At 40.8% G+C, this 51,155-nt stretch overlaps 4 protein-coding genes and 1 long non-coding RNA gene across 7 annotated transcripts in view; 1 reads left to right on the forward strand and 4 right to left on the reverse strand.

The window, feature by feature from the left end:
• The window catches only part of LOC104926064 (phosphatidylinositol 4-phosphate 5-kinase-like protein 1), a 10,942-nt gene extending 7,848 nt beyond the window's left edge, over window positions 1-3,094 (reverse strand). Inside the window, exon 1 of the mRNA XM_010739841.3 lies at window positions 3,037-3,094. The gene's annotated coding sequence lies outside the window, so the exon portion shown is untranslated. The remainder of the gene's footprint in view (window positions 1-3,036) is intronic.
• Window positions 3,095-7,868: 4,774 nt separating this feature from the next.
• zfr (zinc finger RNA binding protein) lies at window positions 7,869-27,021 on the reverse strand. 2 transcript variants are annotated; one of them, XM_010739842.3, is made up of 20 exons: window positions 26,915-27,021; window positions 26,637-26,718; window positions 20,855-21,134; window positions 20,620-20,758; window positions 20,113-20,331; window positions 19,653-19,891; window positions 19,339-19,542; window positions 18,703-19,021; window positions 18,253-18,446; window positions 18,049-18,168; window positions 17,540-17,685; window positions 17,090-17,246; window positions 16,001-16,203; window positions 15,677-15,827; window positions 14,005-14,146; window positions 11,932-12,029; window positions 10,993-11,088; window positions 10,664-10,775; window positions 10,011-10,108; window positions 7,869-9,668 (listed from the first exon to the last, which is right to left on the reverse strand). In XM_010739842.3, the coding sequence occupies exons 1-20, from the start codon at window positions 26,949-26,951 to the stop codon at window positions 9,486-9,488; spliced, it is 3,219 nt and encodes a 1,072-aa protein (XP_010738144.1). In that variant the 5' UTR covers window positions 26,952-27,021; the 3' UTR covers window positions 7,869-9,485. The 2 variants fall into 2 exon arrangements, 1 of the variants encoding a protein (XP_010738144.1); XR_003462513.1 differs by lacking the exons at window positions 7,869-9,668; window positions 10,011-10,108; window positions 11,932-12,029 and having other exon boundaries at window positions 10,753-10,775.
• Window positions 27,022-28,933: 1,912 nt separating this feature from the next.
• Window positions 28,934-39,141, forward strand: uqcc3 (ubiquinol-cytochrome c reductase complex assembly factor 3). Its single transcript, XM_010739844.3, has 3 exons — window positions 28,934-28,951; window positions 37,657-37,867; window positions 38,842-39,141. Exons 2-3 carry the CDS (start codon window positions 37,751-37,753, stop codon window positions 38,971-38,973), a joined length of 249 nt encoding a protein of 82 aa, XP_010738146.1. The 5' UTR covers window positions 28,934-28,951; window positions 37,657-37,750; the 3' UTR covers window positions 38,974-39,141.
• On the reverse strand, window positions 32,162-34,052 carry LOC113746006 (uncharacterized). Its single transcript, XR_003462550.1, has 4 exons — window positions 34,034-34,052; window positions 33,777-33,892; window positions 32,929-33,041; window positions 32,162-32,272 (listed from the first exon to the last, which is right to left on the reverse strand). It is a non-coding gene; the product is annotated as an uncharacterized LOC113746006 (long non-coding RNA).
• A 3,130-nt stretch (window positions 39,142-42,271) lies between the features above and the next one.
• Window positions 42,272-48,928, reverse strand: LOC104926067 (VIP36-like protein). Of its 2 annotated transcripts, XM_019278222.2 has the most exons (9): window positions 48,680-48,928; window positions 47,823-47,941; window positions 47,396-47,513; window positions 46,099-46,181; window positions 45,899-45,919; window positions 45,554-45,715; window positions 45,269-45,383; window positions 45,072-45,188; window positions 42,272-44,995 (listed from the first exon to the last, which is right to left on the reverse strand). In XM_019278222.2, exons 1-9 carry the CDS (start codon window positions 48,885-48,887, stop codon window positions 44,856-44,858), a joined length of 1,083 nt encoding a protein of 360 aa, XP_019133767.1. In that variant the 5' UTR covers window positions 48,888-48,928; the 3' UTR covers window positions 42,272-44,855. The 2 variants fall into 2 exon arrangements, with proteins under 2 accessions (XP_019133767.1, XP_010738147.2); XM_010739845.3 differs by lacking the exon at window positions 45,899-45,919.
• Between the last annotated feature and the right edge of the window lie 2,227 nt (window positions 48,929-51,155).

Genomic DNA, 51,155 nt, shown 5'->3' on the forward strand with positions numbered 1-51,155 from the left:
GCTATATATAGTAGATGGGACTACTGGGTGTGGCGCAGATGAACACCTTTTAACTGTGAGCGCAGAGACAGTTGATGAACTCCGTATAATTTCAACTGGAAAATCTCAAATGTCATGGATGCTGTTGCACCTATTAAAACTAAGATGACCTTGAGTAGACAGAGATCACCATGGAGGAACACTATGATGGTAAAGGCATTGAAAACAGAATGCAGGAAAGCAGAGCGTAAATGGAGAAAAACTAAACTCCAAATTCACCACGACCTCTACAAACAAAGTCTCAGTAATTTCAACCATGAGTTAATCAAGGCTAGACAGCAACACTTCTCTAAAATTATTAATAAAAACATCAACAACACTCGCACTCTGTTTGCTATAGTTGATAAGCTTACAAACCCCCCAAAAGAGATAGTTTCAGAACTCTCTTCAAAAGAAAAATGCAATGAATTTGCTCACTTTTTCAATGAAAAAATCAAATCTATAAGGTTAAATATCAACACAAATCTACAAAATGATAAAGTGACGCAATCCCTAAAACCGCCTAGGAATGAATCAACTGTGATGTCAGAATTTAATACAGTTGATCAAAAAAACATAGAAGAAACAGTTCAGCATCTTAAATCATCGACATGCTGTCTTGACACAATGCCATCTGACTTTTTTAAAGCTATTGTAAAATCTGTCCAAACAGATCTGCAGCAAATAATAAATTGCTCACTTCAATCAGGCACGTTTCCTAAACCCCTAAAAGTAGCTGCCATCAAGCCACTCTTAAAAAAGCGAACGCTGGATACTTTCAAGTTAACCAACTACAGACCTGTCTCAAATCTTCCTTTTATAGCCAAGATTGTTGAGAAAGTGGTTTTTAATCAACTCAGTAATTACTTGAACTCCAGTGGACTTTTTGACAAATTTCAATCAGGTTTTCGAGCTCACCACAGTACAGAAACAGCTCTTATTAGAGTGTTAAATGACATAAGGTTGAACACTGACTCAGGCAAAGTATCAGTTCTGGTCCTGCTGGATCTCAGTGCTGCGTTTGACACTGTGGATCACAGCATACTGCTGAACAGATTGGAAACATGGGCAGGACTCCGTGGAACAGTCCTAGAATGGTTCAGGTCCTACTTGGAGGAACGGAGTTATTTTGTGACCATTGGAAGTAATCAATCAGATCGAGTGGCTATGACATGTGGGGTTCCTCAGGGGTCAGTTCTTGGACCCCTTTTGTTCAGCCTATATATGCTGCCTTTGGGTCAAATTCTGCAGAATTCTAATGTCAACTATCATAGTTATGCAGATGACACACAGATATATCTTGCGCTGTCCCCAGATGACTGCAGTCCTATAGAGTCATTGTGTAACTGTCTAGAGCAAGTCAAAAATTGGATGAACCAAAATTTTCTTCAGTTAAATCAAGAAAAAACTGAGGTAATTGTTTTTGGCAATAAAGAGAAGAGGGTTGCTGTCAGTAAACACCTTGAGTTACTGTCTCTAGAAACTAAAGACCAAGTCCGAAACCTTGGCGTGTTGATAGACTCAGATCTGACCTTCAACAGTCACATAAAATCAGTCACCAAAACAGCCTTCTACCAACTTAAGAACATATCCAGAGTTAAGGGCTTTATGTCCCAAACAGATCAGGAGAAGCTGATCCATGCTTTCATCTCCAGTAGACTTGACTACTGTAATGGTCTTTTGACTGGACTCCCCCAAAAAAGTATCAAACAGCTGCAGCTCATTCAGAACGCAGCAGCTCGAGTTTTGACCAGAACAAAGAGATCAGAACACATCACCCCAGTTCTTAAGTCTTTACACTGGCTCCCAGTTAGCCACAGAATAGATTTTAAAGTTCTGCTACTAGTTTACAAATCACTGAATGGTTTAGGCCCACAATACATAAACGAAATGTTAGCAGAATATAGACCCAGTAGGGCTCTGAGATCTACTGACTCAGGTCAGATAGTGGAGCACAGAGTTCAAACCAGACACGGTGAAGCAGCATTTAGCAGTTATGCTGCTCACAACTGGAACAAACTACCAGCCCCAACTCTTAGCGCTTTTAAATCCAGGTTAAAAACTTTTCTATTTTCACGTGCTTATGACTGAGCTCTTTTAAAGAACTTTTAAAGAATTTTTAATCATAATCCAGTGATTCGTTTATTGTTTTCAAATTTGCTATTTTAATGATTTTAAATGACATTCTGATGTTTTTAATTAAATTTTCTTCTCGTTTTAATGTTTTATTTCTATTGCTATTGCTTCTCTTAATGTCAAATGTTTTTCCTTGCCTCTGTAAAGCACTATGAATTGCCTTGTGTATGAATTGTGCTATCCAAATAAACTTGCCTTGCCTTGCCTTACCAGCCAATCAAGATTGGCGGATTGAGATAAATGCTTCTATCAGGGCTGCAGGAGGCAAGGTGTTGCCAGGTTGGCTACACTGTGTGTTCAAACTAAATGTTTTGGCAGTAAAAACAAACCCTGTGGCTAAGTAAAATAGTCTTGCACTTCTGCTTCCACCACAACAGTCATCCTGACACTGCAGCTGCTGGTGTTTGAGTCTGTCAGAGGCTCCTGGATGTGATGAACCTGGAGGGGAAGCTGTTTATAGACATTCAGAATGAGCTTATGTCATCTGATTAGGAAAAGAGTGGATTCTTTGTCTACTTTGGACACTACATGTGCCGATTGAAAAGAATGTTTCTTCAGTGTTTTTCAAATACAAGTTGATTCTCGTGCACTTAATGTTTTTCAGAATTCCATATGTACAGACAAACAAACATAAACAGAAGAACATATTAATCCTCCTATAAGAGGATTTAAAACAGCCAGACTTGTTGATAAAGATAACTGCCCACTTTTGTCAGCACTACTCCATGTCACATCTGCCAGTGTACAGTATGCTGTTCCATCTAACAAAGCAAAGGTCATAAGCTCATAACCTGAAATATGATATGATTAATCTTGTCTCTATGTGATGCTGAAAAGTATCACCATATATCACACATAAACATATATACAGGCAGCTCTTACCTCGGGTTCTTGCTTGGACTATGCCGTAAAACACAGGAAATGCTTCACACACTGTCTTCGTATGCGGTGTGTCTCAAATAGTCTTGTCTTTGAGAATATTATCCCCTCCCATTCTAAACTGTAGCCTACCACATTCCAGGCAGGTTATGCAAGTTCTGCAGGGTGTGCCACACACGGAAAAATGTGTGTGGCATACGTGTGCTTCTTCTTCAATGTACCTCAAAGAGCAAACCCCCGAGGAAAGCAACCAGATTTGTTAAACAAAACTTGTCCTGTAGGAAAGTATCATCTACTGGTGCTGGTGGCATGTTCACTCTTTTGTTCACCACAGGGCAAATACACCACATAAAAAAATATTGTTACATTCAGTCAACCTGATACATTACATACATTCAATATGGAAATATATTCAGGTCGTTCTGGATGCAGTGAGAGAAGTCACTTTAAAGATGCAAACTAAAAGCATAATACATTTAAAAACGTTTATGATGTGTGTAGCCTACGTTCTGTAGAACTAAGTACCACCAGTGGTTAAACTGGCTTCTGTAAGGAGGAGGAGCCAATTCACATATTGGTAACTTATTTAGCCTACATTTCACCATCAATCTACACTGCAATTTGGTAAACTTATTCACAATATACACCATCAATTCACATAGTAACAATATTTATTTTCATCTCATCAATTTACACTGTTATTTGCATTACTTATTTACATCTCACACCATAAATTAACATAGTTACTTACATCTCACACCATAAATCTGCATCAATCAAATCAATTTTTTGCTAAACTTTCTTACATGTCACAACATCAAACCAAATATCAGTCATTACAATTAATTCAACTTTCCACATAGGACTTAGATCTCTTATCTTCTGCCTCTCCTGTCTTTGTCTACATGCTATATAGTCTGCTGACCACCGCATGTACACTAGTAACAATATCAGGGCCGCTGCTAGCCAGTTTGGTGCCCTAAGCGTAATTGCTTTGTGGTGCCCCCCCTTGCTTCTTTGAACCAGATATATATTATCAATTTTTAAATAACACAGATCATTACAATGACAATAAAATAAATAACAGTAAAAGTGTAATCTGATTCAATATAATTTAACAACTTAACAATAATATTACAACTGAAACCCCTTCAGAACTTCGTGCGCTATGTTCAGCACATAACGTACGTTATGGTAGCGACAGCACTGGATATATTTCATCAAATCGTACTGTAAGTTAAGAAATATGTTAAGTTTAGTTACATACAGTATATGAATACATTTGAGGAGTCAAATCTCTGCTAACACTCTCTATGAAGACTACATCTTTAGTGAATTATGGGGGATCCATATTGGTTTATAATACATTCATAATGCTCTATGACCACACTCTTAAAACAGTCATAAAACATTATAGATGTGACTTATAATGAATGATGACTTCAGCTGCCTTATGGATGCTCTGGGCCAGTTATAAACTCCAGGTTGACTGTTGGGGCTTTTAACACATTATGACTACCTATACACACACCTCAACAATCAGCTGTAGTAAGAACTCATAGTGTGCTATAACAGTCTATGCAGTGTCATAAGTTATCATTATTATGTGCTTGGTCAAGTCGATTTTGATACATCTATAATAATTCATGCTTCATCATCATGTTTTGTTGTTGGTGTTTGGTAAAGTGTGATTAAAAGAATCTGTGTTGCATCAACAGTGATTATTATGTAAGAAGCCATGATGTCTAAATGAAATATTAATGTATAATGAGAGAGGGATCCCTCCTCTGTGGCTCTTCCTGAGGTTTCTTCCACCTTTTTTCTCTGTTAAAGGGTTTTTGTGGGCAAGTTTTTCCTCACTGGAACCGAGGGTCTAAGGACAGAGGGTGTCACTCCCTGTACAGATTGTAAAGCCCTCAAAGGCAAAAAGCTCTTTCCTACTGCCTCCTTCCTGTGTTCCCTTGTTTGTCTCTCTCTGGGTGTGTGTGTGTGTCTGGGTGTGGCAATCTAATCATGTTCCTCCTGCTGCCACCTGCACACTTATATCTCATCTACTAATCAAGATACTGCAGTGTATATACCCCGGCTCCTCACTGCAGATACTTCTGTGTATAGTTGGTAACACTACGGCCAAAGAGCTTCTTGATCTTCATGTTTTTTTGTTTGTCTGACTTTTTGCTCTCCCCTGTTTCAGGACCATTCCTCCCCATTTTTCTCTGTTTGTCTGACAGCCTGCCTCCAGCCCAGCTCATTGTGCCTGGCTAGCAGCACCCTGTTGAATCGTGGCTACATTTAGCTGTTCAAATACATTTGGCTGTGGGAACCTGCTTCAAATCAAAGATGCTGTACATCAACTTGAAGCTTAGTGTGTCTTTTTTCAGTCACATGTTGGTTTTAATCCTGGGACAACATGATAGTATACAGTCAGACAGTCAGTGTGCTCAGCATGAGATATCAGCAGTAACATTTAAATTTAAAGCTGACACTGAGAAAATGAACATGTAATCTGTGGTCCATAAGATCACTGGAATGTATGTATAACGCTGGGACATAATTTTATTTGACTTATTAATGAAATCTGTGTACACAGAATTATATTGTATTGTATTGTGATTGTGAAAGTGTTCATGGCTTGGTTAATTGTAAACCTGGTAAGTAGGTAACATGTTCTACATATACCGTGTTTCAAATATGGAAGCATTAGACAGCAAGTGTTATTATTTTAGAACAATTAAATGACTAAGACGAGAGAGACGAGAAAGAGACAGAAAGACAGACAATCTTCTACTCTTCCTGTTTACTGTTTGTCATTCCTTCTCTTCCTCAGTTGGGCCCTCTGCCTGCAGCCCACTCTTCTTTAACCTTGAGAAACAGGTGATCCCTGAATTACTCCTGACAGAGGAAGGCCTTCTCCAGTCTGCCCTACAATAAAAATGAGTATTGAAGGTATTATTGAATCCTGTCCATTCACAATAGATGTGTGAAGAGGGAATCAGCCAGTGTAGGCTGAATGCATCAGAGCATCCCTGTGGGGCCGTCTTTGTGTTGACTAATAACTTTCTTAAGGTTAACCTGACTTAAGTCTCCAGCAACTCTTTAAACCTTATACAGAACCATTTCTTGCTATAGAGGGTTTTCACCTACGTCACATTTTCAGTAGCAACCCAGATGCGCGGCCATATTGGAGTCACTCGGATGTAAACCCTGCGATGGATAAATGTCCGAAACCACATTAAAGCTCTTCAAAACACATTATAGATGCAAAGGCATACAAGGAAGGACTTGGTCCGCAAGAAAGGGCACGATATTTGGAAAAGTTACAGTTGATTGATGGTTCTCTTTGACTAATTCTGGGCGTGTAGTATTTGTGGTGTTATCTTGGGGTTTAAAGTCGATCCACCAGGATGAGTTGGGCAGAATGTGAGACCGACTCAGGCACTTCTGATGAACTTTGAGAGTGTCTCTAATTCTCTTTGGCCAAGTGTCAATAAATAATACAGCATAAGACATCAGAGGCTCCTGAACACTTTTTGAACTCCTCCTCCATTGACCTTTGACTTCAGCAATTTCTCCACAACAATATAAGTTCCATTCTATTTTGCTCTGATCTGTACAGTTCCATTTCTCCCTCCCTTTTTTCTCTGAGTTGTTTACATTCTAAGTCACAAGCTGTGAATCAAATGCAAACACATGGACTACCCCACTTTGGTAGGACTGCCAACATGGCGATGACCAGAGTCACCACGCTCTTCAGAAACCTGTAGGTGACATCAGTTATTATGTCTATGTTTTATACTGTCTGTGGTCTGCTTCAGAGCATGATGATGGGGTGGAAAATAGGTTGGATTCTGCAACTACAACACTAGTGGTCACTAAATCCTACACACAGTGTTTTTATGTGACAAAAAAAAAAAAAAATCAAGTCACATGTAAATGTTTCTTACTATCTGAAACATCAGTGTTATTTTTTACTAGTTTGTTGTTTTTTAATGTTTGCACATTAATATGGATGCTGCTCCATTGTATTTTTATTCATTTAAGTAAGTAATTTATTTTTTTACTGTTTTAGATTGGTGGGAAGAGTTTTTATGTCGCCTTGTTTTACAAGTTTATGATTTTTCACGAACATGCATCTGTTGCATTTAATAATGTACCTGGCCTGTTTTCCTCTTAAAATGTAACAAACTGTTGTATGACCACAGATCGTCTGAAAAGCTTTGAAATCTCTCCCTCACAGTTGTTTTGTTTTGGACAGAGGGTGTCGCTCCCTGTACAGATTGTAAAGCCCTCTGAGGCAAATGTACTTTGTGACTTTGGGCTATACAAATAAAATTGATTTGATTTGATTTGATTTGATTTTGATTTAATAGAGTTGCAAACACAGTATTGATTAACTACTCCGACTGACAGCCACAAGACAGACCTCTACAGGAACAAGTTGGTTATGCTGACTATGTTCTAATGCTCTTGTATGATAATTAAATATGGTTCCATCTGAGCAAATATTCTTTTTGGAAGATGGTCCCAGTAATTAAAGCTGCAACACAGAATGGAAGCCCAATACTTCATAGAAACATTAAAATAGACCAATTATAGTCTATAAAACAGGATTGGTTTACACTTCATACCCGATCAGCGGAAACTGTAGAGTGAAACTAAATTGAATTATTATGACTTATGTAGAGAAACAGTTTTCTGATGCCATCGTGCTGCTTTGAGTTTACTAAAATTCAACTTGCTTCCTTAGTCATTATTAATGACTGATAAAGTGTGAGGTCATGAGGCTTCTGAAGCAGCTGATACACGAGACCAAAGTTACAAATGATACACAGTTCTTCAATCTGGAAATGTATTTATTCTGCTAGTGGAATTATAAAGCAGAATGCAGAGCACAGCAAGCATTCACAACAGAACCTACACTGAAGACCCTCCCAGTCATGGTTTTTATTCTTACTTCCAGTACTGGACATAACTTAGCACCTAACCAAGTTAAAAGGCAAGCAAGCCCATAAAGTTCCTATCAATCAGGAAAACTAAACTTTAAAAGCCAAAAAAGTATGCATTATGAACATGGCCATGTCTTCACAAACTAAAATGTTTTCATCCATTTAAAGATTATACAAATACTTGCACAGGTCAAAAGTGTGGACAGCTTCTTGTTTAATGGTTTTTATTATTTTCTACATTGTAGATTAAGACTAAAAATCAAAACTATGAGGTGACACATATGGAGTTATGTAACAAGCTTCATGAGGTCGTCACCTGGAATCATATTCCAACAGTATTGAAGGATATGATATATATGATACATGCTGAGCACTTATTGGCTGCTTTTTCCTTCACCCCGTGGTCTAACTCATCCCAAATCATCTCTACTGGCCAGGTCAAAAAGAGAGATAGAGAGAGAGAGAAAAAAAAAAAAGATAGTGGAAAACAAAAGATGGTCCCACAACAATGGAAAAATCATTCCAGGTGACGACCTCATGAACATGACAGAGAATGAAGAGTGTGCAATGCTGTGAAAGCAAAAGAATCTGAAATATAAAACAGATTCTTTGTGTACCACCTCGTTCCATATGTGTTATTTCACAGTTCTGATGTTTTCAGTGTTCATCTACAATGGAGAAAACAATACAAATGAAGAAAACCATTGAATGAGACATTGTGTCCAAACTCAGGACAGGTCCTGTACATGAAAGTAAAAAGACATAACACTGACATTTAGGGCTGACGACTTCACTTCTAACAGAGAATCTATTAACAGTTAAAGTTCTTCTGAATCTTTGTGCAATGCCTCATAGGTCTTTTATCTTACGTGTAGCCTAGCATTGTGACAGAACAAGACCACAGCATCAAACATCACTTGCATTAAGCACAGTAATTCATTCTCAAAAGAAAACTATGAAAAGAAATGTTGGCCAAATGAATGCTGAATGCTTCACAACAACAACGACAGCACCCACCTCTGAATGAAACTATATAGATGAATGAAGGCATTTACATTTAGCGTTGCTTTACCTCCTGATCCACAACACAGAAGACTGGCTCCGGTTCTGACCCTGTGGTCTCTACCTTCTGCAGCTTAGAAAACAAAAACATAGTTCAGGGGGGAGCAGCAGCAGCAGAAGCTTAAGAGGCCACTGTCATCAACACTTCTATTTCAGAAGCACATCAGGTAAAAACAGCTTCATCTAGTACAGAGAGGTCTGGACCCCGACTTTAAGAAACCTACAACTAAAACAGTACACAAGTTGACTTTTCTTTGTGTAACACAGTGTGAAGCTGCTGTTACACTGATACATCTTAAAAAGGGGAAACGAAACAAACAAACAAACAAACAACAAAAAAAAAACAACAGCAATGCTGGACCTTAGCCAGTAAACAGGAGACTGCGCATACAACATGTTAGTACAGTTTTATGTGTAGCTTATATTAAATTAGTAACAGAGAACTTAGAAACTATCATAATCCTTCTTGTCCTTTTTGCCTTCGCCCTCAAAGCTGTCTGTCCCATCACTGTTGTCACGGCGACGCTTGCGGCTGTTGCGGACGTTGAAGCGAGGGTTTATCTGTGGCAGAGGGTCCATACCCAAAACTTTATGGATCTGACGGAATGCCAGCAGCCTCAGGGCAAACTGCAGAGAAATACAGGAACAAGCCTTAAAACAGTGAGCATTAAAGCAAGATAACAGAGCTGACAACTCCACAACACATTTCACGTGATGCATCTCAAAAGAACAAAGATGTTTACATCAACAGGCGCAGAAGATAGCATCATCATTCATCATTTAAAATCTAAATCCTGAAAACGTCCTGCTCTTGTCTGAACTGTGTATCAAACAGACACTTCAGTGTTTTTGGATTCATTCACAATCACACGACGAGCTTTTCCTGTTTAAACTGATCACAACGTGACAATGCAGTCAAATTTCTTCACGTCTTGGATCAACTTGATAGTTTGTGTGTAAAGCTCATACTTGGGCACTTGAGGTAATGTCCTCTCTCTGCTGCTCTCCCATTGGTGTTAGAGTATCCACAGGCTTCTTTTCACAGGGATCTACCAGTCCTGGCCCACCTGTTAACAGAATAACATGACAATAAGTAATGTTTCAATGCATAAGGTATTTCATACTCTTCTAAATCAATACAACAGAGATTTAACTAGCCAGTTGGAATAATAAAATGTACAGATACTTCTACATTGTTATCATAAACACACACTTTGGCTAGTTCTCTGGAGCTTTTGACACCAACAGTAGAGAAAGATGCTTTAATAGCATTGGGTAATAACACCACAATGGTGACTGGTCCTGCCTGTAGGTGGTGCTTTAGAGAACATTGACCCGTACGGTCACACAGTGAATGCAGGTCAGTGACCATCACCTGCTGAGGTGAGTCGTGGACAGTGCAGGATGTGCTGCATGCCTGTAAGTTTGCCAGTCAAAGGTCACTTAAGATGTATAGAATGGAAGTAAATGGGAAATGAAAATTCAACAGTGCTGATTTCACTTATGTGTCTATAGACTGTAATATACCAAATCACACTAACATTCTAAGTTAATGTAGCAAAATGATGAATTTATAACTAGAACACTCATAGATGCAGAAGGAAATGAAAAAAGAATCTTACCAGGGAGTAAAATCCCAGATGAAATACATTCAAAGACACGTCTCAGTGCATCACCTGGACTGAGGGGGGCGGAGGCGCTACTGATGGCCTTCTCAACGAGCAGCTCCATGGCCTGAACAGAGTGAAGAGTAAAAGACTGTCTGTGAGAGGTAAGCGCCAACGTTTCACTCACAATCCCTCCGATACTTAATCATCAAAACTTTTATTGTGAAACATTTACAGGATGGTTCACGGCTCTCACTATTGTCGCGTGTGATGCCTAGTGGTAACATTTTGTTAACGGTGACTGGCTGAATGTTGTTCAGCATGTTTAAATCAAATATACTTACCCATCCTGGGAAGGGCGACCACGTAGGAACTCGCTGACAGAGGTCTCGCAGGATTCGGATGATGATCACACAGGACTGAAGTCCATTGGCTCTAGCCTTTTGATGCAATAAAGTTAGTTTTACGGAGTGACCGACAGTGACAAGAGATGGACCAAACAAGTGAATCAGTTCTGTCATAGAGGTCCAAACACTACTGTGCATAATGGAAGCTTGAATATGGTTTGAGGTGTGTATGAGCCATAAGAGTTTGCAATCAGCTGCCATTCCCAGTAGTCTTGTACCTCACAGTTAGTAAGGGAGTTCAAAGTTTGCAAGATGCACAAGAAATGAGGACTTTTCTTGCCATCTTCTAAACCCTGACCCCAGGTTTTTCCAGGTATCTCACAAACAGGTACTTAAAAGTACAAGAGTACACCTGAGAGGAGAGTATAGGGACTGAAAGAGCCAAGGAAATCTGCTTTACTTTGCCTGTGCTTTTGCTCAGGTAGCAGAATCACAGAAAAATACTCAGATGTTCCTTTTTCTCTCAATCCCCATTCTACAAATATATATAGAATAAAAACAATACAAACGTTGAACATGAAAGCACTTCTTGATGCACAACTTTGTGCAAGTTATTGTGCAGCCTTATGGAATCACATGTAGCTATAATGCAGAACTTGGAAAATTGAGAAGGGAATACAAGGATGCCAGTTCTTTGCTAGAGTACTTTTTTCATATGAGAGCTTCAAATCAACTTATATTTATAAAATCAATACATATGATGGACATTAACCAGATCCTTCTTGGCATCCTTGAATATTTTTTTGCTTCAAATAGTAATAGTTTTCCTCATTATTAGAAAATAAAAAACCAAATGTGTAAAACACAAATAAATCAATAAACAAAAAGAATGCATCTCATAAGGCTACAATAAGAAAGTAAAATGATGTTCCGAACCTGGAACCACTTAGCGTGGCGCAGAGCAGCCAGAGCGTCAAGGCATTTTTGCCTGTCCAAGACGTCCGCTGGGTCTTTCACCATACCCGAAGTTACATCTAAAAATGGATTTGAAGTGTCAAAATGGTGATGAGGAATGGGTGTTTGACCAGGTCAGCGAGGCTGGCAAAGAACAAACACATTGCCACACATACCAATGTTTTTTTTTTCCCATGACAACCTACAGTTGGTTGTTTATTTTGCAATTTTAAAAAAGGTTAGCCACTGATTAAAAAACAACAACAAGAAAAAAGACTGACTACACAAACCAACACACTGTCAACGTACGTAGATAGATACTGATTGACTGTGTACGATATGTTAAGTCATTATATTCTGTAAAAACGGGGTAGGACTGTACTGACCCAACATTAGCCTAATGTGCTTAGCAAGTAACAATCATGGGTTTAGTCCAGAAATGTCTTGAAGCCAATACCATTTTAATCAGGCAGTTGTGTTGTGAAGCTCACCATTACCTTGGTAAGTAGCATGGGAATTTTGAATTTTAGCCGATTTTCTTCACTTCCAGGGTTTCCATAGCTAATAATCATTAATATGCAAAAGGCTAAGAGGCCTTGACCTGATAAAAAAGTGGCATGGCAATAGTAGGTGTGGCAAAGTTTTTGGGATGTGAGAAAACCTTGGTCAAAAATCCTTCCGAAGCTGTTGGGCCCAACTAAACCTCTGATGGGAGACAATGTACTGAAAGATTGGTGTGTTTTCTTTTGGTTTGAAATAAAGGCTTTTGTGCTGGACTTCTAAATATTACTACAAATATAGAAGGAGGAAGCAATGGTGCTGAAGAAGAGAAAAAAACATGAGAACTACCCGCAAACAAAAGGGGTTAGGATATCACTGCATGCATACCTAACATCAGTAGGTTGGAATAAGACCCTAACAATCATCGTATACCAAGGCAGTACTCAGGTCCAAACAAAGATTCCTCAGTCATAGCCTTCTTGCCTGAACATTTATCAATACTCCCCTAAGAATTATTTGAAATAATCATTTAAAAACAATATTCATGGTTTAGCTTAATATTTTCATTGTCATCAAGATTTAATTTTTGCTGAACCGGTCTAAATCTCATCTCCTGTGAAGCCCAATTTTAAGTCTTGTGTGTGTAAAGGAACATGTCAATCAACTCAGGGGAGCACTTCAGTACAGGGGACCTCAGCAAGGTGAACTGTTCACCAGTACACAAAAGGAAGATTTGTTTCCTGTGGGAAAAGAACATCCAATGTCCTCTGCTAAATGTTGATTTGAGAAACATCTTTGCACAATTCATTCCAAATTCAACTTGAGGAACAGAAGTGCATCCTGTTGCCTATTTGTTCATCTTCTGCATGAACTGTCTTTTTTGTCTCCTCATCTCATAAAGACATTTTGGAGAAAAAGATACTGTAAATGATTGTCTCCCATTGAATATAGCTAACAGGAAAATGGAAACAGAATCCCCTGGAACACAGGAAACAAAATAGAATCTCACCTGGGAATAACTAGACTTAACACAATGCAAACACTGATCATGCTTTGTTTAAAGGATAAAGCTAGCATTGGAGAGGAGTTACAGAGCAAAAAGACCTAAGAGCAATACTGCTGGCACTTTCACGGTTTTTCTTTAAATTTGACACTAGAAGTGATACGCCCCACAGAAATAGAAAGCATAAATCGAGAAAAATAAAGTTGGGGGTCTCTTTGGCACATTATCAAAATCTAATGATTCACTGACATAATAAACTATTCCAATTGTTCAAACCAAAAGGTGGTAAATTAAATGTTTACAGGTAGACTGTGGACAACAAAACCAGAAGGAGACCACAACTGAAGTTATCAAATAAGATGAGCTTGCACTTCTTTAGTTGCCAGGTCATTTTGTCATCAAATTTAAAGCCAAACGAGAAAATCTTTGTGGAGTGCCAGCAGGACTGTGCTCTTCAGGGTGTCAACCAACATACTGAAACTGATTTCATAGAGAGAGCAGAAAGACAAGAGAAGAGGTGCAATGGAAAAGGCTGCGATGGGTTTTCCAACCTCCGTCCTGTCCATTTTCCTCTCTGATGACAGGTGAAGTCAAGGTGATTGTCACTTGCATCTTTGGCTCGGTGCAGGATGTCAGAATGATGGCCGCTTCCTGGATGGATCCTTTGACTTCATATTTTTCTGGTGTTACCATCTGGAAGAAACAGTGTAGATCCAAACGCACAAACATTATTTTGTACATACAACTAGTTGACAGGCACTTCTCAAAAGGGACCATACCTAGCTGATTTCATCTACACTCAGTGGCCACTTCCCTAAGTACTGTTGTTAGATGTGGACTTGTGATTCCTTAAAGAGGAAGTCCACACTGAACATCGTTTTGCACAATACAATACAAAAAACATAGTTTGTACATGTCTGATGTGAGGTGAAAGGTCAGTTAAGCCAAATTCTATGGCCCCTTCTAAACTGACAAAACAGTGAAGTAGAATCTTGCCTACGTGGCAAAAGGTGCAGCACATATTCTAGCTTCACTGGGGAGAGAGTAACACGGGACTCACACCGAACGCGGAACGGAAGCGGAACGGAAGTTTGCCCGGCGTCAACTCACACCGGACGCGGATCAGCCGCGGAACGGCAGCGGAGCGAGCCGGCCGTATTCACGCGAGAATTCTGGACATACCCGAGACCCCGCGATAAACAGTGTATAAAGAAAACAACAACAACAAACAGCTGACTTTGCTTCTCCGATGTGGAGGAGATTATAAAAAGCATCTGTTGTGTCATAAATGATTGTGTGTTGTTCCACTTCAACAATTAGTCTCTCGTTGAGACCCTTTGATCGATCTTTGATCACTTGGTGCCACCGGTCATGACGTAACGTTGATGTGAAGTTGTAAAAAGCTACATGAACTGAGTATTGTGTTTTATTTTGAAAGGGGGCGGAAGTTTATTACGTTGATTCAAGGCCCGGTTTCCTGTCTAGTGCGCAGTGCTCTGTTGAAATTTACGAGGTTCAGCCACGGCTCGCGGAAGAAATAGAAATCCTGCGGAAAGCTCGCGCCGTGGCGTGGAGAGCCGCTTCTGATCCGCGTCTGATCCGCGCCCGGTGTGAGTGCTCTCATTGACTAGACTGGATTCTATTTGCTACGGTGACCGCGGCGGTGCCGTTCCGCTTCTTTTCCGCTTCCGTTCCGCGTCCGGTGTGAGTTGGCCTTAAGCCTGCTGGCTGCATGTGGAACTGTCGCATGATGCAACTATTGGCTAAAACATAGATCACATTGTATCTAGACAGCTGTTGTCAGGCTAACTCATTTAAAATAATAAGTATACCTAAACCATGTAATGAGGGGTGAGTCCAACACTAGCTGAACACATCCTGGGGTTGAACACATACTGTGTTCAACAAAACACAGTAACATATATAGACATATACAAACCAAAAGTTTTCTTGGGCACACCCAAGAAAACTTTTGGTTGGACTTCAGAGAGCTGGATTTACACCCAAAGTTGGGCAATGTCATCTCACAACGTCACAACATCTCTCCAGCTATGGTGCTGTCAATGAGCAGCTCTCAGCTGGTTCTGCTGACACTGGTAGTTTGCTTTCTAAGACATCTCTTTGGTAATATTTTGGCATTAGTCTCTGGAACCAAAGTACTTAAATTTATTAGAGTAGCCACTGAGTAAATTAATTATGGTGTGATATTTGTAAAGATAGTACTGTTAGCTGTTTGGGGAGGTGCTCCACAATGCGAGCGAGGAGGCTCTTGGTGGGTTTCTCTGAGCAGAGTAAGACTAGGTTGACATTCTTGTCCCCGCGAAGCAGCAAGCCTTTGGCCAAGACTCCAACCCTCATCACTCCCTTCAGGGCTCTGGACAGGTACACGGGGAAGAGAAAGACAAATATGCAAAAGCATAAACAAACAATTCAAATGTCATAATTCTGTGAAATACATCTAAATGCAGAATTCAGTTTGGTGTGCAGGACAAGTCTCAGAGAAGATGATGCATGTCTACACACATAAACATCAGGGTCATATCACACCTGTCTTTAGAAGGTTCTTTTTTCTCTTTGTCCTCTTCTTTGGCCTTGTCCTGGTCTGTAATGATGTCTGACACCAGTTTAAGGGCACGTTCTGTGATCGACACAATCTTCTGGATAGACTGAAGCTCATCTTCTGAGGGGTAGATGGCTGCATGCTTGGTCATGACGTAGCGGTCATCTGAAGAATCAGGCCGACGTGGGGGCTGAAAGAATCAGAGTGTGTTAAAAAGGTCATTACAGCAGGGTTATGTCTTGACATTTATCAGTGTCTTGTTGGTATTAAATGCATCAAAGCAACATAACAGACAGCTGTAAGAGGAGGTATACTACATTACTGATTTCAACTTGCTCCAAGTACCGTATTTTCCGCACTATAAGGCGCATCGGATTATAAGGTGCACCTTGAATGAATGGCCTATTTGAAAACTGTTTTCATATATAGGGCGCACCGCATTATAAGGCGCATAGAATAGAAGCTACAGTAGTGGCTGGTGTTGCGTTATGCATCCACTAGATGGAGCTGCGCTAAAGGGAATGTCAACAAAACAGTCAGATAGGTCAATCAAACTTTATTAACAGAATACAAACCAGAGTTCTGACAACTCCGTTCACTCCCAAAATGAATAAACAGCTGTTTTATTATTTTTCCCGAGATAATGTCAGTGACGTAGTATTTTCGTGACACAAATGGTGTTGGACAGGAATTCCTCTTTACCGTTCTTACCGCTGTTACTTCCATAGACATATATACATAGACGCCTCATTGAGCAGGTTGGTCCTTGCTGCGATACGTTAACGCATCCGCAATATTGGATGTGGCAGATCTGCCCGACGTACGATTCAGCGCTCAATGCGGCGTCTACGTATATATGTCTATGGTTACTTCGGCAACGCCCCCTGACTACGGTAGCCATGATTAACCAATATTGATCCATATATAAGGCGCACGGTAAACTATTCTGACAGTCTTGTGGGGTTTAGATTAACAAACACATAGTAGATAATTAGATCTTTTCTATATGTGTACCAACTTATGGTCCCTAGCAACATAATGAGCCACAGTACATAGGCATGATCAAAAAGCCCTACCACGGGACCCTGAGGCTGCAGGCCCGGCATGCCAGGCCGGACTCCGAGTAGACCAGGAGGCCCTTGTGGATACCCTCCGTCTGGTAAACGACGACGTTCGTCCCAGTGGTGCTGTTCTTCCTCCATACGTCTCCAGTACATATCTTCTTCATAACGCCTGAAAATATAAATTACAGTTAGTCTCCCTCCCAGTTTGAAATGTTTAGTTGACACATTAAAGAAAAAACCAACGTGGAGCATTGCCGAAAAAAGAGCCTCAGTCAAACAAGTGATGGCATATCTTTAAGAATCCAAAGGAAGTCGAGTAGTAAGTTTTGATTTAGGACATGAAAATATTGCCTCTCATCTAAACAGCTTCTTTAGCTGTTAAAACTTGAAAGTAGCAGAGAAGTAGTGAGAATGGGTCAGCTGTGAAAATACTTCAGACTCTCTTCCTCTCCACGATCATACCTCATCTCCATCCTCCAGCGCTCCTCCTCTTCTCTTCTTCTCCAGTACTCCTCTTTCTGCATCTGCTTCCTCATCTTCTCTTCCTGAATCTTTCTGGCTCGAATGCTGGGTTTGACTTCCACCTGCAGATCTGGGTTCACCTTTTTCTACAAAACAAAACATGTAAAAATAAATTATATTATATTATATTATTTATTTAGCCAGTATCTTCAGCCCTGGGTTGCATATTGTGGTGGTAACACTGTGCAAACTGTAATAGTATGCACACAGTCAATGCTGAGGCCTTTTTGTTTTACTCATAGTAGTATAGTCAATAGACAAAAGTAATGTAACAATGTGATGCTGAAGACCTTCTGCACACAGGTTAAACTTTTCTTATGTTCATAAAGATCACTCAAATGTATATTATAGAACCAAATATGTGTCAATGTCAAAACTTTGTGAGCACTTGATAAAGTGCTGGTGTGTATTCAAATTCTGTAGAGTGGTGCAAGACGTGAGCTACAAACCTTGTACTGCAGGCGATGCCTCCGGCCTTTCAGATGCATTTCCTTTGCATTTGGATCATTGAAACTACATTCACACAGCTTGCAATGGAAGCGGATGACTTTGCCTTCATCATTTCGGACCTAGAAAGAAGTTCCACATGTTACACTCAAGATTTAAATAGATTTCTGCTCAGTAAATGAAGGTTGGTTTGAACAAAAACGTACTTCTTCTACATAGTCATGACCGACAGGCTGAACGTCACTCTGCAGTGCAGCCAGAGCGGATGAGGACAGAGAATCTGAAACGTCATTCTTGGGGTCCTGAGTACCCGTAGAAGGCGTTGCAGTTTTAGAAGCCTCTACTTTAGCCTCCGCTCTGGCGTCTTCTATCTTCGCTGTGGTCTGTAATTTATTTCCACCTGCATTTGACAAATGTCGGTTAATCACAGATCAATGCCTTAAATAAAAGCCTTTGTAGAATCAATAAGTTGATAGTTTAAACACACATTTAGTAACACAACTACACAGCTGATTTTCTGAGAGATGGATTCATCTTCCAATGTTTTACCATAGACAATGTAAACTTTAAATATTTAATTAAATATGAATGTGACTGAACAGGATTATACCTTGATAAAACTGTTATTTTAAATCTTTCAACCTCAGCTTACTAACCAACAAAATTGATCTTGGGGGCATTGACTTTCTTCCCAGCAGAGGCAGAGTTGGCAGCAGACATGCTGTTAGCCAATGGGTTCTTGACACCTGCCACACCACTGCTGACTATGTTCACAGGTTTCAGGTAGGGGGGGCTGGAGCTCATGGCAGGGGAAGAGGAGGCAGCCATACACAGAGAGCTGGTGGTGCTGGAGCTGCTCAGGGTGGCTGTGGTGGTCTTGCTGGGAGCAGCTGTGGTGGAGGACGATGTCTGAGTAACCATACTGGGCTCAGTCGAGGGAATGGGCTTACCGAGTTTAGTATGAAGCTTCACAACCTGGAGGAGAAAAGAAAGAACATTTTCAGCCCATCTGATGTTTCCATGTAACAGTGTCAACTTCACAGTTTGTGTTTTTTCAGACTATTTTACACTCTTCTTCCCGGCAGAAGGTGCGTGGTCTTAAAAGGTGTCTGTTCTCTTATCCAATGTGAGATGAGATAGGCTGCAGTCGTGATGAATGGAGAGACTAGAAGATTTGCAGCCAAGATGTTTTGGCAACATTTTTTTTTTTATTATTTAAAAAACTAAAACTAAATTAAAAACAACTTTAACTCTGATTTGGGGATTGTAGTTCCTGCATTAAGAGAGCATACCTTCTGGTGCTTGGCTCCACGGATATGGGCAGCATAGGCATCTGCGCCAGTGCAGGAGACGTCGCAAAGTTCACAGCGGAGCTGGTTCTGAGCATTACGGGCCAACACTCCTCCACCACTTCCGCTGCTGCTGTTGCTCTGGGAGACTTTGAGTGCCGCTTCCTTCTTCTTGTGCTTCTGGCCTTCTAGATGTTCCTTGTAAGTCTGCATGCATTCAATATTTTGACAAAAATATATTGTAGTTATGATTAACTTGGTGCACGTGATTCCTGTACACTGGAAAACATGGTGGCTCTGTGGTATACTGAACTCACCTGTGGGCCAGCACAGCTGATCTTACAGACGTCACAATAGTGGATCTGGGGGGGTTTGGGCGGCTGCTTGGGTCGAAGCTGCTTACTCTGGAATGGGGGCTTCTTGGTGAAAGTATTCCCCGTCCAGGCTGCTGTTGCTGCTACAGCTGCCACTGCCTGCTTCTGTTGCTGCTGCTGCTGCTGGTAGTAGCTGGAGGCAGCTGAGTAAACTGCTGCCTCATAGCCAGAGTATGAGGTTCCTAGAAAGGGTTAAACCAGGGCTCACTTATAACCTGCTCAGTGCTCTGTCATTTCAAATTTAGGTGCAAAATCCCATACCAACCATTTCAGTTTAGGACATTAGCATGCTAACATGAAACGTAGATGAACATTAACATTTTATACACTGATCATTTTCTGACATGGTGGATCATCAACAAAAACTGCCGCCTGCTTTTGGCAGAACATTCTTTTAGCTCACCAGAGTAGGTGACAGCGTTTGTGCTGTAGGTTGGGCTTTGGGAGTAAGAAGGAACCACAGATGCAGCAGCGGCCACAGGCTGGACAGTGGAGGTCACTGGGTAGATGGAGAAAGTGGATGAGGCTGGACTGGGCGCAGCTGGCTTTATCACAGTCACCTGTCGAGTCTGCTGGCTCTGGGTGTATGACGTTACCCCCTGGCTGTATCCGGGTTTGGGGGCTAGAAGACAGGAAATGAACATGCATACCTCTGAAAATAGCAATCTTTCACATGTACAGTGAAATATTGAATAAACTTGCTAACTGTGTCTATGTCACGGCACATAAGGAGCATAAATACTCCTAAAGTCCAACAGTTCCACTTGAATAGCTTTGGTTAGACAATAGGAGAATAGCTGTCTGTTAGCCTGCTCATAATTGTGTGTAGTGCTTAGTAGAACAGTGTCATATGTTGCCAGTGAAAGGAGTATAGATGAATGAAAATTAACCCAGTGTGTATTCAGCATACCTGTCTGGTAGTAGGAATCTGCCACACTGGGTTGTGGCTGTGCAGCAGCGACAGCTGCTGTAGCAGTGGGCTGTTGATAGTACTGCTTACTGTCATAGGCTACAGCAGGAGCTGTGGAGCGCACATATGAGTAGGAGTCCTGCAAATGGAAACGGTAAATCTGAGTTACAGGCTTCTTGTTTGAACACATCTGTAATCTGTGGAGCGGCATGAAAGATGACAACTTGTGGTGTACCTGGTAATTCTGTGAGGTGACCGGTGGTGGGGGTGGAGGGACTTCAGGTTGGCGCTGAGGGTAGCCATAGTCAGTGGCAGCATGGGTTGGTTGGTATCCTCCATAAGCTGCAGCAGTAGCAGCTGCCACAGCGACAGGAGCAGGCCTAGCTACAGCAACTGTGGCTGCCGTGGGAGCATAGGCCGCCGCAACAGTGTGCGCTGCCACAGGTGCCTGGTGGACTGTGTAACTGGCCACTGTGGTGGGATGTGTATATGCCACCCCAGCAGCTGGCTGCTGACTGAAAGACAAATCAAATGAGAAGATAAGATAAACTTACTGATCACACACCAGGGACATTCATTTGTTACAGCAGCTCACATACACAAGGTGGATAAGATCAAGGCAGCTGCAGGTTTGATTCAATTTTGTACAAACAGTTGTGTCAAAACAGTTTGGACCAGACTAGAATTATGAAGGAATCTTTAGAATTAGCAGCCTAAGCTGACCAATCATGTCAACAATGGCATAGCCCAAAGTGGAGCTGCAGTGCGTGAAATCGCTTCAGATTCTTGGGATTCTGCTGTCAAAACAGCTCATTTATGTTGAGTCACATGCACCGGATGTTACTCATCGGCTGTAGCATGTTAGTCAGCTCAGCTTGGTTAGCCAAGCTCATGTAGCGCTGCTGCCATGGAAATGGCAAACAAATACCAGAGAGGGAAGATCAGGTCAGAGACTTACATTACTGACATTTGTGTCATTTATTTGTTTTTATTAACAATCAGCCATCATCTGTGTGCTTCAGGTGTTCAGAATTATGCCCAATAAGCCACTGTGAATACATTTCACTGAAAATGTACTGAAATGTGACAATAAAACCAAAGTACACATTGAATCATGAATTTTGTGTAGTTACACCCATAGCAGACACACAAAAACAGCCCTTACCCAAAACACACAAACCCATTTAATGTCCATCTCTCAAATATCACAGAATATAATCATTAGTAATGATTACCAAGTCACAATATTGGCTTATGTATAGAGCACCTTTGCAACACTAGGAGGCTGAGCTGGACAAATCACAGTAGAGGAAAGAAAGACACAAAGTGTCTGGATCTGTCCTAAAACCGAGCCTTAGGATTGACTCATGACAATTCTATAGAATGACCACGTCATGAGAAAAATCCACAGCTTTCTTCATCTGCCTTCTTTAAACTCCAACGGGCTTTTAGACTATGGACCAATCAATAACTCAAGGTGACACCCAGGATAGAGCAGTGCTCCATATCTGTGTGTGTGTAAATGGACTGTACTTACAGTGCTGTTAAAAATGTTCAAACACATTTTAATATTAGACAAAAAAAAAAAAAAAATGAGTAAATACAAATTGCCGTTATTAAATGATGACTTCATTTATTAAAAAGGGAAGTAGAGCTACATGAAAACGCTACAAAACCCACATGGCCCTATTTGAAAAAGTAATTGCCCTCTAAATCTAATAAGTGCTTGTGCATTCTTCTTCATCTTTTTCACTGCAGAATTGTTTTAATTCAGCCACATTGGAGGGTTGCGGGTGCAGGAGGGTGAGCATGATCGAGCCATTTAAGGTCATGCCACAGCATCTCAATCAGATTTAAGTCCAGACTTTGACTAGGCCACTCCAAAACCTTCATTTTGTTTTTTTAAAGTCATTCAGAGGTGGACTTGGTGTGTAACCCAAGTGCACTTGAGCTTGAGGTCACAAACTGATGGTCGGACAGTCTTCTTCAGGATTTTCTGGTAGACAGTAGAATTGATGCTTCCATCAATTCCAGCAAGTGGTCCAGGTCCTGAAGCAGCAAAGCAGCCCCAGACCATCACACTAACACCACCATGTATGACTGTTGGTATGATATTCTTTTTATGAAATGATCTGTTTTAAAATCATAGGTAACAGGATACACACATTCCAAGACTCTCACGCTACAGAATATATTCCCAAAAGTCTTGGGGATCATCAAGTGTTTTTTGGAAAATGTGAGACAAGCTTTTGTGTTTTTTTTGGTCAGCAGTGGTTTTCTATTTGGAACTCTCCCATGATGACATTTTTGCCTAGTCTCTTCCTTATTGTTGAATCATGAACACTGACATTAACTGAGGCATAAAAGTCTTTAGATGTTGTTCTGGGTTCTGTTGCGACCTCCTGGATGAGTTGTTGATTAGGCCTGCTGAAAAAAATCGATTTTCCGATTCTGAATCGATTTTCATATTAATTCCTTAAGATCGATTCTTACATCCAAAGATCAATTTGAATAAATTAAAATTTTAATACATTTTCCTCCTGTGAACTTTAACCCCACTAGTCGCGTCATTTAATTGAAACAGGCGTGCACGTGTTTAAAAAGGGAGACACGGGCTTGCTCCAGGTGGGACTGATGAATTAGAGCGGCAAGGTGTATGGGGGTGTCCCTGTTAAAGGACGGAGGCAGATGTCCAGTGTTTATGAAAATTGATTGCGGTTCTACAATAAAATACAAACAGCAATCAGAATAGCATGAGCTAAACATAATGCACAAATAATAATACTGGCTAAAGGACTGTACTGAAAGATACGCACGTCTTATGTAAACAAATACCTCACAGGAGGCTTATAGCTTTGACGGCAATTAGCCAAGCATTAACACAATATAAAGTAGCGTCAACATATTACAAATAATAATTAACACAACACGGCATCCAACTTGGACGGTAAGTTAGTGGAGAAGCTCACCTTTTCTCATTCACACACTATGAACCTACGATGCAGGTAATAGGAAAAACACAGGCAAGAAATACATCACACACTGCTCTTTAGCGGAGCTATATACTCTCTACACTACGGCGTCTCACACATGCGAGGTGCGTTCAATGACCGTCGAAATGATGCGTTCATGAACATGGGAAAATCGGAAATTCACCGGAAATAAAAACTACAGACAACAGAACACTCAAGGAAAACTCTACAATTACCAGCCACTTCTGTACGTTCTCTTAAAATAACTGAGGCGATTGCGGGTTACATTTGCAAAGATATGCGCCCGTATTCCGTTGCTGAAAACGAGGGCTTCAGGCGACCAAAACAACGGTTTTAATAACACTAACCCGAATCGAGATCGGATTGGATCGGATTATGATAATCGATTCTCAGATTGAGAATCGGAATAGAATCGATTCTTGGAATTTGAATTGATACCCAGCCCTATTGTTGATGCACTCTTGGTGTAATTTTGATAGACCAGCCTCTCCTCTGGGAAGGTTCTCCACAGTTCCAAGTTTTCTCTATTTGTGCATAGCGTCTCTCACCGTGGTTCGTTGGAGTTCCAAAGACTTAAAATGGCTTAGGAACACTTGACTGACAGATATCAATGACTTGGTTCCTCATCTGTTCGGGGCAAATCACTTTTTCACATAGTGTTAGGTAGGTTTGGATAACTTTTTTCCCCCCTTATTAAATGAAATCATCATTTAAGAACTGTATTTTGTAATTACTCAGGTTATCTTTGTCTGATATTAAAATTTGTTTGATGATCTGAAACATTTAAGTGTGATGAATATGCAAAAATATAAGAAATCAGAAAGGGGGCAAATACTTTTTCACAGCACTGTATATAACAACATCTTTCAACCACTCAAATAGTTTTTTTACACTACATATCTCATTCACCCATTCACACACTGATGCCAAGGTGCCGACTGCTCATCACTTTTAGGAGCTAACTATTCATACACATTCACATTCTTCTGCAGCAATTTAGGGTTCAGTATCTTGCCCAAGGACACTTCGACATGCAGACTGTACCTAGACAATCAACACAACAAACACTTATTACAAATCAATATGATCACCAGACTGGCAGGATCAATGCGGGTGAGGAAGATGAAATGGCAGTACCTGTCCATTCCTCATTACCGACACTGAAGTGCCCCTGAGCACCACAGTCATCTTGTACAAAGCACCACGTTGTTGGGTTTCTGCCTGAAATATTGCCACTTTAGATGGATGTATTTTCGGAATTAAATTATATTGATGAGTTAACAGCTTTGGTACATAGTGAGATAAGCAGATGACAAAAGTTAGGTTACGTTAAACTGTCACATAGAATCATACTTGTACAGTAATATTAAAATGTGTTTGGTAAACGGACTTATGCAATTCTTCCTCAAGGTCTCCTGACCACACAAAGCATTCTTACAACACCTGTCACAGTCTGCCAGCTGCTCATCAGGATATGGCACTTCCTATCCAAAGAGCTCACAGTGCTATGAAGGTCACCCACCCACAAAAAAAAAAAAAATGCACCACCATCAGGAGCTGCTTGGAATTCAGTATCTTAGTCACTTTGACTGGACTGGGAGAGAGCGAGAAGTGAACCAGCAACTGGTAGTACTAGACAACTAGACAACCACCTGAGCCTCATCGTGTTGCTTTAAGCTTCTTCATAGTGTAAAATAGGATGTTAATTTATTGATTTAATAAATAATAATACTTATCATGGAAATAATGTGGGTAAACACTACAGAACAGACCACTGATTGGTCAGAGAAAATCGTCATTTGCATGACACGGAACAACCAGAGTTGTCTCGTCATCAAAAGCCATGTTAGATTCTCCACACGGTTTGGTTCAGCAGTCTTTTGTCATGTTGCCACAATCAAGAACACCATGCCCTGCCCTCAATCTTCACCATTGTTCCAGAGTATGTGTCATGTCTAAGATAATGTCATGGCAGTTTTGTGCGGCATTGCCATGACAATAGTGTCAGAATGCCAGCCACATTTAGGGGGAAACTAAATCTAACCAGAGGCAGAGACACCAGGAGCCGTGACAGTCCTGAAACAGGTGTGCAGTAGTGTAGCTGGTCATTTCACAGCTTACAGGAAAGTCATGATAAATAATGAACCAGCTGTCACCTTTAGTGCTTGACTATAGCAGTCCCAGCATGACTGCTCCTGTCACTGTTGGTCTGACAATGATGCCCACAATTAAAGCATTATAGAAATGGAACTGCTTTGAAAAGAATGATAGGACTGTATTTATATTGTGTCTATTACTGTAATAGACAGTCTGTGGTTAGTTAGATCAGATTGGTTACGTTTATTACATTTCTACTAACTCTTTGCATAATCTACGTTTTCATGGTGTACAAATTTAATCTCATAAACATCTGAGTTTATATTTTAAGGTTTGAGAATTATGGTTTGCTTTCTTCACAGTTTAAATGCCTTACATAGCTTCTGCTGTCAATAACAAGAGATTAAAAGGAGGAGGACCAGTGTGCCATGTTGAAATAGTGTAATTACCATACCATGTATTTCACAATCTAATTAGGGAGGCTGCCCCTTTTTTCCAGGTTACAAAAACAGCCCCTTTAAAACGTGTGTGCACATCCCCAGGGTCCATGAAGGCAGGCTTGTTTTCAGTCTCAACACACCGATGATGGGCTCTGTCTGCTGGCTATGTGAGGCCAGCGTTCAGACCATTCTGTTACAGTGTGACTGTCACAGTACAGCCCGCTGTGTTATGCTGTGGCGTTGAACTGATGGCTAAATTAGTGTCACTGTATAATATTGTCGCCTTGCATGTTTCCCTGTGGAGCCAGCGTTACAACCAACTGCAGCAGCAGCGGAGGGATGAGCGCCCCCTCCCCTCCCCCAGCCTGAACAATGGCAGCAGTGGGAGCTGCACAGCCTCTGCTTACCTGCACACACACACACACTCAGAACAAAACACAATGCAGCACGCTGTAACCGAAAATCTGAGTGTCTGTGCTACTCTTACCTGTACTGGGCGGCAGCGCCATGGGTAAATCCAAAGTAATTGCCGGTAGCCATTTTGGCATCTTCACCAAGCCGGCTGGGCACTGCGGAGGACACACACACACACACACACACACACACACACACACACACAGGATGACGCTAAGCTAACCGTTAGCAGCAGACGCTTCAAGGACTGTCCGTTAACGACACATTATTCACGCTGCTGACACGCTTGGAACGTTACGTAGGTCTTTATATGTGACTGTGGAACGAAATTCAGTTGGTAATAATACTCACCATAGGTGAAGGAGACTACTGGACATATGGGAATCATTGGCTTGGTGTATTCTACCGACGCCCGGACTGCACTCAGCCTATTTATATTACGTGTCGTACCCGGAAAAGCAGTCTTTGCGCCTGCGCGGAGCGGAGGAGCGATGCTGATGTTTATTGTCTGGAACTTTATTAAACCATGCTTATTATTTAGTCCAGGTTATTATCTGTATTAGAGCTTATGTTTCACTTCATTCGCTTTACAAAGTAACAGTTTGAAATAATTTCATACACACATACACTGTGTGTTTTCATGCTTACCTAACAGATAATCAGTTATAAAATATAAATGAAGAGTTACTTCATTCATTAATTGAAATGCAGTTTAATTAGCTGGATTCCAGTTCCATCATTTATTTCAGACCCATGTATTACATGCGTACCTTTTCTTATTATACAGTAAGGCCCATAAAAAAGATCATGCTTCTGTATGTGTAATGTAATGCCCAGCAGGTGGTGGCAATGCACCATCATCATGTACAGTATGTTCTGCCTTAAAAAAAATCACAATAATTATTAATTATTAATACAATGGCTGATCGGCCTATAGTGTTATAAAAGCATGTCAGTAGTGTGATGAGAAGTAACACGACGGATGAATGATTGTTCTGACGTAAATAGAAATTTAATTTAAAACCTGTGCAGAGCACAAAAATGAGAAAGATGACGGATCATCTTTGTGAAGGTGTGTCAGAGATTTAGAGAAGTCTGGACATCATGCCGCGGCAGCTGAAGGTATCTGAGGCAGTTACCACTGCCCTGCAAACGCTGCTGTTATGGGCATTTGTTTTTATTTTATAAAACAGTCTTCAGTGTTGCATTAGACTCGCTGGCAGTAGCATTTCCATTATGTGATTTCTGCATCAATTTGCAAGGTTTTCTTAATTAAACTCTCAATTGCTGCCGCTCTGTGAGGCAGCTGCCACTGACATGCTGCTGTGTGGGGACGAGAGAAACAACTCTGGCAACCATTAAAATATTTATTCTTTAAATTAACAATGTGTTTCACACTTTATTTAGTTGCCTACCTCGCCGACACACACATACACACACACCCTCTGGTGACATCATCGAAAAAAAGAACAATTTGAATGATTAACGACAAGTTTATATTTTGCCGCACATGTCAGTGGCAGATTGAGAGACAGTTAAGAAAACCTTGCAATTTGATGCAGAAATCATGCAATAGAAATGCTACTGCCAGTGTGTCTAATACAACACTGACTACTGTTTTTTAAATTAAAAACGAAAAACAAACGCCCGTAGCGGCAGCAGCTGCCACGGCAGGTCAGTGGCAGTGCCACTAAATGGTAAACGGTAAATGGACTGTACTTATATAGCGCTCTACACTACATATCTCATTCACTACACTACTAGCTGCTGCCACGAATTTAGCCATATTCAAGATTATAAACCTATAACTCAACTAGGATCGGGGCTGTACATTAGAATTCTTGACCTGATCAGGCCAGTGGCTCATGTGCTCTAAAGTTATCCTTCACTTTAGATGATAATTGTAGGACAATATTGTATGAATGAAAATGTCTAACTGCAAGTGATTTAAGAATATCATTGTAATTCATCCCTAGATTAAAAGAAAACGAAATCAGATCAATATTGTCCATGTCTGCGGCTGAACCTACTGATGCCAAAAAGAAAGTGAACAGTCTCACTGATGAAATGACTAACATTTCTCGTGGCTACACAAAGTGACCACGCCTTATCTCGTTCCCACGCGTTATTAATTCGTGGCTAGGGAATATTTTTTTCCAGCCATGTCAGCAGACGGGCTCCGTGGTACGAGAGGAAGGTAAATTGTTCACATGTAGCACTGAAACATTTCTCTGACACTGACACTGAGTGGAATCGTTGTGTGTGTCTCTTTGGCTTATCAGTGGACTCCACACACTCCCACACACACAGCAGGTGGCGGTATAGGCTCGGCCCCTTTAAACTACAGAAGAAGACACATATCCCAGCGTGCACTGCCGCGGTGTTGTTGTTGTTCCCATAGACATATATAGAAGACTAGATACCTCGTCTGCGTTGCTGGTCAACGGAGTCGAACGTCCGCGCATGGCGGCCATCTTGGAACAGGTAGCTCACTCACCCATGTCAATAAATAACAGTGTTGGTAGTGGAACATGTACTTTTCAGATAACCATAACTTGCTCAAATTTCAACGGATTTTCAAACGGTTTGGTTTGTTATAAACATCAAAGGTGTAGTTATGATACTGCATAGATATGAATAATCATGTTACATCCTAAAAATTAGAATAACGTTCTGAAATAGGAAATATTGAAATTTACCTATTACAAATAGAAAGGCTGCATGTTGAAATCCCCACCCTATACACAGATGTATAACACTACATACTTATTTATAATTGAGGCCTTGAGACAAATAACCAACATTACATATTTTGATTTTCATAAATACTTTAGACCACCTTTCAATTAAATCTAATTGCAACTCATGACAAAAAATGACTAAAAAAAATAAGTCCCTATAAGTAGCGTCCTTTTACATATTGGGCCTATATATCAAATCAAATCAAATCAATTTTATTTGTTATGCCCAAAGTCCAAAGCACATTTGCCCTCTGAGGGCTTTGTACAAGTCTGTACAGGGAGTGACACCCTCTGTCCTAGTAGACCCTCGGTTCGAGTGAGGAAAAACTGCCCACAAAAACCCTTTTTAAACAGGAAAAATTGTGGAAGAAACCTCAGGAAAGCCACAGAAGGAGGGATCACCTCTCCCAGACGGACAGACGTGCAATGGATGTCACGTGTACAGGACAATTCAACACAAACAAATTGTACAATGACTGATAAAATGACAATGAATTACAATGAATGATAAAATGATTACAGTAAGAAACTACTGTAAGCAAAGAAACTAGAATAGCATGAATGTTAGAAAACACATCAAAGTGTCACTTTTTAACACTGACTGAAGCTGACAAGGTCAATGTGCCACCTTGTGTATGGAAAAAAACACATCACTATATTTATATTTATTTTAATCATGTGACACACGTGAATAAATGTTTTCAATTCACAGATTATTTTCATGTTAAACTGAAGGAGTAAAAAGATTCTTTCTGTGTGTGAAGTACCCAAGCAGACGGCACAGACACACACTTACACGCCGTCTTTTTGTCTGCGCAAAAGGATACACAAAAAATATGCACCAATGACACACACACAAACATTTCTCCAAACGTATGAAAAAAACAGACAAACACAAGTGAGCACAGAGCTCAGTGTGTATCTGTGTATGCGTATACAGAATGTAATCAAATAAACAGCAGCAGAAGGCCTGTGCATTATGCATCACTTCAAATCATCAGCACAGTGTTGCTGCCCAATCAAACTTCAGCTCTGTCCTGGTATTGTTGGATCTGATGGGGCAGGTTTGGTTGTTAGTTATTAGAGGAGTTAGGTAAGGACTGCTTTCTTAAGTAACACTTACTTCCTCTTTGTGTGCTGATACAGCTTAGGACTGTTTTAAAAACCCAACCGACCAAAGCAAGACTAGCACCAATATAAATAGGATTATGAAGATTAATAAAGTTATTAGAGGGGGAAAAAAAAAGCTACCTTAGCAAGCTGCTCTGTCCATCATAAAGTGTGTAAGTCACAGAGAGTTGAAGCTGAGCAGAAGCAAATATGTGTGTATAAAATGTGATCCAGTTTGAATACATTTCTAAAGTTGTGCTTTTGTACAGTAATCAGTGAGGCCTGGACATAGATCCACCTTTCAATTAATCTAATGCAACTCATGACAAAAAATGAACTATGAAAAATGAAGTCCCTTATGCGTCCTTTTACATATTGGGCTAATGCCCTTTGAAAAGCACCGTTTTGTTAGCTTCTGCCTCATGCTGTTAACTGAAAGCTAAGTGTAGTCATCTTAGCGATTGATGTTAGCCTTATTTTAAAAAACAGGGACACAACTAATGTCAGCAGTGTATGGTTGTGGCTGTCTATGCCATACTGTGTGTCGCTGATGTGCTCCCCAAGCACAAACACATCCTGTGACCCCAATCCTCTTCCGTACAATGTACTCGACCTCCTTCAGTTTGATGGGCTGTGATCGTCTGCAGTTGGCTGAGGCCTGGCGAATGGCAGACTCTGCTTCCCTGACGACCCTCACTGTTCCCTCTGACGGAATCACGAGGCCTCCGTTGTTTCTCAGAGTAAGTAGGTGGTAGCTCTGGTCCTTGATGGCAGATGCAGCGTCTGTCACCAGGCTGGCACGGCAGACATCACAGGCCAGCTGCTTCAGAGCCGTCGCACAACAAACCCTAGAGTGAGTTAGTATAACAATAGCATGACTAGAAATACTACTAATAATACATCGTTAATAAATTAATAAGTTTTGTTTTTCCCACAGATTTGACTATTGGTTACAGGCAAATGAGCTTTCAGTCAGCCTTTACCTGAAATGTAACAAAGAGCGTTGTCCACAAGACCACTGAAGCGGATGGGAAGATAGCTGTGATCATGGACTAGGGCCGGAATGTCTGCAAATGGAGATGGAAGGTCTCCTCCTGCTGCAAAGGACATATCTACAGCTGACAGCTTTAGAGGTGTCAATGGTCGCTGTTAGGGACTCAGTGTCATCCTGTGCTGTACACATTTCCCACTGGCGACGTCAACTCCACATCGGGCCATCAGCTTTCCTAAAGATGTACTTAAACTGGCTGGGGTTGGGTTTGTTATTCCATCCGCCTTAAAAAAAAAAAAAAAAAAAAGATTAGCAAACAATTCAGAACTGTTTCAGTGGTGATTAACTCTAAACAGGTCAAATAGACAGTGTTTTTTTTAGATATTTAGTTTGTCCTTTTTGTGACTTGCATGAAATGTGGGTACGTCTTCAGTATAGGAATACACACACAACACACACCACACACACACACACACACCCACACACACACACAACAACACACACAAACACACAACACACACAGACTGTTTAACCAATCTATAACCAGCAGGCAACACACACCAGAAATCACAGCATGTGGCAGTAAACCATAATGATGCGACAAACCTTTGATGAAGTTTAGTAGAGCTAAAACAGTTCAGTAGACCAACAAACAATTAAAAGCATTTGCTGGAACTTTGGTGTAATTTTAGTGTTGTGGCTACAAATAAAATTATGACTCTACCGGATGCTCTGATGGAGTTAAACAGAAGCTCCAATGGTCCTGGGGAATCGGTAGGTCAGGATGTATCGCTGGCCTTCAACAGCACAGGGACCATTGACATCAACGTGTCAATGTTGACTACGAACCCCAGGACAGAGAGGCACCTTCAAAAGCAAATATTGCATTACTATGATCACTATATTTGCCCAGAAAAGGTAAGGGGATGCAAACTAACAGTATCAGATGTAAATAATGAATGCTCTCAGAAGAGCCGCTCACTTCTACAGCAGACACAAATCAGATGTGATGTTAAACATTCACTTCATTGCTATTCACTTCATTTTGGGGGGGGGGGGGGGGGGGTTAAGCTGACTAGTTGGCATCCTTGACCTTAAGTAATCAGTGACTACAGTTCATGCACAGCGATTTCGGAATAAAGTCGATATTCTGACGAGTTACGAGTTACCTTCTTGGCTGCCTCAAGGAGCAGGGGGTGTCATCGGGTTTTTATATACCGGAATACGGCCAAATTCGGAATGAATAAAGAGTTTACATGGCTCGCGTGGCATACAGAATATCGCCATTATGCCGTTTTAAACCAGAAATATTGCCTGCATGTAACGTAGTCATTGTGAGGTTTAGGACCCTTAGAATTACTTAGGACACTAAACCTTCTTGAATTAATTCATAACATAAGCATGCAATACATACCATTTTGACACGGGCATCTGGGGAGAAAGAAAACCAAATACAAGAGAATTGTAACAGACAAAGCGCGAGCAGCAAAACACACGGATCACATGAATATAATATTACGTACCACTTTATGAATTTGAGGCAGACTGAAAAGAGCATCGCTGAACTCGATGCAGAAAGGACAGACATCGTAGACGACAGAGCACTTATGAACCGATGCAACAGGAGACAGAGCATCTGAACTTGCAGAAGACAGTAGATAACAAGAGAACAGAACTTATTTAATGGACTTGAGGGATGCACTGAAACCGTTTGTTTTACCTTACATAATTTAATGATTTGTAAATTCTCTACTTGTATACATCTAACGAAGAATAAAAGAAAACCCTTATTTTCGAAATCAGCAGTCTCATTCTGATAATTTAATTAATTGTACTGGGTGGTTGACGACTAGAAATGGTGTCAGTGCATCAATAACTTAACAGTCACTATTTTAAAAGACCTCTTTGTTCGGTAAAGGGGCTTGCCATCCTCCATCTTCAAAGCGAGCAAGAACTCCCTGGCTTTTAACAACCACTCCCTGGTGCTTGTCCAATTCCTAGAACCAAGGGGGGCTTTGAACCCTTTGGCTCTGGGATTGCGACTGTTCAATATGTCAAACAGCCTGTCTGTTATCTATAAACAAATATCTTAATTAACTATAGTAACTGACATCATCACTATAACTTAGTGTCAACAAGTATCATATATTAAACACCAAAGTATGAGGCATTTCCATTTCCCTCTGTGGCTTTGATGTACATAAAGGTGCTTTTGAGGAAGGTACGGTGTATAAACTGTTTTAACCAAGTTCTTGCATATTGTTGAAATTAAAGGGTCATAATAGGTTATAATTCCTGATTCAAATATGAAAAGCATAATCCTGAGCCATTCACATTTAACACCACCACATGATGCAAATACCTGCATTACCTTGAATAAACTCTGAAGTAGCCTCGGAATCTCTGAACTCTGCATAGTCCAGAGTCCTGCAAAGTGCGTAGTGCCACAGCCACAGAGTTACTGAGGGTCTGAGCAGCCAGGGAGACCTTAAGTTTACAAAGACAAATGAAGGACAACATTAGCCTACAAGATACAAAGACCACAAAAGTAATATAATAAAGCCCACAATAAAGCCCTAAGTCCATTTCACTGCGACCCTCTATAAATGAATCCTCATGCAACACTACCTTCATCTTCTATTAGCGAAGTTCACATGCTTATCAGTGACGCGGTTGGCAGCATGTAGTCCACTTTCTTTTGGACATTGTTCAGCTGGACTATGTAATTCCAACTGATCCTGCCAGTTTGACTTCTAATTGGGCTGTATGCCTGCAGATCACATTTTTTTCCTCACTGCACACATCAGTAGTCTACACAGTTATATAAGCACAAACAAAACGTAATAAAAAGCAGACATCAAGCAGAGCAGATGGAAAAAATGAGCATGTACCTCCACATATTGCGTGTAAGCTTCAACATATGGCAGGAATCCATCATACAAAAAACCTGCCATGGGTTACCGGATGTGGGAAGTGTGGCTTCAGGGGCTCACAGGGGTCTGCTTTAGATTGCACCCCAGTTGTTGTGCACATACTGACATTGGATGCATGACCATCCATTGTCACGCACACGACCCTTATCTGCCGATGATGCAGCTCTTCTATTGCATGTACAACTAGCACTTTCTGTGTTTCTGGTGTGAGGGACTTGGTCAAATAATACGCAATTGGAGCTTTCCAATAACCCTGAAGCCCAACCACCATAAACACAAGCGCCTCGGTAGCTAGGTCTGTCTCATTCAACCGATCCCCCATGTCCACATATCCTAACATTGTTTGGGTCTGAGGATCATGCTGAACATGTTTTTTTATGGACATTGCATCCAGCATCAGAGTGACACAGCCGTATTTGTTCCTCATCTTCCTGACGCCGTCTTTCCAACATGTCCAGCATCATCTTGTTGAGACCTGGTCTGGCATCAAGAGAACTCAGCCACCTTGTATAATTAAAAAGTACACAACCACATAACCATTTAACCACGAACCTGTAATATCTGTAATATGACTATGTAAACACAGATTTGACAAGGTTCACCTGATTCCCACTCCTCACCCCTAAAAAAAACACATATTTCATGCCTTTTCATAGTCATTGGTAGCCTGACTATTCATGACCAACAGATGGGTTTCCATCAACTTGTAAATGCGCTTTCAATTTAGGTGAATAAGAAATCCTTGATGGAAACACCTGCAAAGTCGCATCAGTCCCTTAATGCGACTATAAATTTGATGTGCTCCAGGAAGGTGGTTTAACTTTTGATGCGACTAAGGGCAAATGCAATGAATATGAAATGCAAATAACGTTGGATGGAAACCCAGTCATTATTGTCTGTAGTGTGATTAATGTAATTCAGTGTTAAATTAGACATCAGTCACAATACCTTTGCAATGAACTGGGATGTTGCAGGTGAATAGGCAGATGTCTTCAGGTAGTGATAAGCCTTTGGACCATGGCAGATGGAGCGTAAGGCAAAATCTCTCTGGGCCTTGGTGTATTCTACTACCCTGCTTCGAGAGGAGATGAACCGGAAGATCTGAAATTCAATTAGCAAAAGTGATTCAGTAAGTCTCCTTTTAATAGTAACCTAGAAAGGAACAAAGAACATAAAATACACAAAATGATGTAATATTTTTATTTTACCTGAGTAGCGTTCAAGCTTGTCTTTCAGCTCTTCATTGATGAGGTTTTTCTCCTTCAGTTCCTCCAGGAGAGCCTGCATGTTGTTCTTGGCCCTCTTTTCTCTCCTGAAGGCATTGCTCTTCTCCCGCTCCAGTTTCCTCACCCTCGCTAAAGCTGCTTCAAGTTTGGCCTTTAGAGCCTCAGGGGAACCAGGCAATGCATATGAGTGCTCAGTGGCCTGCTGCTTGCGCTGCTCCTTGAGCCTCGATCTCTCTTCAGCGGATCCCTGTTTTGGGCAAAATATACAAATATATAAATAATCGTACTACAGAAATTAATTACTTACTTTTCCAACATTTCTCAATTCTGTGAGCCTGAAGAAACTTTAAGGTTCTCCAATTTTCCAACATAAAACACATCATCCTTTATCCCACTGATGGGGGGGGGTATGTTTTGTAGCCCTGGACAATTATGTAAAGGTTGCCTACCCTTGCCTGGGTGTAGTTTCAATGTTCATGTTTATTCATTCCAGTATATGAGAGATAGAGAACGTGAGATGACCAGTGATTTTCAAACTTTATAAACAGAATAACACCTCAAATAATATTTAGCTAAGACAACTAAAACATTCTTAGACCTTTGTGGGTTCCACCAAGATAAAGGATTTATAAACAAACCATATGATGCTCTCATTAATTGGACGTTCAAAATGCAAATACTCACATCAGGTATCAGGTCCCATCGAATTCGCAGGTTGTCTTCCCTCTCCTAGAAGTGGATGTGCTTCTTCTTGTTTCCGACTAAAATAAACATAACACGTTTTGGAGTGTCTAAAAATGTGCGAATAAACATGATTACATATTTATAGACATACCAATATTATGACCACCTAAACCAATCTTATACACAAGATTTTGCCAGCTAGGTTGCCAAAATCAGATAGGTGGAGGGTGGCATACATAATAAAATACATAATATCACAAAGTAAACACATAATGACAACGTCACACACGTTGAGGGGCTGCAAATTCTTTGTAATGGCATATTAGGCTGGATTACTGTGGCCAGTGATAAAAGTATTGAAATTACCATAATTCCTTAATGTCTTTGATATATCAGGGCCATTTTATGATTCATTAACATTTATTTCTAACATACGGTTCCTTAAATATTGTGGGTCACACAGACACAACCTTGAAATGAGCTGGGAGGTTGAAAATGGTTGGCACAACACCATCTCTAAGCGGACAATCTGCCCCGTCCTGGAAGTCTCGCTCCTAAAGTGCTCACTACAGAGCAGTGTCCTGGCAGAAGCCGCAAAACCATCCCTTCTGATGGCAACTTCCCACCTCCTCCTCCCCTCTCCGTCTTTGGGAAACCTTAAAAGAAGTGAGAAATGTACCCAGATCAGGGATGGCAATTAGCACTAGCAACCAGTCAAATGCTGGTCAAATATAATAGTGGCTGTCGATTCAATCACATACGCTGTTCCCGAGTTACAAGAACTGCATTTTAACATACTTCCACTGGTAACTAACGATAATTCTAGAAATAATAATGAAGCTGTGGATGCTATCTTACCGGTGAAAGGTGATCCCGCGTTTTCTGGTTTCAAGACAACGGTGATTAGCACACCCATAGGCTGCACAAAAGTCTGGCATCTTCACAAAAAGTCCACCATTACTAACAGAAATTATACTGTAAGATGTTTAACAAACCATAACAAACCAACCCGAAAATGAAAACTTCGGTTGAAAAGAAAAACCTTCTGCTTGTCTCTTCCATGTAAAATTACTGGGTGCTAGCTAGTAGCCTAGCCATGATACACACCTTTGACTAAGCTGCACGACCAAGTTGTTTTTTGAAGAGAAAAGCAGCGGTTTTAACATGTTCAAGCACCCGGGACTATAACCATGCTAATGACGTCTTTAAGAAACAAAACCATTTGTACATCCGTTAAAATTTCTGCGAGTTATATACCAAAGCTTGCACTGATCACGGACCTTACCTCATTGGTTTACCTCAGGTTCCACTTCTGCCCGCCAGAAAGCTTTACTGTTCCAAGATGGCCGACCTGTGAGGACGTTCTACGCCCCGCCTTAATGTATCTAGTCTTCTATATATGTCTATGGTTGTTCCTGCTTTGCTGTTACCGAACACATGGGATGGAGCGCAGTGTGTGAGTTTATCGGACGCGGTAGTGCGTGACCTCCACCCGGATCAGGATGAGCGGCCTGCGGGCAATCCTGGGCACCTCTGCGGTGATCGTGTGCGTGGGGGCCGGCTGTGGGCTGTGGGCTTTGGTCGTTCCAGGAAAGGAGAAACAGAGAGAGTTCCACAAGGTGATTCAGATGAATGGATTCAATGTGCATGTAAAATAAATGATCAATAACATTAAACTAAATGAATCAGGATATACAGAGAACTGACATGTGTTTAATGAAGTAAATCTGTGTCATATTTGAGATTACTGTGCACACTCTTCACTCTGTTAATCAGATTCATGAGGTCATCACCTGATTATTCAGTTAACAGGTGTGCCTTCTTTAAAGTGAATTAGTGGAATTTCTTGTCCTCTTAATGTATTTGAGATCATCAGGTGTGCTGTTCAAAGGTCGTGTTGGTATACAGTAAATAGCTCTATTCAAATACTGTGGTAATCCAACTAAGCAAAGAGAGACGACAGTCCGTCATTACATTAAGACATGAATTCAGTCAGTCCAGAGAATATTTATGTATGTATCCTCAACACCTGCTGCTGTCAAGACAACAGCCTCCTCCTCAACGTCAGCAGTATTCTGGAGATGATAGTGGACTTTGGGAAGAAGCAGGAGAGGATCTGTGCCCCCTTAATATCAACTGGTCGTTGGTGGAGAGAGTCAACTGCTTTAAGTACCATGGTGTCCACATCAGTGAGGGTCTGATCTGGATGCTGCATACTGACTCGTGGTCAAAAAGGCAAGGAAGAGACTATTTCACCTCAGGCGCTTGAGGAAATTCAGAGTGTCCCCCCAAATACTGATGGATTTCTGCAACATAGAGAGTATCCTCAAAAGGAACAATTAGATCTCAACCACCCAGATGACAGACTTTGCCCTGCTGTGATCGGGAAGAAGTTACCACATACACTAGACTGAGTTTCTACCTTCAGTGATCTGTTTGTCGTCTTGTGTCCAGATAAACAGCAAATATTTGTGCATTGTGTTTAATCCCCTCAGATCTCAGCACAATTAAACTTGAACTTTATTGAACCTATCACTTCCTAAACATTTCTCTTCTGTGGTTAATTAATGACATGTATCTACCTTTTCATCAGAATCTGCCTGAATCAAACCCAGTGAGAATGGAAGAGACGAGGAAGCGGAACGCTCTGGTGATGCAGGCCATCAAGGAGGCTGCTGAAACCAGCGAGAATGTTGCGAGAGGGACTAGACACCCTGTGAAATAAACAGGCCCTGCACCATGATAGCTATGTACTGAATGCTGCTGTGCTGCTGGACCACAATAAAGGCACATTATTGTATTGTTCTCTAATGTCCATCTGTAATGTCTTTATTGCACGTGACAAAGATTTATCAGTAGATGTTAAAATTGTTTATTAAAACTCATAACATAACCACATCTCTGCAGTCTTATTCAAACCTTAGGAATGACATCAGTGATATTTTTTGTATACATTATTGCAAGACAAAAGAAAGACACTGACACCAAATCAGTCTAGACTTGTGTGTGCACTATAATTTTAGAAGAATTTACTGACAACAAATATAAAAGTGCTGGTGCAAACAGCTCATCCAGTTTTCTGATTACTGACTGATCACTGATTACCAGGAAGAATGTGCTCAACTTTCAGCACTGGTGATAACATAAGGATGAACCCATGAATCCATTGAGGTGTATATGCAGTAAATAACAAAGGTGTGGTCTATGTCCATGAAAAGCTGATGATTACTGATGATATGACCAGTCTGGACGTTTCTATCTGCTTTATCCTGGCCTCTTGATGACGTGACTCAGCTATAAATGATTGCTCATCATGTGTTGGTGTTGGTGCTCCATGATGGCGAGCATACAGCGGGTTCTCTTTTTTCTTCCAGAATAAGTTGTGTGGTAAACAGATTTTCTTCTGCCTGTAAATTTCTGAAGATGATTTTATCAAGGCAATAAAACGACACCCTCTTTTAATAACAGACTGTGAGCTGCAGTTTGTTTTCATTATATAAGCATATTACCCAAGCCCCGGACTCTCTACCATCCCATCTGTGCTCAACTGCATTCTGTCACTCCCTCTTGTCATTTTTTGATGAAAAAATCCTGAAGATCCATCAGCACCTCAGTCCACAGGTCCTCCTTCCAGCTCCCCACCACCTCAGAAATTTCTAAGCCATTCACCTGTCAGCTGGACCCTCTCCCCACAGTTCTAGTTAAAGCCTGTCTCCCTTCTCTGGTCCCTCTCATCTCTGCCATCATCCAGTCCTCTCTCACTACTGGAACTGTTCCTACCCCATTCAAAACTGCAATCCAATCTCCAATCTGCCTTTCATTTCCAAGATCCTTGAGAAAATAGTCGCAACTCAGTTTAACGCTCATCTATCTAACAACAACCTGTATGAACAGATCTAATCTGGTTTCCGCTCCTCCATAGTACAGAAACGGCCCTCAGTAAAATCCCCATCGACCTCCTCATGGCAGCTGATTCTGGATTACTCTCCATCCTCATCCTCCTCGACCTGACTGCAGCATTTGACACCATCTGTCATTAGAAGAATTAATCTGTCACACCACCCTCATCATGAGGGTGGTTCTTCCATTGTCATCACTCAGACTCCTCTAAACTGGTTCAAATCCTACCTGTCATGCCGTACCCAGTTCATTCAGCTTGAAAGTTTCACATCTCAGCCTTCCTCTGTCACTTCAGGTGTGCCCCAGGGCTCTGTCCTGGGGCCCCTCCTCTTCATCATTTATCTCCTCCCCCTTGGTAATATCTTCCGCAAACATAAATTTCCACTGCTACGCGGATGACACCCATCTCTACCTCGCCAGCAAACCCACCTCCAACCTCATGCCCTCCTCCCTTACTGACTGCTTGACAGAAATAAAATCCTGATTCACCTCAAATCTTCATAAACTGAACAGTGACAAAACGGAGGTTCTCCTCATTGGCACCAAACCAACATTATTCAAAACCAGCAGTTTCGCTATTGACATCGACAATTGCTCCATTTCCTCCTCCCCACAGGTTAAGAGTTTGGGTGTCATCCTCGACAGCAGTGGCCTCACCCACAAAATTCTCCATAAGCTCCAACTGGTCCAGAATTCAGCTGTCCGCATTATTACTAGAACCCCTTCCATCCACCACATTACTCCTGTCCTGCAACAGCTCCACTGGCTCCCGGTCAAATCCCGCATAAACTACAAAATTCTTCTGCTCACATTCAAAGCCATTCATAACCTCGCACCACCATATCTCTTGGATCTTCTCCATGTTGCTGCTCCCACTTGCTCTCTCAGATCTTCCTCCTTCATTCACTTGACTTTCCCCTCCGCCCGTCTCTCCACCATAGGTGGAGCTCTGGAACTCTTTACCCCTGTCCAAAGGAACATCAACTCACTCTCACAATTTAAGTCTACACTTAAAACCCACCTGTTTAAAATAGCCTTTTCCATCTGATTCAATTGCATTGTCCTATTTTAACCTGTTTTTAATGTTGTATTCTTGTAATTTGATACTTTTATGGTTCTTTTTTGTTTGATTCTGTGATTTGCTGTCTACTCTCATTTATTGTAAGGTGTCCTTGGGTGACAGAAAGGCGCCTATGAAATAAAATCTATTATTATTATAGTACAGCTTCAGATGTGAATACCACGAAAATCACTAAAAATCACGCTGAAGTACAAATGTTGACAGTTTGTATTATAACAGTCCTCTTCATCATGCTGTTCACATTTTGACATCATGACACCAAGACGACACCTAACAATCCATCAACAGTACCTGGTCAGTGTGAGGCTTCAAACAGGAAGTACTCGAGGGAAGTTACCACTGAGCGCTGAGTGTCACAGAGTGTCATCAGCAGGTTGGAATAAGTCCACTTGTGAACAGCATGAGATGTCTAGTTGAGCTGTAGTCGATGCTCAAGGATACATGACAAGTTACTGAGACATTGATATTTTTTGTTGTGGTACACACACTACTGTTGGTAGCTTTTGTTTCAAAGTTGTTTGAGATGAAGAAATTACCACTGCATGCTTCTAATTGCCTACTTTCATGATATATCACTGCAGCATGAACTTTTTACATTTTCCAAAAATTTTACCCAACCCAACCCTAATTATACAGACACAAACAGACCTGTGATCTGCATGAAATCTACACCCAGACTGAACTGAATACTTAATACTGAGCTTAAACTCAGCCCAAACTCTTGCTCAACACCGCACTATAGACTTTGTTTTTTTCCTTTAATATGTCCCCTGTCTGTATATTGCAGGAGGAATTTAATTGAATCCATTCTAAATTAAATCAATCTCACAATGAGGTAAAAGTAAGCGTCTGGATTTCAGGTCTAGGGTTAGATTAAATATGAAACCGCAGAGGAACCACAGTAAAATCCAACCTTTTAGCATTCAACAATCTGAAAGCATTTTTATGAAATGTTCATAACATATAACATTATAAATACAGTGAAAATGAGCAGAATGACTCACAATGACATTGAAACTTTAACTGAAAAAAGGAGCATGACAAGAAAAAAGGCACTTTATTGAATCAGCTGAACACTTTATTTAAATAATTAACTAGAGGGATGTTTGTCCCAATCATGGCTCACAGTGAGAAAGAAAATTAGAAAAGATAACTGACATTAAACCATTTAGGAGGACATATTGTAACACTGTAAAACTTCTAAACACTTTGTTAAAAGCTTTATGACTAAGCATGTCAGACCAAAGAGTGGTTTTACTATTGATTGAAAAACAGCTATGAGAACCAAAATACAACTAAATGAGAATCTCCCTGGTAGTTAACACTGCTACAAACAACTCAATGAAACAAAACCTAAACTGTAAAGAAGGAGCAGTTTACATTCAGAGACTACAGGCCTCCATTTTAGATGGAGCTTTTGCAGAAATGACATTGTGACGCCACTGTTGGAGGTGTCACAGGTGTAAATAATAAAAATGAATGATGGCTAAATTCCATTTAGGTACTTTAGGTTCAGGGTCCTGGCACTGTGCACTCTGGCTTTTTCTTCACACCATCACGGTTTACAGACATCTACAGTGTTATTAGCTACACCTGTACTTATAAACCATTGTGTCCAAGGACTGCAGCTGAAGCGTCTTCGAGCCAGCTTTAAGCTTCTTAAGCAGATACATTTCCAATGTTGTTCAGAGTTCTTTGTTTGAATCATTTTCCATATTTCATAAGCACATTTATGACACGTTACATATTATACTGTATTATATAATTGACACTTTGTGACTGTTCTTTGCTCATTCTAATGACTGGAATGAAACGCTTCAGAAAAACACACCCGACCCAACATCTCCAGTGTTCTTCACTCCACCCACTTTCCCTCTCCACCATTACTTCCACTACTAACAATTACATGTAATTTCTTTAATCAAGTGGATTTAGAAGTAGTAGTGGCATTTCAGAGCCCTACCAACATATTAGTTGATATTATTGGCTTATTGCTGACATTGGTATCAGTGTAAACAGACATTAAAACTGCTTGTTTTGGGTAAACAAGAAAAACTATATTGGTATATGCTGCTGTGGCAACATAACAAGTACGAGAGAAGAAGCAGCTCTCAGTGTCAACTAGAACTATGTAATATGTTATAGAACATTTCATTGAAATATTCTATAAAGTTACATTTAGCTTAAATTTAGGAACGCAGCCTTCCAACAACTTTGTATAGGCCTATCTGCTTAAAAATGAACCACATCAGCTACCATACCAGTAATCAGTGAGTTTTCCCCTCTAAAATCAGAATGGGTCTCAAATATGTTTTGGGGGGTTAAATGGACAGAAAGAAAAGGTTTCTGTTGGACCAGGATCTACAGACTGTAACACAATGACAGAACATGTTAAAATGTGGGATGTTCGATATTAAATAAATGTCAGCAGACATTAATTATATACATTTATAGAAATTCAAAAGTGGTACTTTGGCAAAAAAAAAAAAAAAAAAAAAAAAAAAAACAGTGGAGGGGACAAAGGGGCCACGAGTGAGACGCACTGGCCACCAGACTGGTGGCCAGAAAGACAGTGGATTGTGTCCAGCAGCCATGACACAGGGAGGGGAGGGGGGAGGCACTAGCTTGTATGAAGGCAGCAGTTATATTCCAGGTTAAACAGCTGAACAGTATTCATGTTCACATGCTCTGAAATGACTGTACAGCTATCTAATTTCACAGTGCATACCAGAGCAAACTATCTATGATGGGGCGTCTGATGAAATTCAGTGCCACAGAAAATGTTAAACTTTATTAGCATGAAAACTCTAACTGATGACAAACAGATTGTGGATAAAACTAAAACGTACTTATTAGAACTGAGAACTGTTAATAACCACAGAGAAGAAATTAAGCCAAAGAACTTGTGAGGTCAAAGAGAACAAAATGAAAGACAGCTCACACCTGCAGAGAGGACCGAAGGTGAGAGCGTGTCTTTATTGATCCTAGCTAAGCACCTCAACCAGCACTGCTAACTGAGAACCTTTCCTGTAACACACAACATAGAGTGCAATGTATCATCCATCATACATTTACATTCAGCCAATATGAACCCACTGTATGTGCTCTGCTTGGCTTATAAGGCGCTCTCAACTGCATGGGAGCTCAATACATGTAGTCTTATTCAGTGCTGCAGGACGTCTACAAGGATCCACAGGTTGATTGGTCTTCACAGCAGATAAGAGTCAGATTAAAGCTGCGCGCTGGCAGCACCAAGTGACAGTCAGAGGTAACTGCACATCAAACTGTGTCAGTGAACTACATCCAGCATCTGTGATTGACTCCTCTGCTCTTATGGGTGAACATGCAACCCACTGCACTGTCCTCTCGGCTGACAGGAGCACATTTAACCAAAAAAAAAAAAAAAAAAAAAGATTTCACAGACAGCTGGCTCACATGTTCATGACCTTCTCATCTGTTCATGTTCTCTTGGCTCTGGGCTTCAGCCCTGTGAAGTTGTTCATTGAGTTCATTTGATTGGATGTTTCAGTAAAGCTATAGATCTATGGCAGTTTTTGCTTTCGTGTGCCGTATGTCGATTAAGAAACACACATTTTGAAAACCCGTGGAGATCAGTTGTTCTCTGATCAATAGAAACGTTTACGTCTGCTTTCCTTCCTGTAGTAAACCATCAGCCCCACTACGGCCAGCACACCCAGGCCCAGGATGGAGAAGAGAACGGTGAAGAAGAACTGGACTCCACTCATCCCTTCCTCCTCGACTTCCACTGCAAAGCAAAACAATGAGATTTATTATCAGACAAAGTGACAATCTTCAGAATGCCAGACAGAAATGAAGACTACCTTGGAACTGGTCCGTGTTGTCCACACTGGGGATGGTGACCTCCTCCTCTTCCTCCTCCTCAGCAGCCCTCTGTACTGTCAGCTCATACAACTTCATGGAGATGATATCATGGTTATCTAGAGCAACAGCACATGTCAGTAATCAACACTTAAAGAAAGAGCTCACACAAACCATCAATTTTCTGTTCAGTTCATACCTGACAGGTCTCCAGTGGCAGAGGAGGCACCAAAGAAGTAGCCTGTGGGTAGACGCACTCCTGTGATGTCAGCGCAGTCCTTCCATTCCTGTTTACCGTCTACATCCACCATGAGCTGGAGAGTGAAGGAACAGTCAGTATGTCACTCGCCCAAATATCAAGCTTTCAGTGGGAAGATTTTTAAGCATTACCATCAGTATCATCAGAGATCTTAAAGGTTTCCTGTTGGAAAAGCCAGCATTAAAATACACTGCTTCAATCCTACCTTCACTTCAGGGTTCATACCGTGAGCCTGTGTTTGGAGTATCTGACCAGGACAAACGTGTCATAGATTGCGTTGCGTGCCATAGCTGTACATCCTCCAAGCTCAGTGGGCCGTCCGTCATAATCATGGTCATATGACAGAGTCCCGTTCCCCAGCATCACGGATATGTATGGGAAAGCCCTCTGTGAGGAAGATGAGGGAGTTAAAACACAAAACAACATCGACACCTTCAACACCACTGTTGAACTATCACAAACTGACAGCAGGCAGCACTCATGAATCAGAACAGATGTGTGCAACAAGATGAGATGAGATGGTTGATGAACATTCTCTGCTTAAAAAAAGCAAACTTGTTCTGAAGCTACCTGACTTCCAGGCTGTGTCCTCTGCACATTCAAGAGGGTTGCAGAAAGAGAAATATGACTCACTTTAACACTGAAATAAGAGGCATGCAGAGCTTTTACATGGTGAGCCACATCTGACTAAACTCAATCATTAGACACACATTCATTTAGTCTCCAGTCCTGTAAATATGACAACACAGGAGCTAGCAGCTTTCACTCACATCGTAGCGTTTGTCTGCATTAGGATAAGTGTCCACGAATATTCCAAGTCCAGTGAAGTGGTTCATGTTTCCAAACACGGGACCTGTGAAGGAGCAGTGAGATCCATCACGACAGTTTATCATCACATCTGTATTCTTACCATGAATGCAAATGTACAATTGTTCTTTTAATTCCCACATCATCTTTTAAAGCAGCTGTCCAGGTTCAGGCTACAACAAGCAGATGAAACGCCAGATTATGTTAAAAAATATTTACTGTATTAAATCATGAACAAAATGAACTGCTGAAATGCTTTGTCATCAGAAACATGCTCTACTGAAATACAAGCTTCTTGATAAATTACTATAGTCAGTATGTTTCTTATTTTGAGAATTTGCCTTGACAGACCTGGCCGTCTCTTTGTGTTTTGTTCTACACGGCTCATGTCGAAGCTCCGGGTTGCTGGATATGAAACGTACTACAGCCATGGAAGCGAATAAAGTGGATCAACGGAGTGAACGTTAGATTCTGCCCAACCTAAGAAGCTCTATGAGCAGACAAGTGGTAACACACGGTAAATATTGGAGATGATTTAAAGATGAAGACGTTTAGAGCCCAAAAGGACCCAGCGTGCTTGTTTGTTTATTCAGTGGGTTTCCACCTGATTTCCTCTGTGAATGAAACAACATCTCCAGCATCATCATCCCTTTATTTTTAATCTCATGGACACTGTAAGATTCTGTCATGAGAGAGCTCCTGACCCACAGTGCATCGTGGGAAATGACAAAGGCATTGTAAAAGTTCCGGAGCTACCCGGCTCTCACTGCGGGAGCAGAGTTGGGTCGTAGTGTTGGTGTGGAGGACCGGGCAGGTAATGTAACGTATAAATTCATCAATTATTTCCCTCGTAAAGTTTCCTGTGGGAAGTTATAAAGTCGCTGAGTTCAAGCATTGAAATCATGTCACATAATCATCATCAGCTGTTACTGCCCGAGAAGGAGGCTGCTTTACCGGGGGAAGTGAGCCGCAGAGTCAGCGGGGAGGACTGATGACAAAGTTTTGGATGGAGTATAGGTAAAGTAATGGAAAAGCTTTCTCTCAGTTTACTGTGTGCATGATGTACATAGATGAAATGACTCTGTATAAATCTTGTCATCTGGTCATGACAGAGAAAAGCAAGGTGACATGGAAGATAAGCCAACAACAACTCAATACAAGGCTTTGTAAAATATGTTCCTGGAACATTTACATTAAATAATTTCTATCTTCTCACAGAATGAGACATGACACCTCCAGAGCAATCCAATGTCTACCCACCATTCTGCATGCGATCCTTGGTTAACCAAATAGCCAGTCCATCCCCGTTCAGATTCTTCTTTGCCTGGCCGTGGATTTTAAAGTGCACTTTGAGTTCCCAATCCCGTAAGAAAAAAGGCTAGAAAGCAAGAGAAAGGAAGACAAGCAGGTTATTCTTGCGCTCTGTTATGCGCAGCATGCACTGAGTAACAAACTATCCTCAGCTGAAACAGGCTCAATTTGTCTAATGTTATACAGTCAGTGACAGTCTTTATTACACACACACAAGCACGCAGACAAAATACCTGACTTTACTATCATCGAGTGATCATGTCAGAGTAACTGTGTTAGGTGTAGCAGGATGTGAGAGGGGAAGGTGTGGTAGAATGTCTGGTACTGATGTAGTGTGCAGTGTTGGTGGGTTTCACAGCTCCAGCAGCAGACTTACAATTCGACTCCAGACCGCTCCCTGTCTGCTCTGCAGGTCTGGGGTCAGCCTCACGTGGTCAGGTGTAACCATGGCAGTGCCCATCAGGTCCCACTGTGAAGAACTGCTGAAGCCCAGCCCTGCAGACCACAAACACACACTCAGACACGGCTTGCACAGAGTCCTCCAACTATTGTCTCTCGATGGACAAACAGAATGACCTCAAACATGTCAAACATTTACTTGCAGGCTAAATTATAATAATAACCTTCATAATACTTGTGCAGGAGCCATTTGTGTGTGTGTGTGTGTTTTGTTTACACTAGGGTGTAGAATTTTTGTTTCTGTCTAATTGGTAAGCACCCAGCACCAGGTGTATTTCTTTATGTTTGCAATAAATGGGAACCTCACCAGAAACAGAGGAAACCTTTGCACAGTATTTGGTTTTGAACAATTGTCAAACCACCATTAGTGACTAATCAACTTCATAATAATGAACGGCCGTTGTCATTGTACTGTAATGAATCCTAAGCAGTGTAGGGTTATGACATTTTTAATATACCGCTGCTAAGTTAGACTTAATGGCCCTTACTGACAACTATCGCGGGCTAATATTAGCTGAATTTCCCGTATCGTGACATTGACAGACATAAGCAAAGTGCCTGAGGGGCACACAGTTCCTGAGTTAATCATTATGCTCAGTAACTAACACACTTTTAGCTCTCCAATAACTGGGAGAGATGAAATATTCGTCTATAATAGTATGAATTACTGCTGTTCGTTACCGTCGGGCTGCTTTCATTCAGTTATTCAGCTCTTGTCAGCTAACGTTTGTTAACCTCAGTGCCGGTTGTGCCGGTACTGCCGGTTGAACTCACCTCGGTACGGCTTCGCCAGAGAATATTCCCGCTTCAGAAACTCCTCCTGAAAGTCCTGTTCGTCCGCCAGCGAGCGGCTCGTCAAGATACACACGGCAGCAAACAGACATATTAACTGACGGACGTTTCTCCAATGAAACATTGGACATAAAAAACAGAAAGTTCTCCAAAGATCCAGGTCTGAGCGCTGACTAACAGCGGCCACCATCTTTACACTCCCACTTTAAACCGGTCATGTGACTTCAAGAAGGTGACCAGCAGGAACAAGCCACACTTCCGGTTATGTCTTTTCAAATTAAAAACGAACGTCATTGCATAAGAGCCGAAAAATTCAAAGTAAGAGTACCGGTTTAGACCTTAAACTGTGATAATAATAGGAGTTTTCATTACTGACGTTACATTGTTGTTTGAAGCCGTTAATGAAGTATAAATCTTGACATGTAAATTCTGTAGAATTCAGTCCTGAAAACACAGAAAGAAATATTAAAGATTAAATTCCCAGAATGACACTGACCTACAGTTGTTGTCATGTCTATGTACATATGTGTGGAGGTGGTAGTTTTCCCTGTCAGGTCCTGAGTTATGCGGAGGAAAAAGCTCCATCTTCTGTCTAAATGATTCATTTTATTAAACCATCAGAAAAGAGATTTTAAACTGGTTTCATTGTGAGGCCAAAGCAAGTCAGTGTGACCAGGAAACCACTGTCACACTGTCTCCAAGCTGGTTATGTCCAATGTCCAGTTAGCTAGTTGCTAAATGTATTTTATGTATTTATCTGTTAATTATTAATATTCATAAACTACTGAAAACACCCACTGCTTTTATTTTGAAGGTACGATTAATTTTCTTCTTGTTGCAGTCTTTGCCTTACTTTTTTTTTTTCTTTTTCTTTTTTTGATTTACCAATCCCTGAACTGCTATAATCATTTCCTATTGGTTGGCACAGATTTTGCTCTGAAATTATTAGAACTATTACTAAAGGTCACAGTCTCTTCAGCAACATTTCAAACATATTCTAATTAAACTAGAGAAAGCCATTCTCAACTGTTTTTAAAGTACATACATTTTATTCTGATAACCCTGCTATATTTGTATACGTGCATAATGAAGTTTCTGATTTTGAATCATGGAAAGCTTAGTGGCTTCTGTCACAGTGTTCAAACAACTCCAACATGGAGCTGAGTCAACACAGTCTGAAGTAAAGAGCAAACAGTAAAATTCCAGAAAGAGATTACTATGTTTAGTCTATTTTGGTGCAACTTGTGCTGCCTACTAATTTAAAGCTTCATTAATTAATTTTTAGTGAGGGCTTTTTTTTTTTAAATTTGCTTTCAACAACACATGATAGGAAATATACTCATAAATCTACTTAGCAAAGAATTTCTTACATCTGGTTCTGTAGCTGCTAAATGCTCCACTATGTTCACCAGCTGGTAGTTAAATTTCTCTGCCGCTGGAAAAGTCAAAACAGTTATTTGCCATTGCTGGGGAAACCACACTGAAACTAGTACAGCTACAGACTAGTCCTGGTTGGCTGGATACTAAAAGTCACAAGCCACCTTAGCTGTTCTTTTGCTTTTGGATGTAAAGATGGAGAATCTGTGTAGTGTGGTGAAGCAACAGTTCTTTATCTCTACCAGTGTAGTGTTTGGTGGTTACACTGCCTCACTTCATACTTTTTTTTAGTGTGCAATATTTGAATGAACTGTTAATCTAGGTCTGCCATATACAGTCCTCTATATGTTCTATATGCATCCTCCATACAGTTCTCTACATTTATTTTTATCTTGATCCTACTTTACCTGAATTTTACTTTATATATTTAGTTAAGTTTACTGCTTACTGTTAAGAGTTTTATTGTTCTACTGTTTACATTTTACTTTATATATTTATATTTAGATAACAGTCTATTGTTTATCTTATATTGTATTCTTTTTCACTGTATGCTTCTGTAAATTCAATTTCCTTGAGGGAGTCATCTCAAAGGGAACAAGCAAGTGCAGTCTAAGTCTCTACGTCTAATCTACTGTCCAACATTGCTAGTTACTAACTTTGTCTTTCTGGCGGCATACAACAGGTCTGAAAACAGCTCCATGCTGCTGCTGGACATTTGGTTAATAAATTATGAGAATGAATCAAAAGTGCTCCATCTGTGGGCTATAAAAAACACAACAATAAGCTGAAAGACTACGCAAAATAGAGCTGAGGTAAAATATAGAATTCCCTCTGGGTCTGTCACTATGAATGACCCCTTTCACATTTCATAGAACATTAGCATCTACATGCAGAGTTGGAGAGTAGTGGATTAGACAGTCGCAGCAGTTTTTAGGTTTGACAACAGGCAGATAGATAATCAGTCTTTTTTTTTCTTGGCCTTCACTTCCTAACCCTGCATTTGTTTATGAATCGTCTTGTCACAGAAAACATCTAATGATGGTGTGTGGATCAGCAAATCACATTTGACTCAGCTCTTTGC

The sequence above is a fragment of the Larimichthys crocea genome, chromosome I (assembly GCF_000972845.2).
Source record: "Larimichthys crocea isolate SSNF chromosome I, L_crocea_2.0, whole genome shotgun sequence".
Classification (NCBI taxonomy): Eukaryota; Metazoa; Chordata; class Actinopteri; family Sciaenidae; genus Larimichthys; species Larimichthys crocea.

What these genes read in the sequence shown, in the direction of transcription:
- LOC104926067 (XM_019278222.2), bottom strand. Translation starts at nt 48,887, where the DNA reads ATGGTGGCCGCTGTTAGTCAGCGCTCAGACCTGGATCTTTGGAGAACT. An exon ending in TCTGGCGAAGCCGTACCGAG is followed by an intron (nt 47,942 to 48,679) that starts GTGAGTTCAACC and finishes TGTGGTCTGCAG; the next exon opens with GGCTGGGCTTCAGCAGTTCT. An exon ending in ACTCCAAACACAGGCTCACG is followed by an intron (nt 45,384 to 45,553) that starts GTATGAACCCTG and finishes TTCACTCTCCAG; the next exon opens with CTCATGGTGGATGTAGACGG.
- uqcc3 (XM_010739844.3), top strand. Translation starts at nt 37,751, where the DNA reads ATGAGCGGCCTGCGGGCAATCCTGGGCACCTCTGCGGTGATCGTGTGC. An exon ending in AACAGAGAGAGTTCCACAAG is followed by an intron (nt 37,868 to 38,841) that starts GTGATTCAGATG and finishes CCTTTTCATCAG; the next exon opens with AATCTGCCTGAATCAAACCC.
- zfr (XM_010739842.3), bottom strand. Translation starts at nt 26,951, where the DNA reads ATGATTCCCATATGTCCAGTAGTCTCCTTCACCTATG. An exon ending in GGCGCTGCCGCCCAGTACAG is followed by an intron (nt 21,135 to 26,636) that starts GTAAGAGTAGCA and finishes TTTGTCTTTCAG; the next exon opens with TCAGCAGCCAGCTGCTGGGG. An exon ending in TCAGCTGTGCTGGCCCACAG is followed by an intron (nt 19,543 to 19,652) that starts GTGAGTTCAGTA and finishes GAATGCATGCAG; the next exon opens with ACTTACAAGGAACATCTAGA.